This window comes from Hylobates moloch, unplaced genomic scaffold (assembly GCF_009828535.3).
Source record: "Hylobates moloch isolate HMO894 unplaced genomic scaffold, HMol_V3 SCAFFOLD_6, whole genome shotgun sequence".
Lineage (NCBI taxonomy): Eukaryota > Metazoa > Chordata > Mammalia > Primates > Hylobatidae > Hylobates > Hylobates moloch.
Window position 1 is genome coordinate 44,968,400 of NW_026652281.1, and position 72,089 is coordinate 45,040,488.

Genomic DNA, 72,089 nt, shown 5'->3' on the forward strand with positions numbered 1-72,089 from the left:
AATGCTCTGGAAGCTTTGAATGTTTTCTGAAATGTTAAGCATTTCATGGTCACAAAGACACACTTCTCTCAGTTATTTCTCATTCTAGGAATAGTTTGTTCATTTCTGCAATGCCTTTGCACCCTCTAATGGTCATTTTAGGATTTTCTTTATTGGGAGCAATTTATTCAAGGCTATTCAGAGGTTTCATCTTATAAATTTGAATTTTTATTAGAATAATGGCATTTACACACTTTATACCTTTAAATCTGTTATTTTGTAATCTCAAATATTAATTGAAGCTCACACCTCTTTATATTGTTTAAAAAAAACCAAAAGTACATAGAGTTGGAGTTACTAGGATAATAATTAGGAAACACTTCATGCTTTCCAAATATATCCTGACATATTAACAAGCTAGTAACAATTTAAGATTTTTGCCTCCTAGGCAAAAATCAATTCAATAGTAAGGCCATCACTTGGCATCAGAGTTATTTCCTAATACTGCCATGATGAAGTCAACATAAAATCTGTTTGGGCCTGTTTGTATATACAAGGCATAAAAATGAATTCTAACCCAGTACAATATCCTACAAAGAACCTCAGAAATGAGGTTCTCTTTTATTAAGAAGTAGCAATAACTAGATTAAACACACACACGTATACATATATAGAAACTATAGTCAACTGACTCATATATTGTCTCAGGAACATTGAACACCTTTAACCCAGAGATCTTTAAAAAAAAATCTAATGATCAATTGTTACCTTTCTATTATATTTGACATCCATAATAAAAATTGCTTATTCCTTTCTTGATGTCAAATCTCCTTCTTTCTATTATAGTTTCATGTTTAGAAAACATGTAGGAAAAATGTGAAAAGTTTTAATGGCAAGCTTGATGTCTGATTTCATGCTGTTGACAGTGATAAGGAAACCTGCTTTGTGGTGAAGAGAAACAACAGATCAAACCATACAGATGTGGGAGGAGCTAGTATCAGTGCTTATGAGGAGAATAGTTTCATTTCTATACAATTGTTTCCTTCCAGGGTGATGCTACACATTTTAAAATATTTTTATCTTAAAGAAAAGTATAACTTGAGCCCTCTAACAGTTTGAAGTTCCAATATATGTTATAACCATATTTTTATCAGAAAAGTATTTCAGAACTTATACATATATCCATAAAGCAACAACTTTTTTTTCAAAATAAAACTACTGATATTAAGGCCACAAAAAAGCATTAACCAACAGTGCAATAAATCCCATATAACTGGATAACATTATAGGAGATGTTATCCGTTGAGGAGATGGAAAATACAATATCTGCAAGCTGAAATAAGATAATATATAGTATGATACTCCAAGTATTTAAAGTTTCTATCAATTCCCAAATTACGAATGAAATTTAAAAATAAAATTTTGAGTGTCCACTTTAAAATGTAATTATCTCTAATAGAAGACAATATAGAACTTACCAACATCTCCAATCCCTGCAAGGTATCCATTTGTTGGGGTTGCTTATGTGTAATTCAATCAATGTGTCAGATGAAATGACAGCAAATATATACTTAAAAACATTAAGGTTATTAACAGCTCCAAAAATATTCTTCATCTACAATTATATTTTTAAAAAATCTAAACTCCTAAAATTCATCTCTCTTATAATGCAGCCATGTACACTGTCTAAAATCCCGTTTATATTTCATAAACCCTGGAAAATGTGATACAAAGTTGCCAAGTGAATACTACCAGTACTTCATCTCGTATGGATTATTTTACTATAATGATTATTGACAACTGAAATCTACTGTGTAAGTATGAGTATATTTAAAATATAAAACAATATGCTTTGTTAATGAGAATAGCAAATAACTCCTGTTAAAATATATCCTGAGCTACGAAAGTCTGGTGGAATAAAACTTAGAGAATTACTAATTTTCAATAATTTGGAGTTTCAAAGCATTCAAACGTATATTCAAACACATTAAATATTAAATCCACTAGCACTAACAACCATTTAGGAAACTAATCATGACGGTTGTTTGAAAGCCGAGTAACCCAGGAGTCCTAAGCTATTGAGCATAAATTTCCAGGCCCTTCAAAATCCGCCATGCAACACTACTTTTAACTTCTTCTGCACTATAACCTTCTCATATCTCAATGATTATGCATTTAGCTCCCATTATCAGGAATAATTCCCTCCTTACCATAGTACATCATTATGTATTGGGATTTATTACATGATAATGTAAACTGTTTGAATGGCTTTCTTTCCCAATAGACCACCCATATGAATTTCTTGAAGGCAGGAACTGAGTTTATTCATTTTTATATCTCTAGCATGTGACAACTAGTAGGTGGCAAAGCAACATGATGCTTTTGGAGCCAAAAGATCATGATGGAGATTCATGTTTTAATCCTAGATTCAATAGCTTGACTTTCTAGTTTCTCATATGTAGATGTGGAATAAAACAACCTGCAGGATTGTTGTGAAATTGGAAGATATTTATGAAGTGACTAACCCAATGTCTGCTACATATAAGGCACTATTACATGTGCTCAATAAATGTTGGTTGAATTGATTTTTTACAATAGCTCTTTCTATTTATATATTAGCTTAAAATCTTCTCAGAATTCTCAGAATTCAAATCACCATCTTGTTCTTGTTCACTCATTCTCATATACCATAATTTAAACATCACCATCACTGTAAGAATAAAGAATGTTACTGTGTATTCAGGCAATTTAGGCATTTGAGGGAAGTATGTTCAATGCTTCCCAGAATTAAAATAGTTTAAAATATCCTCAGAAAGGGGAACTAAAGTTCAGGGCATTCAGCTTTATTTTCTCTTCCATTTCTCACTAAAAGGGAAAAAAATGCTTCAATATTTATAAGACTAAGAATAATGGATGTGCATAATTTTGCCTTAACATACATTTCTGCCTTTTAAAACCAGTTTAAACTCAGTGAAAAGCCAAGAACATAGACTTAATTATGCAGAAAAAGGATGCTTTAACTGCAGTGCACATTCAATAGACAAAATCCAAAGAAAGCAGTCCTGCCTCAAACGTTTACAAATCAATTCATTATATTGATTTGGAATGAGTTGTGCTGTAATTTAAAACATAGATTACCACAGGCCAAACTAAAGTTCTCTTTCTAAGGCACTTTCACTTGGCTACACACATGACCTGAGAATTTTCAAGAAACAGTGATTTGCCTAACGTTATAAAAAGCTATTGTATGTAAATAATAGGTTTTAATGGTGTAATAATTAAAATGTAATCAAAGCTAAATTTCAATAGTATGCCAAAAATTGTGTGTTTGAGTTAACTAATAACTTCAATAAATCATTGATGTCTTATTGAGAACAAGCAATGTGCTTCTATTTCAAAATGATTTATTCCACATATAATGCATAGAATGTTTCTATTTCATTTCCTAATTCTAATGTAATCCTTGAAGAAAATTTTAAGATTTCATTCTGTCTTCGTTTTTCGTGGAAAAGGCTGCTCCTTGGGGAATTGGTAATTAATTATGCCTCAGAGTTCTATTGTCTTCCTCACATCTTTTGATGACTTGCTGTTTTATCTTAATATAACTTAAACATTTTATCATTTTTTTTCACTTGTCAGTCTTAAAAGGTAGGAATAATAATAGCCGCCACTACATAGGGTGGTTCTCAAAAGCACTGGAACTATAGTTCAGGAAGACTCATTGAATTTTAATTACACATCTAGCAAATGGGGGTATGAGGCCAACGAGTTAATTAGAGAAATGGCTAAAATGCATGCTTTTTGGGGAGGACAGAATTTTTATCAGTAATTTTCTTCATAGTAAAATACAGAACCTAGTGAATGCAGGAGTCCTGAGAGTATAAGTAAATAAAATAGTAATTTGCAACTGAGTTGTTTCTGAGACAGCCTGAGAATCAAGAGAGAATGTAACAAGATCCTTCTATACCATTAAGTCTCCTTCACTGAAATCTCTCCTGGGCCTCAGTTTCTCCATTGGAGCAATGATCTCATTAAACTACATGAGCTTTCAATTTTATGCTAATTTTAAGTGTTCTGAGTTCTTAATGTTAAATAATCATATTAGTAAAAGAAATCAACTACTCTGCTATTATCTGATATCTAGATGATATATGAACCTATAAATATACAAAGTTATTAAAACACGTACAGAAGAACTATTAAAATCCAAGAACATAAAACAGTTGTTGATATGACTTCCTAAAAAGTCTTTATTGTTTCTGGTAAAATGACACAAAAGTTGTGAAAAATCAAATACCTCAATGAAAACAAAAATTCCTTGCTTGTCCAGTTTCCGTTTCTATGAAATGAAAGAAGAGAATTGCAACAAATTATGGTCTTTGAAACAAATTATAACTAAAGAGGATTTTTAAAATTATTTCCATAAATGTCAAGAGCAATTTAAGCTTTCTAAAATTTGTTACCCTGGTGAATCAGAGTAGTTTTGCTTTATAAGAGCTTTCTTAAAGTTTGCCACAAAATTTCAAAATACATAACTACCTTTTCATCAATAGAAATAAATGTTGCTGTGACATTTTTCTAGCAAATTTTAACAGGATTCAAACTACCTAATCTTTCTAATTTTAAGTATTCACATTTTTTTTTCTGGTTATGGAATAAACCAGAAACAAGGATAAAACAAACCTGTTTTTCTCAGTTATTTGATCCCACAATGATAACAAAATTCAGTCTCTAAACTAGTACTTCTAAATACACATATCCATAATTTTCAACTGATTTCAAAAATAATTCTCAAAATAAATTGGAGATAAGCATAGGTATTTAAGGACTCCTTACTAATTGTATTGCTCCTGTGGTACTACTGAAAGACATCACTTTCTAAGCTGATTATGTACCAAAAGCACAACGTTTGCTAGCACTGCCACCTGCTGTTGACTCTAAATCATTTTCCAGCATGTATAAACAGAAATAAAAATAAATGGAATAGCTCTGGCAAAGTGGTCAAGAAAATAAGCATCAACACAAAATTTAAAGACATTCTGTGTGTAAACGAATGACAACAGGCAAAGTTATACCTGTGCTGTAATACCTCTCTTCCCATAAGAGAGGGGCTTAATAGGTGACTGAAAAGGCCCCTGAGCCATTTTAGTTATTCACATTAGATTGAGGTATATTTTTACAAGAGCATTTTCTATGTGACAAAAAAGCAGGAGATGCAGTACAAAAGAAAGTGAAGGCAATAAAGTTCTTCCAGAGGGAAGAACTGAACCATGTTCAGTGTACGTAGGGAGATAGAAGCATACATGTAGGAAGATACAAGTAAATGTGGCAAAAATTGCGGAATCCAGTTGAAGGATATATGGGAAATCACTGTTTTAGCCCTTCTACCTTTCTTAGGTTTACAAACTTTCTAAATAAAAAGATAGAGAAAAAAAGTATAATGTTCTGATATATTTAATCTGCTTTACCAGTGCAGCTAAACTTCATGGAATTTAAAAGAACATTGAAATTATATTAGACAAGCTTAATGCACAATTTAATGTTTGAGAAAAATTGAAATGCTTTTTTTAAAGAATTGTGAGGATTTCTTTCTTTTTCTCCCTTATTCTAGAGAAACAGTAGCCTTGGGTCTTATGGGAGATGGCTAGTTGTGTAGTTGGAGCATTGACCTAACACTGCCTCTGGGTTAAGGAAAGAACAAAGTATATAAAAGAACATGACTATATCCAATAGCTTTTTCTTTTACAGTTTAACAGCTTCAGAACTCCCTGTTCGTTAACTTTAAAGCTTTATCAGTGTGTTTATCAGATTTCCCTATCAGCAGTAAGAAAAAAACATAACTGAAAACTTCCTTAAAACATGTTCATGAAAATAATTATTCTTTAAAAAATTCTAAAGTTTCTTATTTTAATAAGAAATTTAACCTTAGAATAATAGACGGCTTTTGGATTGTCTGTCCAATCTTCTTTCTACGAATTTCTCCTCCTACCTCCCCTAATCCATAGAGATTAAAATTCTGTGATTTAAATTCATAGTGGGCCACTTACAGCCTACCAGCTGGTGCTTCTCTCTTTTGGGAAATCAGAATTGGGATTCAGAAAGGATGGTCAAGTCTTTGATGTTTTCTAAAGTTGAGACAGGTAAACTCAGGGGCTATGGTGCTGTCACTGAGTAACAAATGAATGAAAAAGCAGGGAAAAATGACCATTTGAAAAGAGAAAAGAAGGAAACACACATATAGAAATAAACAAAGAAGAAAATCCAGAAAGAGAGAGAGAGTAATAGTAATGCCTGACAACTTTCTAGTTCCACATGAACACTGCAGTACTTCTACCCATAGGTTCTGCAACATTCCCCTGTATCCATATAAATCCTTCTCCATTGTAATACACTAGATTGCTGTGGGATGTTATTTCTTGAAGTCAAAAATCTTGACTCCAATAATATGTTGACATTACAAAAATGCAAGGAAAATTTTGATACAAAAAAAATTAGAATCCCAGCCAACAATTAAAAAAAGCTGAAAAATGTAGCTATTACCCATGAGATACAATTTTAGATATAAGCGCCACATGCACGTGCACATGTGCACACACACACACGCACAAAACTGAAAAATTTCTCTTAAGCAGGGTCCATGCCTAGGAATTATAATGGTGTTTGTAGTAGATTGTGATATTAGTTCAAAATATTCACTGCTTCTCATGACTTGCTTTGGTCAGTCCAAAATAAGCCCAAGTGACTTGTGGCATTGCCAATCAGGAACCTTAATGCCACCTTGGCTTTACTTTCCCTTGACCACACAAGAAAGAACGTTAGGCTGTGTTACAATAATGTGAGACTGTGTTACATGTCAACCTGTAATAGACACGTAAAGTGAAATCAATCTATTTTGTTGTCACTGAAATTTAGAGGTCGATTGTCACTGCAGTATAACCTGGCAAAAACTGGTGCATGTCTAAAATATTCTCATTATTAAAATGCTAATGGGTAAGAAAGTAAATATTTCATTTTGAAGTCCATTTATTATTGCTAATAAGCTTATACTTTAAATAAGCTCTTTTAATTTTCAAGGTATCCTGCTGTTAATGATTTTAGGGGTCTTTACACAAATTACTTATCAAATGATATATTTATCACTTCCTCCATGTTTTTAACAATTACCAATACAGTTATCAAAAATACATATTTCTTCTTAAAATATATTTCAAAAACATTCTAATTTTAGTATATAGACTATATATACTAATTTTAGTATATAGACTATACTAAGTTCTAATTTTCTAATTTTAGTATATAGACTATACTAAAAACTGAACATTATGAAACTTATTAAAACATATCAATTGAGAAAAAGGTCTTGACAAATTTTATATGCTCCTTACTTATCATGAAAACAACCTGATGCCAAGGATTCTCAGTCCTTGTATAAACCAAGGCAATTGTTAATACTTATCCTACTTTCTTATTTTATAACACCAGTGACTTTTAGTTCTTATACAATCTAGATATTAACTCTACTTTTGTGTAAGTACCTTTTTCTTAAGACAATGTCATTTTTAATAGAGTTTTGGTAACCAGAAATAATAAATAAATATAAATTAGACATGAGGCCAATTCTATACATCCTGCCACTATGATTAACTGTGTGACCTCAGGTAAGGCATTTTACTTCTCTAAGCCAGTGAGCCTTCATCAGAAAAATGAAGATAATTAACTATACCTACTGCATAATGAAGAAACCAGATGACACAGTGTATGTTGTAATCTCTTAAATGTATTATAATTATTATTACTTACATCTGTATTAACCCTACAAGATACCTTGAGATGACCAGAGTTTATATATCAAAGGTCAAAATCCAATGCTATATAATGTATTGCTTAACTCCTTATCTAAAAGAAGGGCCACATGGTCACAACAGAGGCAGCAGTGATGGTTGCATACAATTTCTACAAACTTTAGTATGTAGTTTAAACTGTTGAAGTGCCAAGTCATTTTGGAGACTAGGAGACTATCTCTACTTCTTTACTAACCCCACCATTACAACCACAATAAACCATATTAATGAGAGAATTTATTCATGCAATTCACTTTTTAATTCTAGGTGCTCACTGAATAAACACTATCCCATTTCTTTTTTCTTCTTCTTTTTTTTTTTTTTTTTTTTTTTGAGATGGACTCTCACTCTGTCACCCAGGCTGGAGTGCAGTGGCGCGATCTCCGCTCACTTCAACCTCCGCCTCCCAGGTTCAAGTGATTCTGCTGCCTCAGCCTCCCGAGTAGCTGGGATTACAGGCGCATGCCACCACACCCAGCTAACTTTTTTTTGTAACACTCCCATTTCAACAACAAAAATACATTAATGTCCATAACAATAAAGAGATTAGTAAATAACTCTAGTGTTGTTTAAATTACATATGGTAATATTTTTCTAAGCTTTTTGCATGTGTTTAATTAATCTTCATAACAATTCTATGAGAAAGTTATTAATTATTCTATTATTCTGATTTTAGAAACAGAAACTGAGGTTCAGATTAAGTGCCCCTAAACAACAACTTATAAGTAGCAGGGCCAGGTTTTGAACCTAGGCAAGCAGTATTGAAACTCCACCTCAACCAAATATTATTACACCTATATGGTTGAAGCAAAAAAGAATTTAGGAGAGAAATAAAACACAGTTATGCCAGGAAAACAAAAGAAAAGAAAATATTATTTCATTAGTGCACATCAAGTATATCTTTTAAGTAATTCCATTCACTTGAATTATTCAACTTTCATATCAGTAAAAATCTTGTGAAGGCATCAACTAATACAAACATTGTTCATCTAAATCCATTACTTCCATTGCTACAATTTATTTCTTTCATTGTTACTTTAACTTTGGAGAGTTCATTTTTATTTTACTTATGGGGGTGAGAAATTTTATCTGTGAGCCAGATTCTCTCCTTGATAATGAAAATGCACAGTTGGAGAAGCTAAAATCAAGAACAAATAAATACAATAACTGTAACACTATAAATAACAGCTACAGCCTCAAAAGCAGATAAGGGATACAGCACAGTACTATACAAGCATGCACCTGGAATGTATACATAAAGCATGTTTCTATTGTATCTCTTTAAGAATGAATATTTTTAAATGACAATGTATAAAACGTCCCAGGGAATGACCTATATAAATATATAACAACTCTGTGCAAATATTTAATGAAAGAAATACATTTTAGATTCAGATGTGAATGCCATTGACAATCTCTTGCAAGCTATTACTTTTATAAATATGGCATTCCATTTAAATAGAGAAATTTCAATTCATGATTTCAGGAATCATTTACTAGCTGGCAAAAAAAAATTTCCCAAATTTGAATCATATTTGAAAATGTCAAGAAAGAATCACAAGATTCAGTTTCATTTAAATAAATTTGACATATTCAAAAACTTGAAGCTTTTAAATTAAAGAAATAAAAAACAAAGTATCCTAGCCCTAATATAAGATGAAGGTGACAAAAATCCATTATTTTCAAGAGAAAAGAGTCAACTATTTCTAAGGAAACTATTTGACTTCTTAGGAACACTAGTTTGTCTAAAATAAGCCTAGATTCTATGATTGGCCCATTATAAAAATATAGATCTCATATATTTAATTCTAATTTGTCAAATGAGAAAATTCAGATACTAAATATAAAAGAAGAGCCCTTACATCTTTATATCAAAATTTGCACAAAACACGTAATCAAAAGAATGGAAATTTGATTATATCAACACACCACAAAATAATTACCACAGTGAGTCAAATGGATAAATATTAGTTTCCATAAATCCTCAAAACAACTTTCATTGGTACTTTAAACTAAAAAACTAAAACAATGATTGGCAAATGTCTACATTTGAACTTTTAAAAAGGCTTGATGAGGACCATATTTTTTTTCCAGAATATATCTGTTGCTTTTCTAACAGTATCAATAAGCCCAAAGGGGCATCTATACACATTTCCAAGTTTCAATAATAGCCAAAGTATTAAATAACTAATCCAGTATAAAGCACTATTCCAAAGTAGAGTGTTTGGCCAATATACCTCTTCAGAGAGATACTGTAATTGCTTCACTCTACTTTCAATAAACGATCTATAATGAAAGTTGCTTTTTAGGCTTAACCTAGAGCTGTGTCCTGTGGGAAAAGATTGAGTCTTTGTAAAATGTGTTACAGTTTACTAATAAGAATGCAGAAGCAGCACAACTGATGAACCAGCAAATCTGCTCTGACTTATTTGGTCTTTGCTGAATAAATTTGAATATCATCAAAATACATTATCCTTATCCATAACCTGCTTCCTGTGATTCGCTCTATCCTATGCTCGTTTCAAAAGGAACTTTAAGCTCGTCAATATTTTAGGTATTTGTGCTAGTCCTATGGCATTACATAAAACAGAAGAAAATATTTTTTTAAAAAGATAAAAATAAAGCTTTTAATAGGATTAGGTTACCACATAAGTATTTAAAACCTAGAGAAAAACAGAAAACATTTACATAACAATATTTATGTTTGATACTGATATGTAATATACAGAATTTCTCACCAAAATAATGCAAAATTACCTTCCTTATATATTTACCATTGACCATCAGAGAACCATGGAGACATGGATTAAAAATCCTCCTTTTACCATGACTGGTTGTCTTATTTTGAACACATCCATTAACTCCTCCCTCTATCCCCTCCCTCCCTCCCTCCTTCCCTCTCTTTCTCCCTCCTTCCTTCCTTCCTCCCTTCCTTTCTTCGTTCCTGATTCACGCATGAATTCGTTTAAATTATGTTGAAGGTATAACACATGGTGGGCATTTTGTCTGCCTATAACGATGTAAAGATTAACAAGATAGTTGTTCCTCAAAGAAGCTCCTAATCTTTGGAGTATCAGAAAAAATAACTGTCTATACTCTAAAATATTATGAAAAAGGTTAATTTATAATGCTTTGGAAGCAGACAAGGGGATATAATTTGTTTCCCTGAGATGGTGGCACATGAACTTGGTCTGGAAAATTATGTAAAAATTACTCAACAAGAGGGTCTATGTGTGAGTGGGTGGAGTGAGGTAGGTATTTCTAACAGAAGAAATAGGAGGAGTGAACACGCCACAGCCTTGGTAATTATGTAGTTGTGGCTTTAGGGTAGGAAGCAAATAGGGGAGTGACGGAGCTCTCCAAAGTTGGGTGCACACACCAAAAGGTACACAAGGCAAATACATGAGAAGAAAATACTGCAGCTTATTTTTAAAATTATTCTTACCACATCCTTTTTAAAATTCTGCTCCTGTGCATAGTATATAATGTATCTAATATTTTATGTATATACATCTACAAGACTTTATACATATACATACACACATATGTCCTCAAAAAATTTTAATTTATAGTATTGCAATTAAAGAAAAAGAAAGGACCTCATATTCTATGTTCTCCTGAAGGTGATGCATAGTAATAAAGAATTTTTAAAAATGAAGAACAATTAGATTTTAAAAGATCCACTGGTTATATTCTGGGAGGTAAATTTAAAGATGAGATCCAAGACAAATAAAGCAGTTACGAAGCCACTTCAGTAATCCTGGTAAGAACTTAAATGATGCTGATGGCACAGTGGAAATACCAAGCAGGAGGCAGAAGCTGCCTACAAGGGAACAATATTTTAAACTATAAATCATGTTGACTTACATCATTCATTACATTCTGGGCCTACACAATTCCACAAAGATAATTTATATATCCTTCCAAAAGTAGGACTACAAATCAAGTTATAATATACCATTATCCTATTTGAGGTCATTAAAACTCAATGATTTAATTATATTCTGATTTCATGACTAAGACCAATTTTTTAAAAGAAATGTAATCACTATCCTGGCTACATCACTCTAGTTGTTCTCATGTAAGCAAAATTAAAATCTTGATCATAGAAAACAGGGTGGGAGACTGGGAGGGAGAGAGAGGGAAGGCAAAGGTGAGGGTGAAGGGTGCCAGCTAACACAATGCTACAGCCAGTATCCAATTGTCCCATGCCATCATATTGGTGATAGAACAAAGGTAGTATGTTTCTGCTTTCTATCTCTGTTTTACCAGATTCAATGGGCCAGGGCCTTTTAAATAAATCTGCATCCAAATATATCACAGATTTCCTTTGCTAAGAAAAAAAACAAAAACAAAAACAAAAAACAAGCCAAGCGAAAGAGAATAGTGAGATATAATATAGGTAAATTATGCTTTATCTACTGGATCTTAAACAGTTGGATTTAGTGCAATTAGATATATTTTGAGAAACTTTCTCCATTTTGTTTCAACTCTGCAAAAGAGAAATATTTAACAGTAGAATTTGACTAAGTTGTACCTTCGAGTACTATTTACCAACACTTTAAGAAGCCCTTATCCATGTTTGAAAGAATAAATGAATGAATGAATCACCGTTCAGATTTTATTCCAGACCAAAGGGCCTAGTCCTACACAAGAAGTACCACATTGATGGTCCTATTACCAGAAAAGCTGTGTGTGATTTAAATTGGAAATGTTTTCACCCATTGCGGATAACTTTTTAAGTAGAACAAAATGGAATATTTTATAAGATAACTGTAGTGACATTTTGTATCTGGTAATAGATCCTTATCCTGGCTTTCCAAGTATTTCACATGGCCTTCAGTGACGTAGCTACCCTCTTATATTACTCTGCCTTTCCCACAATTCTGTCAGTTAGATTTATGTTAGAATTTGCTAAACAGGATAGTGGCAATAAGTGGATTCTCAAAGATTTTTCAGAAGGACTTAAAATATATAAACCATTTTTAACATCAATGTTAAAAATCATCACATACTGTTTAAAATCAGTTTTTGTCTTAAAAATATACACATGCTTTTTGAAATGACTATGTTCCTCAAAAAATAGATGAATATTCTTATTTTTCAAAACTCTAGAAATTTACTGGATTGAGATTGACAGTTCTATTTAGAGAATAAAAACAAAATGCCATCCCACAAATTCCAAAAGTGTTTATTAATCATTCTAAATTTCATTCCTCCTTTTAATGTATTCTGAAAATATCATAGCAATCAGCATTATATTATTGTTGTAATGATAGCTTAGGAAGCAACAGAAGTCCTCTCTGGGATACTGAAATCAGACAAGTTGGGAATAGCTGAGAGAGCACTGTCAGGGCACTTTGTTTAGAAATAACAGGTAAGGTGTCCTTTAATCACAGTAAAGTCATCCTTGCTTTTTAGTCCAAATTTCCAGATTTACTTCTGAACTAATCCTGTATGGAGCTCAAAATCAGAATATATTCACCTCCAACAGTAAATTAACCACATAACATGTGGCTTTAAATATACTGCTAAATTACCTGTCCTCCATAGAGAAGGAAAACTCTGATTCACAGAGCAGGTAGCAAACCTAAGGCTCTCAATCCTGGCTGAAGGAATTTATGTGCACTGCAGACATTCACTCTCTGTAGAAGGTCATCACTTCACAGCCTGGGAAATAATCCCTGCCAGCCGACTTGCAAAGTGCCTGAGGCATCGCTCCTGAGAGGTGTAACTCCTCTTCTTTCAGGCTAGAGGTCAGAGTCATGATCACAGCTCAGTCAAATTTAAAGGAAAAAGTATCTGGGGTCAAAAACATCCTAAGGAAAAAATAGAAGACTAAAACTCAAAAAATATACTGCGTTTCTCTGGGCTTCGGCACAGTGATGGAAAAACCTGTTGCAGAATATTAAATTTAGGTGTTTTTTTCATCTGAAAGCTTCAAAATAACTAAACTAAAACTGAATACAAAATCTGAGGGATGTCATGCTGCAATCAGTTTTGAGGGCATTTTTAAATGCTACAAATTTAAATGCTCATCAACCTAGACATTCTAAAAAAGCAAAAAAAAAAAGTTTAAGTGACTTACACGTGAAATGTGAACAGAGGCTCAATGATTAAATTACTGCACCAATTAAGTTGAGTACACAGAAAGAATGCTGCTCTTTCAAGCAATGTTAATTCTGCCTCTGATCAGACAGACTCCTCCTCACATCACGGCTGCTGCTTCATAAAACACAAGTCATATAGCAAAGCGGGAGAAATGACTGTAAATAAGAATAAACCACTGTTTGGGAATTCTTTCTAAAATGCATAAACTAAATTGATGTTTGCATGGAAAATACAGTCATTTCTATATACTTCCAAGAGTAAAAATACTCTAAAAGTTGTTTTTGAAAATCATAAGACGGATGAAATTACCATTAAACTCAGCAAAAGTGGCTTGTTACCCACAAAAATCATAAATGAGTGCCTTTAAAGATTAAAGGCATTTCTGGATGTACACATTGCAAAGGGTAAAGTGTTTTATTCTGGTCACCTCTGCCAACTGCTATTACATGCTGTCATTTTCAGTAAGGGAAAATGTATTTGCAAAAACAGAGTGAGCACAATAGGCCTTAAATCAGACAAGCTGTGGATTGCTGACAGTGCCGTCAGCACTTGGCCTACCAGGGCCCTTGGATATCAGGATTTTATGGTGGGCTTCTCTGACGTATCTGACACTTAGTAGACTCTGCTACCTCTTTAGCATCTGGAATATTAACCTACTTTTATCTCTAAACTTGCCCCTACTCTTTTAAGGGACCAGGTTCTATCTTGGCAAGATGGAAAGGAGAGCCTCTAACTAATATAGATTTTGTACGGTCTTTGTTACTGGCCCTCCAAAACTCAGTTCAGAGGTCATCTCCTCACTGTATTCTATACTAGAAGAGACTATGCTATGGTGAGGTAGCAACCTAACCCTGAAATCTCAGTGGTTTATACCACAAAGGTTGATTTCTCACTCAAAGTCCATGGCAGATATGGCAGCTCTCTCCCAAGAGTAAATGCCAGTCCTGTCTCCTAGTGACTTTGTCTTTTATTTGTTTGTTTCTTTTGAGACAGAGTTTCGCTCTTGTTGCCCAGGCTGGAGTGCAATGAAGTGATCTCAGCTCACCACAACCTCCACCTCCTGGGTTCAAACAATTCTCCTGCCTCAGCCTCCCGAGTAGCTGGGATTACAGGCATGCACTACCACACCTGGCTAATTGTGTATTTTTGGTAGAGACGGGGTTTCTCCATGTTGGTCAGGCTGGTTGCAAACTCCCATCCTCAGTTGATCAGCCTGCCTTGGCCTCCCAAAGTGCCAGGATTACAGGAATGAGCCACTGCGCCCGGCCGACTTTGTCATTTTATCATGCACTTCCAACATTGCCAAAACAGGGTAATAAGAATCTGAAGGGCTATAAAATCCTGTCTCTTACTCCCTTACCCAAAAGACCACCACTTCTGCCCACAGTGCATTGGCTAGAACTAGTAACAAGGCCATGTCTAGCTGCAAGGAACCTAGGCCGTATCGTTTTCCCAGAAGATCCAGATGGAGAGAAGAAAAAAGACATGGGTACGTACTTCAAGTCTCCACTATACCCTTTCTGATCCTGCCCTGCAAGTCTACAGTGGGTGCCCTGAATGTGCTCCCCACTTTATCTTCACTCTATCATGGTGCATGTAATTGTTTACCATCTGCTTTACTTCATTAGACAAGAAACTCCTTGACAGAGGCAACCAGATATGCCTAAATTCCATAAACATACAAGTAAACACAACCACACAGAAAGTCAGATATGTTCTTGCTTAATGTTATTTGAAAAGTTCTAATTACCAAGGTATTATAGCAACATCAAAAATATATTTGACTGAATAAATAAGAAAACAAACACTTGTTTAACATCAACAAATATTCACTGAATATTTCTTACATGCTGAATCAAAATCCCAGATCCTGGGAAAACAGCCATGTGAGATAAATGAGGACTTTCTCACGTAGTGGTTTACATTCTAATAAGGAAACACAATAAATAAACATTAGAAACAAGAAATTTCAAAAATAAGAACGCCAGAAATAAGAAAGTATCAGTAGGAGAAACACTGTAAACTGAGTGATTTTAGAGGGAGCCCTCTAAAAATAGTGACGTTTGAGCTGACACATGGATGCAAGAAGGAGTCTGTAAGTAGCAAATCTAGGAAAAGGGTATTGCAAAAAAGAGGAAACAGCTAGCACGAAGGCACTAAGTCCAGAGCAAACTTGGTGTTTTTAAGAATGTACAATAGAGGCCAGGTTTGGTGGCTCATGCCTGTAATCCTGGCATTTTGGGATCCCAATGTTGGCGGATCACTTGAGGCCAGGAGTTCAACACCAGCCTGGTCAACATGGTGAAACCCTGTCTCTACTAAAAATATAAAAATTAGCTGGGCATGGTGCCGCACGCCTATAGTCCCAGCTACTCAGGAGGCTGAGACAAGAGAATCACTTGAACCTGGGAGGCGGAGGTTACAGTGAGCTGAGATAGTGCCACTGCACTCCAGCCTGGGAGACAGAGTGAGATTCTGCCTCAAAAAAAAAAAAAAAAAAAAAGAATGCAGAATATGTATATAATGTATATAAATTAGAAACTCTTCTATCTTTAGTCACATATGAAACTATCTAATATCAAGGCCCTTTTGTAGAGCTGAAGAGATCTTCACTTTTATTGAATTCACCTCTAAATATAAAGCACAGTTCTCGATATATCTCATCACTACCATCCACCAACCTTTATCAAGTGCCTTAGCTAATGAGACAAATGCAGCTATTACTCGAGAATATTTTTTTAAAAATCAGACTCTTTACGTTTAAAGAAAGTACAAGCTATTAGAGAAAAAGGCAAAAATACATGAAGTATTAATATAAAAAATAAAAAGCAATGTGTGGCAAGAATAAGACATATCTCCAGATAGCATAAGGTTAATTACTAAGTAAAATTACCTAAACTCATATTTATATGTTGCCCATAACATCAGGATTCTACTGGTTTGGAGAAAAATGACTGGATTTTACTAAATTTGAAGAATACATTTAACATACATCTGCCTTAATAGTCTATGTGTTCCTTCGCAGGGCACCCAAAAAAGAAACCAAGTAACTTTCCAAAGCAGCTAAAACTAAATAACAAGAGGTACATGTGGTCTTAGAGGGCTAGTAATAGTGAAGGACAAGCCATTTTGTAAAATGACACTATCGGCAAGAAAAAAAAAAAGTGGTTTAAAATGTGAACTCCAAATTATTCATCTAAAGGACAAACAAAATTTCATGCACTGATTTGTAACAACACTGTTCTGATAAAGACAAAAGGATGTGTGTTCTAGAATAACTGATAATAGGGATATATTTACTTAATCATTGGGTTAGTGATTCTCCCCAAGCTATGCAGGGGAGGCAAATCACCACAAAATTGAGAGTATGAATTGAAAGGAGGGAAAATATCCTTGTTTTAGTTTAGGTTTTCCAAGAAGCAGATCCTGGGAAAGGGAGTCACATGACATTGGTTATCTAGGAAGAAAAAAATTGTAGAGAAGTGAAGAAATGAGGAATGGCAGGGAAACAGGGAAGGAAAGGCAGCCAATAAAGGGAGTTGGTCCCTAATCAAGTGTTCACGCTAGATAAGGAGAACTTGATCCCCTTGGGGAAAACTGGCAGCTGGTGTAGAACATGTGCCTCTGAGTAAGAGGGTGAGAAAGGCTGAGGTATTTATATATCAATTCCTGTCATGCCCCAAGAGCTTTTAATTATTTGGCTTTGCTGATCTGCTGAGCTGGAGGGAAAAGTCCTTTTGTGAAAAGAAAAAAACCCTCAGGCAAAGAGATATAGATGCCGACATTTGGAAGAAGGGCCAGCGTACAATGAAGTGGTAAGAGCAAGGAGATACTAGTGGGAAACCTATAATTCTATGGACAGTAATGAAGATCCAATTAAGTGGTACTTGACCTGGGCTTTAAGAAGTGGGTAGGATTTGGAAAAAGGAAAGCATTTAAGGTAGGAAAAGTGGCATGAGCACAAGCGGTGAGGTAGGAAAGGGCAAGAGATATCCTAGGTCAGTACAGTGTATAGGCCAATTTGTCTGGATCAGAAAGGTTTTATATAGGACACTCTGGGAAAAAATATTGCTAAAAATATATGTTGGGTCCATATTAAGGAGAATATCCAAAGCTAGAGTTTTAACTTTTTCTTGTACACATTCAGGAGCCTTAAGTTTCTAAATGGAAATGTAATAAAATGAAAACATTATTTTATTTCATTAACATCTATGGATATTAGACCATATTGCCCTTCGAATGTGAAATCTTACTGGAAAAGATCTGTAACTGTTCCATTTCCCTGGGAGAAAGTTACATCCAGGGAGATACTCAGTAACTCACCAGCAATGAGCACCACAAATACAAAGACTGCCATATCTAAATACCATTTCTCACTAAAAGGAACCAAGGCTTTTTGGAGAAATGGCTGACTCCAGGTCTGGAGCAAAATATTTACAAGATTAGCCTAAAACATTTTGTCATACCAGAAAGGAAGTAAGCTATCAAACACTGCAGGGGTCTGGTCCAAAAAACTCAGAAGCCCACTTGAGGGGGTTCCCACTGGTCAAGTAAGAAACAATTTGAGGATCAAAGTAATATTATGAAAATATTTTAAAATAATGTCTTCAATAACCTTAAATACATTTAAAATGTTAGCATCCATGTGTTCATAAATAGAAGCATATCTCTTTTTTGTCCCTCCCGAGATGGAGTCTGGCTCTGTCGCCAGGCTAGAGTGTAGTGGTGTGATCTCGGCTCACTGCAACCTCCACCTCTTGGGTTCAAGCGATTCTCCTGCCCCAGCCTCCAGCTAATGTTGGTATTTTTAGTAGAGACAGGGTTTCACCATGTTGACCAGGATGGTCTCGATCTCTTGACCTTGTGATCCACCTGCCTCTGCCTCCCAAAGTGCTGGGTTTACAGGTGTAAGCCACCATGCCCAGCCTGGCATATCTTAGAGATAGTGCAGGTTTGGTTCCAGATCACCACGATAAAGCAAATATCACAGTCAAGTGATGCCCATAAGTTTTTTTGGTTTCCCAGTGCATATTAAAGTTATGTTGATACTATTCTGTAGTCTATTGTGTGGAATAGCATTATGTGTAAATAAAATGTACATAACAATTAAAAATACTTTATTGCTAAAAAGAATACGAATGATCATCAGAGCCTTCAGCAGGTCATGATCTTTTTGCTGATAGAGGGTCTGGCCTCAATGTTGGTGGCTGCTGACTGATCTGCTGAAGGCTGGGGTTGCTGTGGCAATTTCTTAAAATAAGACACAATAAAGTTTACCACATCATTGACTCTTCTTTTCACAAAAAATTTCTCTACAGTACGTGATACTGCTTGATAGTATTTTACCCATAGTAGAATGTCTTTCAAAATTGCAGTCCATTTTCTCAAACCTGCCACTACTTTATCAACTGAATTGATGTAATATTCCAAATCCTTTGTTATCACTTCCATAATGTTCACAGCATCTTCACCAGTAGATTCTATCTCAAGAAACCACTTTATTTGCTCATCCATAAGAAGCAACTCCTTATTCATTCAAATTTTACCATGAGAATGCAGCGATTCAGACACATCTTCAGGCTCCACTTCTAATCTGGATTACCTTGCTACTACCACCACATCTGCAGTTACTTCCTCCACTGCAGTCTTGAACCACTTAAAGTCATCCATTAGGGTTGGAATTAATGTCTTCCAAACTCCTGTTCATGTTGATAGCTTGATCTCCTCCACAAATCACAAATGTTATTTTTTTTGAGATGGAGTTTTGCTCTTGTTGCCCAGGCTGGAGTGCAATGGCGCACTCTCGGCTCACTGCAACCTCTGCCTCCTGGGTTCAAGCGATTCTCCTGCGTTCAAGCAATTCTCCTGCCTCAGCCACCCTAGCAACAGGGATTACAGGCGCCCGCCATCACGCCAGGCTAATTTTTGTAATTTTAGTAGAGGTAGGGTTTCACCATATTGGCCAGGCTGGTCTTGAACTCCTGACCTTAGGTGATCCACTCACCTTGGCCTCCCAAAGTGCTGGGATTACAGGTGTGAGCCACCATACATGGCCCGAATTACAAATGTTCTTAATAACCTCTGGAATGGTGAATCATTTCCACAAGCTTTTCAATTTGCTTTGCCCAGATCCACCAGAGGAATCCCTATATATGACAGCCATAGTCTTACAAAATGTATTTCTTTAATAATAAGACTTGAAAGTCAAAATTACTCCTTGATTTGTGGGCTGCAGAATGTTGTGACAGCAAGTATGAAAACAACATTAATTTCCCTGTAAGTGTTCCTCAGAGCCCTTCAATGACCAGGTACATTATCAATTAACAATAATATTTTGAAAGGAAACTTTTCTTTTTTTTTTTTTTTTTCTGAGACAGAGTCTCACTCTGTCACCCAAGCTGGAGTGCAGTGGTGTGATCTCTTGGCTCACTGCAACCTCCACCTCCTGGGTTTGTGCCATTCTCCTGCCTCAGCCTCCTGAGTAGCTGCAACTTCAGGTGCCCGCCACCATGCCCGGCTAATTTTTTTTTTTTTTTTTTTTTTTTTAGTAGAGATGGGGTTTCACTGCGTTAGCCAAGATGGTCTTCATCTCTCGACCTCATGATCCGCCCGCCTCGGCCTCCCAAAGTGCTGGGATTACAGGCGTGAGCCACTGCAGCTGGCCCTGAAAGGAACCTTTTCTCCTGAGCAGTAGGTGTCCACGGTAGGCTTATTAAGTAAACCACGCTGTAAACAGATGTGCTGTCATTCAGGCTTTGTTGTTCCATTTAGAGAGCACAGGCAGGGCAGACTTAGCATAATTCTTAAGGGCCCTAGGATTTTCAAAATTGTGAGTATTGGCTTCAACTTCAAGTCACCAGTTGCGTTAGTCCCTAATAAGTGAGTGTGCCTGTCTTTTGAAGTTTTGAAGCCAGGCATTGATTTATCACCTCTTGATATGAATGTCCTGGGCAGCATCTTCTTCCAATAGAAGACTGTTTTTTCTACATTCAAAATCTGCTGTTTAGTTTAGCTGCCTTCACCCATTCTCTTAGCTAGATCTTCTGGACAACTTGCTGCAGCATCTCCATCACCACTTGCTCCTTCAACTTGCACTTTTATGTTATAAAGGAGGCTTTTTTCCTTAAACCTCATGAACCAACCTCTGCTAGATGCCAACTTTTCTTCTGCAGCTTCCTCACCTCCCTCGGTCTTCATATAGTTGAAGAGAGTTAGGGCTTTGCTCTGTCTGAAGCTTTGGCTTAAGGAGATATTATGCCTGGTTTAATCTTCCACCCAGACCACTAAAACCTTCTCCGTATCAGCAATAAAGCTGTTTCAGTTTCTTACCATGCATGTGTTCACTGGAGTAGTACTTTTAATTTCCTTCAAGAACTTTGCCTTTGCCTTCACAACTTAGCTAACTCTGGTGCAAGGGGCTTTTCTTTTGGCCTGTCTTGTCTTTTGACATGCCTTTCTTACTAAGCTTAATAATTTCCAGCTTCTGATTTAAAATATGTGAGAGATGTGTGAGTCTTCCTTTCACTTGAACACTTAGGGGCCACTGTAGGGTTATTAATTGGCCTAATTTCAATATCGCTGTGTCTCAGGGAATAGGGAGGCCTGAGGAGAGAGAGAGACAAGAATAGCCAGTGGATGGAGCAGTGAGAACACACACAATGTGTATTGATTATGTTTGCCAACTTATATGGGTGCAGTTTGTGGCAATCCAAAACAATTACAATAGTAACATCAAAGATTACTGATCACAGGTCACCAAAACAGATATAAAAATGAAAAAGTGTGAAATATTGCAAGAATTACAAAATGTGATAGACAAAGTGAACACGTTGTTGGAAAAGTGGCACCTATAGACTTGCTTGCCACGAGGTTGTCATAAACCTTCAATTTGTAAAAAATGCACTATCTGTGAAGTACAATAAAACAAAGTGCAATATAACAAGGCATGTTTGTATACTTAAAAACCTGAAGGATATTAGGGAACTAGCTGATTATTCTGAAGATTAGGAAATAATGGTGAAAATCGCACATTTATCCTATCTTTCCATATAAACTGTATAGATATTTAATTAGATGAAGTTCTTTATTATAAAAGAATTTGTTAGTAAATGTAGAGTGAATATCAAATTAGAATATCACTATTTGCAACTCATAACAAAATGATGGATGTAGGCAATAATCATGAATGGCTGCTAAAACCATTAGCTGAAAAGTTGATGGAAAAATTTATATTTATAATAAATATATCATAAATTTAATATTTAAATAATATTATATTTATCATAATTATATATCAATGTCATATATTTATCATAAACATATTTGTCATATTTTTATATTTATAATATTATTTATCATACATGTTATCAGGTTGACAACATCTGAACCCAATGATCAAGTATAACATTAAAAAAAGAGAGACAACCAGAAATTGTAAGCCTCTTGAAGTAATTCAATACAAAGTAAACTATAACACCTATAAAGTCTTTTGTGAAAAAATATCAAACTTTAATCTGAGTAATTCTAAAAAGTTAACTACCAGTTTGCAAGAAATACAGGGGGAAAGGACACCACAGGGACAAAATCTGCAAAATTCAGAATGTGGAAAATTCTACAGAACAAATGATCATTACTCTTTAGCAAATAAACTGCCAGAAAAAAAGGGGAAGAGGAAGGAATCCACAGATTTTTAAAAATCAAATGTGATGTGGAGACTTTGTTGAGAGGAATCAACTGAAAACCATATAAAATTTCTGAGGCAAGTGAGTAAATTTGATATTGAATGTTTCTTTTATGTTATTACAGAATTATTGTTAAATTTGTAATACTAGGGATATTGAAGTTGTGTTGTTTTTCAAAGCCCTTATATTTTAGATATAATTCATATTTCCAAAAAGTTTATTCTTAAATATTTGTCACCAAAACAATATGGGGTCTGGAATTTACTTCAAAACAATCCTAAGAACTGGGAGAACTATATATTAATAATTGTTGACTCTGGATCATTAATACACGAGGGTTCACTATACTAATCTAATATATGTTTGAATGCAAAGATTGGGTACTCCAAGTGAAGTAACTAATCCTTTCTGACCACCTGTCTGGTCACTGAAATCATTAAAGGCTGAAGACAACTAGTCACATAAAGAAGCATAGGGCGGCCGGGTGCAGTGGCTCGCGCCTGTAATCCCAGCACTTTGGAAGGCCAAGGCGGATGGATCACTTGAGGTCAGGAGTTCCAAACCAGCCTGGCCAACATGGCAAAAACCCGTCTGTACTAAAAATACAAAATTTAGCTGGGCCTGGTGGCGCACGCCTGTAATCCCAGCTACTCGGGAGACTGAGGCAGGAGAATCACTTGAACCCCCGGGAGACAGAGGTTGCAGTGAGCCAAGCTCGCACTACTGTACTCCAGCCTGGGTGACAGAGTGAGACCTCATCTCAAAAAAAGAAAAAAAAAAAAAAAAGCAGCACAGGGCGTTAGAAGAAGCCGTCACGATCAATGTCAACTGGTGCATACAGCTTCACGGAGAGAAGGAGCTTCCAAGGGTAAAATCTGGGTGGGAAACAATGATCAATTGTAAGAGACCCCTGTAGCTGTTGCTGATTACCAAGGAGAGAGTTTAGTAAACGAAAAAGCCCCGGTCTGGAAGTTAGAAGACCGCCAACACCTAGTTTTGTAATCTCGGACTCATAACTTCTGTAGATTTTGGAGCATAAAAGCACAGGAACTGAAGTAAAAAATAACGACAATAATTTTGTTGTGGGTGCCCGCTCTGCACAGCTTTGGATACATTATCCTATTTACACCTCACAACCCAATGAGGTGTTGTGGGCGCTTGATACATACTTTTTAAAGGACTACTGAATAAGTTAGGCGTCAGTATATGATACCAGTTTTCCCATGGGGTGAATGATTAAGATGTTACAGAGGCCGAATATCTCGTTTAAGAGTGACTTGGTCTAGTCAATATTCCAGGATTATTTAACAGGAAAGAATGCTTTGAGCACTCAATTGCATTGGACTGTACTGGAGACAGGGCTGGGAGTTGGGTGCGAGACACTGGAAAATTTAAAATCGTTTCCTCAGGCCTACAGTTTTCCGATCGCCTGCAGCACCTTCTATCTATACATCACAGTCTCAGGAGGATTTTCAGCCCTTCATTCAGTGCCAATCCTTTAGACCGTGATCTCTCCCGCGCCGGCACCCAAACACCTCCACCCCCAATCTCCGCCCCTTCTCCCGTTGCGCACAACCTGTGGGCTTCAAACTACATCTCCCATAAAGCCGCGGGAAGGCCCCCCTGCCACCCCCAGATCTCCACCGGAAGTCGGGAAGGCTGCATCCGGCTCCAGGAAAAGCGAGTGGGATATCCCAACCTTTTGACTGCATCCTGGTTGCCTCTACTGTGGTCACCTTTGGGTTAGTAAAAGGAGTGGGGAGTCAGTCGTCTCATTGTCCCCTCTGGGGGCGGTGACCAGTTCCCTGGGCTCTTTGGTTCCCGCGCTGCCCTGCGTGGCCCTGCCAGGTTGTGTGGCGCAGCCTCGTAGTGGTTTGGTGGGCGCAGGCGCGGGAGCCAGGGACGCATTTGCAGGGGCTCCCGGGACAGGGCGGAGGCGCAGGCGGTCCTGAGGTTGGTAGAGTTTCCTGCCCAAGCTGAGATGGGGAAAAGAAAGCGCTACTTAGGGTGTGATTTCACCTCGAAAGAAGGAATCTCACAGTAGTGGCAAGAAAGTAAAATATCTCAAGGCATTTTACCATTTTCAGAGACCGTGCACGGGTGGCGCTTAACTGGTCTGGAGTGCCCAGGGAGTGGATGAAATTCATTAATTGATGGTCCGTTACTTCAGTGACAGAGCGATATTTGAGGTCTGTCCTGTCCCATTCGGTCTGTGTGAGCATGCGGAAGTCATGGGCCCCGGGTTACATGTCAGTAAAAGTGGATGTTGGTTTGTTAAAAATTTATGTCCCTTTAAATCTAATATTCTTTTAAATGATTTCTCGGAATAGTCCTTGAGCTTCTTGGAAAACAGGGGCAGCACTTTATTCTTCCTTCAAATCTTTACCTTCTATAACCTGTCAATGAGAATTGAAAAAGTAAATCAAACAGTAGAATCGGGTGTTAGACTTTATGTGCTTCTCTGGAATGAATAATGGTACTATCTCTAGATGGCTTTTCTGCTGGGAAAGCTAGAGGGAATAGTGTACACTTTCCACTTCCTGTCTCCACAGAATAGCATATGCATAAGCATTGCCCTGGAGGTAGTGAATGACGCTGTATTTTTGAAGGACAATTTTGCAGTCACCTGGCGTGGCCTGTGAGAATGTGAGGGAGTGGCGGTGACCCCAGAACATAGGACAGTGAAATATTATTCAAACTAAATCTAGCTGAAAATACTATAATATGGGTTTTTGGAAAATAAGAGAAAGACAATTTGGAAGGGAGATCAGTACAGGAGCTGTACAGCAGTGATTCAAAATAAAGTCCTGAAAAGTGATAGCTTTTGTTATGCATAGTATTTTTAACGTATTTAGAAATTTCAATATGAAAGGAATAGCGAAGTAAATTCTAGAATAAATCAAAAATTATTCTCTCATGTTGATATTACTTCTGGTAATTTAATTTCTAAACAAATTTCCACTGTTAGGTTTCATCCAAGTGTTTCCATGACTGTGAGCAGTTTTAACCTATTTATAAGCAGCAGAAAGACACAAATACGAAAGGTGAACAGCTCCAAAATGAGACAATTAATCTTTACTCCTTGTTTTCCCTAAATTTTGTTCATACTATTCCTGCCATGCAATTCAACAGCCAGATCGCCCTTTCAGAACCCAGGAGACGGCAGCTATCAAAAACTGTGGGCTATAACCTTTCTGTCTTTTTAGCTTAAAAATCTTATTGCTTAGAATGATAGAAATGTTGTTAGAATCCCAAATCTTAATAGCATTTCATAGAAAGAAGAATTATACCTTAAAAAAATACTTTGAGAAGTTCACAGACAGTTGAATCATGAACCATTTTTACCATTCTCCGCCGCCAAAAAAAAAAAAAAAGACAAAAAAAGCTCAGTTTGTGCTCTATCATCTGCAGTCCATGATTAGGCAATATTTAAGAGGTATGGGACAATTATTTCGGGTTTTTTTACCCCACTGAAACAAAAGGTGACAAAGCAGATAAAGTTAATGAGTTTTAAAAGCTGCTCTGATTCAAGGACAACAAAGTGACCAACAGAACTGTCCAATAGAACCAAAAATATATGGTCATCTGATTTGTGACAATATTTGTCTCAGTGTAGTAGGACAAAGATGGTAATTTCAAGAATAATGCGGAGTAATATGGATTATGCATTGGGTAAAAACGTATCTTGACCCCTACCTCATGCCGTGAACAAAAATAGATCCTAGATGGATTACAGAATTAATTGTGCAAGGTCAAACAATAAACTGTTTTCCTGTGAAACTTAGAAAGTCTCTGCCTTCCATCTGTTTTAATGCTCTCCCCCTCCTGTCCCCACCCCATCGTGAAGTCCCCTCTGGTCTACCCTAAATACCTCCTCCTTATATGTTACCTGGTTCCCCCTCCCAAGGATATAGCCCCCTCATCTGTACTGTCAGAGCTCTTTATTCATTATTTTCCCCTCGTCTGTACTGTCAGAGCTCTTTATTCATTATTTTGTGTAAGTCCCATGGGCATATAAATTGTGTTGTATTTTATAATTCTAAACTGATAACATTTTGAAATTGAAATGTATGCTGTTTAAGGATTGCCTTTTGAATAGTATACTGCCTTGGAAACCATTGCTATTATTCTAACAATATCATTCATTGATAAAAAAGCAGTTGCAAATAAGCTTTTTCCCCTTATTTTCCTTCTTTTAAGGAAGAAATGTCTTCTGTAAAAAGAAGTCCGAAGCAAGAAATAGTTACTCAGTTTCACTGTTCAGCTGCTGAAGGAGATATTGCCAAGTTAACAGGAATACTCAGTCATTCTCCATCTCTACTCAATGAAACTTCTGAAAATGGCTGGACTGCTTTAATGTATGCAGCAAGGAATGGGCACCCAGAGATTGTCCAATTTCTGCTTGAGAAAGGGTAAACATTTTAGGCTGTACCACCTGAAAGGGTTTGTGGTTTAATTTCTTTGTTACATATTTACTTTAAAATTTTGCTTGTTTCCATATTTATATTGTTGAACTATTAAATAATTCATTGGCTAATTTATGTAAAAATGTAGCACAATTTTTCTAACTTAAAACTTTGTAACCTTTTTCATTGAGAAATTATTTCTTTATAGCAAAGCAAATTTATGAGGAGTCTAATTATAAATTTTTCTCCCAAATAGAAAATGCAGATCTCACTATGACTACCAAGGACTTCTTGTTAGAATTTTGGTATCTCTTTATAGTGCATAAAGCTTAATACTGTTTTATTTTGTAATTATCCAGAAAGTGTAAGTATCCACTGTCTCTAACTTTTTGTCATTTATGATTGTTCTTTTAACCTTCCCAATAGTAAACTATGTAACAAAAGAAAAAAATCTATGTAATCATTAAAAAGAAGGACTTTAATGTGCATCTGGAAATATTTTATTGAAATAAATACAGGAGAAAGTGTTTACTTCCTATTTTACTTTTTCTCCCCAATTTTTTCTTCCATCTATAGGTGTGACAGATCAATTGTCAATAAATCAAGGCAGACTGCACTGGATATTGCTGTATTTTGGGGTTATAAGCATATAGCTAATTTACTAGCTACTGCTAAAGGTGGGAAGAAGCCTTGGTTCCTAACGAATGAAGTGGAAGAATGTGAAAATTATTTTAGCAAAACACTACTGGACCGGAAAAGTGAAAAGAGAAATAATTCTGACTGGCTACTAGCTAAAGAAAGCCATCCAGCCACAGTTTTTATTCTTTTCTCAGATTTAAATCCCTTGGTTACTCTAGGTGGCAATAAAGAAAGTTTCCAACAACCAGAAGTTAGGCTTTGTCAGCTGAACTACACAGATATAAAGGATTATTTGGCCCAGCCTGAGAAGATCACCTTGATTTTTCTTGGAGTAGAACTTGAAATAAAAGACAAGCTACTTAATTATGCTGGTGAAGTCCCAAGAGAGGAGGAAGATGGATTGGTTGCCTGGTTTGCTCTAGGTATAGATCCTATTGCTGCTGAAGAATTCAAGCAAAGACATGAAAATTGTTACTTTCTTCATCCTCCTATGCCAGCCCTTCTGCAATTGAAAGAAAAAGAAGCTGGTAAGAAATGAATGCTGCTTTTCATTGGTAAAATCTGGTTTTTAGAATGGAGTTGGAGTTGTATGTATTTGCACTTGCCAGGGGCACTCTTTTTCCAGTAAGCAGTGAAATTAGACTGTCTTCATCAGAAACCTCCTAAAGTTCTCACCCTAGGGGACTACTCTCCTGGGCAGTTAGTAGTTCTAATCAGCCCAGACTGATTTCCTGAGAATTAACCCTGGTGCATGGTGATCTCATTTGATTCTTCACTGAATAATTCTTGAGTTCCTGCTACACACAGAACATGATGGCAAAGATGTTGCCTGTTTTGATTTGTTTTGTATTCTGTTGATGGGGCTTTTTATGTCATGGTAAGAAATTGGGGTTTGATTCTAAAGCCATTTAAATGTAACCTAACCTGTGTTTAAAATATTTTTTTTAAAAAAACACTGCACACTGGCTGCATCATAGAGCATAAATTGTACACATGTAAGTAAGTAAGTGTGAAAGTTGGGAGTCTTGTTAAGAGGGAATTGAGTATTACAATTGCCGAAGTAAGAGATTGCAATGGCTTGAGTTAGAATGGAGGCAGTGGAGATGGAGACAAAGGGAGAATTTGAGATATTCTTGGGGTAGAATGGATAGGGCTTGATCTGTAGGTTGAGACCCTTATAAGTGAGAGATGGTGGTAATATGGCATGAATTAAGGTACTGATAGTAGAAATTGAGGAAAAGAGTGTATATGCAAGATAAATTTTGGAGAGAAAATCAGTGGTCTTTGCTATTGAATTGGATATGGGATATATAATAATGAAGGAAAAGATTAAGAATGACTGCTAGGCTAGAGACTTTAATAATTTGGTATATAGTGATACCATTTCTCAATAATATAGGATGATGGGTAGAGCAAGGAAAGCAGGACAGACTTGGATTAAAAAAACAAGAGTTTACTTTTGGGCATACTAAGTTTTAGAAATGGACGTTACAATCAGATGTCTGAACTGGAAATACCCATATGGCAGTCATCAACACGAAGATACTTAAATCCCAAAAATCTCCTGAGATTACTTGGAGAGTTGAGAGGAAGCAAGAAAAACTCAGAATAAGACCTGAATCCCCCTAAATTTAAAGGTAAGCTGCAAGCAGGAGAGCCATCAAAGGAGTTGGAAACAGTGTGGCCATGAGGTAGGAACAGACCAATAGGCCTCAGGGAAACCAAGACAGCAGAGTATTTCCAGGAGGGAGTGGTCAAATGTATTGAATGCTGTTATGAACTTGAGTAAGATGAAGGCAAAGTGTTTTTTTTGTTTCGTTTTGTTTTATTTTTTAAAGAATCTTTGTCTTTGGTAATATGAAGCTATTGATGAACTTGACAAGAGAAACGTCAGTGGAGTGAAAGGAACAGAAACCAGATTATGGTAGATTGATGAGTTACTGGGAAGTTAGGAATAGGTCACTTGTCAGTGACCACCTTCCTTTAAGGTGATAGAAGACCTTCCAGAGACTGCTTAAATATCTCCTCAAAGTCTGGTGTGGTATGTTTTATTCTCCACACCTGTGGATAAATCATCAAACTTTTTAAAGAAAATTTATTTTCTTTAGACATATATACATTATTTTAAGATCAAAAAGATCTGATAAATGAGCTAGTTGCTTGCTTTTTTCCTGTGTAGGAAAACTGAGGCTTTTTAACTCACTTGCTCTATAAGTTTACACAGTTACTTAACTTTTCTGTGACTCAGTTTACTCCTACAGAAAATGATAATAATAGTACCTATCTTCTTTAGGGTTGCTCTAAACATTAAATAATCTATATAAAATTCCTTGCATGATGCTTGGCACATTGTAAGTACTCAACAAATGTTAGCTTTTCTTATTGTGATGATTCTGAAATTATGTAAATACCCTAGTGTAAGTTACATACTATAAGGTTATGTAGCAGGCAAAAATGTAATGTTGTCTATTCATTGCAACTGTTTTATTTATTTTTCCCAGTTTAAATGATGTTAGAATTTTTATTATTATTTTGTTCATTTCAAGAATCTGTAGACCAAATAATGTATTTTAGGGAGGGTAACTTTGTCAAGCATTTAAAACACAGCATTTCTAGTCTTATTGCCTCAACTGTAATATTTCTGGCCAGGTCATATTAATTTTTTTTGAACTACCAAAGTAAAACCTATAGCTAAAGTGTATATATTTTAAGATTTATCCCATTAGGCATTTTTTGGTAAACAAAGTTAACCATGAATGTAGTAAATGCAGTGTGTTTTATACTGTGTACATGCAGTCTCCAGTTGAAAACAGGTTGTGTTCCGCATGGCATGGAGCATCAATGGCATAGTCACCAAGAGAGTGGTGATAGCCTCCTACAGTTTCCTAGTAATATTTCCTTTAGAGTACAAATCTCACTTAAGAACTGACGTTGTGGTATATTTTTATTAAAATCACTATTGTAGAATCACTGTTTGTAAACTTACTCTACACTAGAATCATGAATACCCCAAATTTTAAAATCACCTACAGTAAAAGCCTGATCTAATATAGGATGTAAGATAGATGTTAGTACGTCTATCTTATATGAAAGTTATATTTTATTCAAACTAAAAAATCTAATTTTTGTAATCCAGAAAATTAAATCTTTTACTTTAAAAGAAAAATACACATTATAAAAATAGAAATACTAAAACCCCTGATCACACAGCTATTCTTATTGTAGCTTGAGAACATTTTACTTATATATTGATTTTAATTTCTTACAGAATTAAAATTTTTGTGCTTTTCTTTTTTTTGAAGGGGTTGTAGCTCAAGCAAGATCTGTTCTTGCCTGGCACAGTCGATACAAGTTTTGCCCAACCTGTGGAAATGCAACTAAAATTGAAGAAGGTGGCTATAAGAGAGTCTGTTTAAAAGAAGACTGTCCTAGTCTCAATGGCGTTCATAATACCTCATACCCAAGAGTTGGTAAGCCCTTTATTTTATATCTCAGCCACGTGGATCTTGGGGAATAGGATATTCTGGAAAGAGAAAATTTGTGAGGAGCTAAAAGTTTTCCTTTTTATGGAAAACATGTCTAACCATTAAGAATGTAAGTGTTAAAGTGTTACATACTTTCATGATTTTTAAGTAAAAAGCATGGTACATCAATAGCCATTTCTTAACTTTGGGTTACTCACTATGAATTTGATATGTTATGATACATGATTTCAAAAGCCAACCAATTTGGCTCTACTTAGTGGAGGAAAAGCCCCAACAATTTATTGCCTGTTTGAGGCATTACCAAAGCAGTACAGTCTGGCACTAGCTTTTCATTATTGTTAATGTCTGCCTGTATTCTCTCTTCTAATTGCTGCCCTGAGTCTGCTGTAGGTTTGGAAATCTGATAACCCAGACCTTTAAAACTGTGTGAAAAAAGGATAGATAGGCTCAGCAACACCTGAGGAGGCCTCTCGGGAGAAAAATACACGGCTTAGTGACATCTGTTTTTGTTGCTCAAGAGCCTTTTACATTTAATTCCTAGTCCTTAGTCATGATATAGTGAGAAGAATTTGCTGAATTAGTAACTTCTAGAGAGATGAACTGTTACTTAAATTTTATTTAATGACTTAAATCTAATAATAGAACCACATTAGCTTTTAAAAACATTTTGTTAAGGGTTAGGATGGGAGAGGGAAATTAACTATTTACTGTGGTAAAATTTGAATTTTCCTTATTTCCATGTATTACCTACTCAAATTTTTTTCCCATTAAAAAGTAATAATACACCTAACATCCGTAAGTACAGAATAAATGTTGCTGTTAAGACTAGGGGAAGATGGACAAAAATGGTCTTCTTCTAGCTTACTGTCACTATTCTATACAATTTCCCTGAGATATTCTATTATCAGCTACATTAGGGCAGAAAGAAGCAATCTCTTACAACCAGACAAAAGTTCTATCGCTATAGGAGATATACCTTTATATTATCCTATCAGACAGTGTTTGTACAATGAATCTAAATTCGTTTTTCCTGCCATTCATGTATCTGATCTTTTTTTTCAACAGATCCAGTAGTAATCATGCAAGTTATTCATCCAGATGGGACCAAATGTCTTTTAGGCAGGCAGAAAAGATTTCCCCCAGGCATGTTTACTTGCCTTGCTGGATTTATTGAGCCTGGTAAGCCATTTCTTAATAATTTATATTTAACTTATAATTTCAAAATATGAAGTTTAGGTAACATTTGAGAAATAATCTCTGATAAATTATGTTATAAAACTGGGTTATTTTAAGGTATTTTAAACTTGATACAATTTTAATAATATAGTTTAAGCATGTAATTCTCATGTTTTATATGAGAATCATATAAATTACTTTTCCTGGTAATTTGGTCTGCTTTGTTAAAAATTCAGTATTTGCTCTTTGATATGTTGCTCTTGACCCAGGTATCTAGGTTCCACCTCATTTCCTTCTGTACTAGACGCAACTGTCACCTTTTCGAAGAGGCCTTACTTGATTGCCCCAGATACATTAGTTAGCCCCCATACCCTGCATTCACAATCCCTATCATCCTGCCTGATTTTTCCCTATGGCACTCATCATCACCTAATATAGTATGTATGTATGTATATATGTACTTACTAATTTATTATCTGCTGTTTCAAGAATATAAATTTCATAAGCACAGGGACTTTATTTTATCCACTGCTGTATCTGAAACCCTCATAGCACATGCCTATAGCACATGTAGTAGAAAGTCAGTTAATGTTTGTGGAGTGAATGCATGTATCTAATTAATAAATGTTTTATCTCAATTTCAATTTCCAATATTTGCATTGCTAGATAATAATAGTAAACATATAGTATCAGGCTGTGTTTTGGAGGAGGATCATATAATATATATAAAAGAGTATCAGGCTGTGTTTTGGAGGAGGATCATATAATATATATAAAAGAGTATCAGGCTGTGTTTTATATATATTTTTCATATGATCTTCATACAACCTTATAAAATACACTATTTCAGTGATTTTGCAGATAGGGGCATTAAGGCATAGGGACTAAACAATTTGCTCAAGATCAAACAGCTAATAAGTGATAAGGAAGGGATTTAAGTCTGGTCATGTTGGCTTCTGAGTTCTTGCTCCAAATCACTGTGCTGTCTTTAGCAGTTCTAGATCATTGTCTTAACTTCTGGGTAGTAATCCACTCATGAATATTCCACTATTTATCCATTCTGCTGATTGCACATTTAGTTTATTTTAAAGTTCTTATTACAAACAGCACTGCAATTAATATTTTTATACTTCTCGTGCACATTTGCAAGAGTTATCTAGGTTATATACATAGAGTAGCACCACCAGCTCATGTGATATGAGCATCTTAACCTTTTCTGTATATTGCCAAGTTGTCTCTGAAGTGTTTCTGCCAATTTACACTTCCTCCAGCAGAACATGAAATGCTCCATTATTCCACATCTTCACCAAGTTAGGATTTTCAGACTTTTTTGTCATTCTGAGGGGTGAATGAAATCGTGTCTCGTTTTCATTTTCATTTTCTTGCCGATGGGACATCTTTTTTCAAATGTGTATTAGGCATTCAGTTTTCTCTGAATTTTATATGTTTATCTTTTACCTAGTTTTGTTTTCATTGTTTATCCTTTTTTATTCATTTTAAGAATTCTTAAATATGTAGTATATGCTAATCTTTTGTTAGTTATGGTTTTGCAAATACCTTACGCTAGTCTATAATTACATTTTTACTATGTGTGTTCTTTTGATTATTATAAGTTGTTAATTTTCGTGTAGGAAATTTATCAATCTATTTGAAATAGAAAGCTATATTTAAAATATATTTTGCTAAATACAGCAATATTTAGCAAAATATTTCTAAACTTCCAGATTTTACTTGGAAATGATTTTACTTAGAAACAACTTCCCCTGTTCTAATTCTTAATTCCAACAAATTAGAAAAATAAAGTACATTTATAGGCATCACTTATCATAGCAGAGTCAGCAGTCATCTAGAGGAAAACAATTGCTTAGAAAAAGTATTAAGTTTCATCTTACGTAGTTTGTAATCTTTTAATGACCTGAAAAGAGTTACCTGCAATAATTGTTTGACAACATAATAAAAAAAAAGTTTCAGAATTTTAGTGTGAAAGAGCTATATGTAAAAATCATGTAATTTGTAACTATTTTGTGGACAATATATACATGAGATAAGATATAAAGTGTTTGCATAGTGTTTAACCAATATTAGGTATTGGATATTTTTAGATGGTATCATTATTTTTAAAATGTAACTGACAAATTTGTACCTTAAAAAAGTGAAAAGTTTATTGTTGGCATTTTGATATTCTATATGTGGTCATGTACTTTAAAAACATTATGTTTTCTTCAATTACAGTCTAGTTTTAGGCTTCTGCTTTCTGATTATTTGAATTGGGTTTCTGTCCAAAGTGATTTCCAGATGTTTGAACCATTCAGGACACAAAATGTCCAGGGCATGTTCATCAGCAACTTGTTCTTTTGCTCCATTTCATTAGGAGAGACAATAGAAGATGCTGTTAGAAGAGAAGTAGAAGAGGAAAGTGGAGTCAAAGTTGGCCATGTTCAGTATGTCGCTTGTCAACCATGGCCAATGCCTTCCTCCTTAATGATTGGTTGCTTAGCTCTGGCAGTGTCTACAGAAATTAAAGTTGACAAGAATGAAATAGAGGATGCCCGCTGGTTCACTAGAGAACAGGTAAAGTTCAATTTAATTTCCTTCTTCTATTAATTGTTCCCTGACTGTATTGGTTTGGTCACAGAGCAAGGATGCATATTTTCAGCAAGTTGAATGATGCCTTTGGCCCTCTCATTATACATGGATTACATGGTAATTAGTAATTCCATACAGGAGGAGTATGTTTCACTAATTGATCTATATTAACTTATTCTGTGAGATTTTTCTAGTAAAGATGATCCTGTACCATTTCAAATTTCAGATTCCATTCCTTCACATCAGTAATAATACCTATCAGTGGGTTTAGATAAACATTAATTCATAGATGAGAAACAGGAATATTCTTAGACATTTTATATTTTAGTTTATAACATTAAAACAAGTAGCTCTCAAAAAACATCAGTAAGTGCTTAAAATTTTCAGAAAGTTCTTACTCATTTTAAAATGTACTTAAGGACAAGAATGACATAACTGTATAATAAACATACACTTAAAATAACTTTTTAAAATGCCATTCCTAAATAATATATTAAAAGATAAATTACTCATCTGACCTGAAATTCTGATAAATTGCCTGCATAAAATTAATTTTATTCTATGCTTAATCCTAAAAGATGGAAATTAGATTATTGCTTATTAATTTTATAAAAAAGAATCTGTTTCAAAAGTTGGCTTTGCTTAGAAATTAAGTGTGGAGCGTACATTTTGCTTTTTCGTGATGTCATTTTCATAAGGGAATGTGTCTTTCTGGAACATTTTAAAAATTGAATCACTTACTGAAGCAATTGAAAATGCTGTCCTAAATTTTGCATGTTGAGGCTGGGTGTGGTGGCTTATACCTGTAATCCCAGAACTTTGGAAGGCCAAGGCAGGAAGCTTGATTAAGCCCAGGAGTTTGAGACTAGCCTGGGCAACACAGGGAGACCCTGTCTCTACAGATAATTTTAAAAAAGTTAGCCAGGTGCACCTATGGTACCAGCTACTTGGGAGGCTGAAGCAGGAGGATCGCCTGAGCCCAGGAAGTCAAAGCTGCAGTGAGCCATGATCGCACCACTGTAACTCCAGTCTGGGTGGCAGAGTGCAAGACCTTCTTTCCAAAAAAAAAAAACAACTTTGCGTGTAAATATGGATGTTGTCACTTTCTGCTGCTATTCACTGTAAAACTCATCACATTTTAATTGAATTATGTAAGCATGGGAATAGTATTTAAATATGACAGCTTTGAAATCCTAACGCATTCTATTATGGTGTGTTTTAGGTCCTGGATGTTCTGACCAAAGGGAAGCAGCAGGCATTCTTTGTGCCACCAAGCCGAGCTATTGCACATCAATTAATCAAACACTGGATTAGAATAAATCCCAATCTCTAAATCTAAGAACAAAGCTTTGAGTATTATTTAATAATTTCTAATAACACTCATTCTTCAAGTGATATTAGAGATTATTCAGTACTCTTGAGAGTGTCACAACACAAAATATCATGTTGGGTTTTCGAAATATTTTCAAAATGTTCTGTCTTAATCACAAATTCGTATTTTTACAAATTTTTTAAATATTGCCTCAGATTATGTTAAATCTGGGTCAGCCTTCTCTGAACTTTTTCTTTCTTGGTTTCTTTTCATCCTTCACAGTTTTATCTCACAAAACCATTTTTCTAATAAGAGACATCATGTTGGAAAGATGTTCTAGAAATGTGCATAAATTTCAGTGCCTCTTGTATGCATTAAACTGATGACAAAGAAAGTTCCTGATTTGAGAAATGAAACAAAGTAATTTTAATGAATTTTTAGCTTGTATTAGCTTGAGTTAGCTTGCATTGATTTTTCAGTCCTTTTGTTACCTTTAAGTTATCAATATCTGGTTTTTGTTCATCTCCCCATTGTAGTCCCACTTCCTCTTTCCTGGGGGTTCCATTGTTCTAGCAGTGGAGGTGTTACAGTGTTGCCACTCGTCTAATTTGACCAGTGTTAAGAATTTTCTAATTTAATAATTTAATAGTGATCTCAATACCACACCCTTATGGAAGGAGAAAAGCATAATATTATATCTGGGACCTCTCTTTTAGACCTAAAATTAATTAACACATCTACTTATATGTTACTTATACCTAAAGCTGTTATTAAGACAAATCAAGATTGTCTGCTTTTGCACTGAAATTAAACTTGAAAGGAATTCTCATCAAAGGTCAGATATTAAATAAGTCCCAGGCAGATTTACATATTTAATTTAAAACATTGGCTGTATTTCATTTTGTGATGAGTGATGTATCTGTTTTAGCAAAAAATTGTATAATCATTACCAATACTATTTATTATGCTCAAATATATCTTGGCTTTGACCTTATTTCAACACATTCTAAGAAGCCTTGACAAAATAAGTATATTTTAAGCTGAATCAGTAAGATTCTAGAGAAAGCAAAACATAGTAGTTCACAATTTTGCAACATAGAAAGTCACATTTTGAAAGGCTATTTTGAAATTGATTTAATAGCTATTATAGTTTATGAGTATCAAAATTTGTATAATTTGGATCTTTACTAATGTATGCTAGAGCTAGAAGAGACCTTAAGGATAATATATGAAATTAGCTTTCTTTATTTCATAGATAAGGAAAAAGAAATTGTGAAAGGTGAATTTACCTAATTAGTGAAAGTTACATAACTAATTAATTACAAGTCTGTACTATATAATGCAGAGGACAATTCTCCCTGTAAAAGGAACTAGAAGCTATTACTAAAAATATATATAGACAAAATTAAAAGAAGGAATGATAAGAATAAATTTAATTTACCAAATATTAAAATTTTAGATACTTAACATTTATTAAACTTAAAGATAACTGTCAGATAAAACTTTATTTTACTAATGAGCAGTGATTTTCTTAGGAATTGATGAAGGCTTATTGGTATCAAGAATTTAAACCAAATTAAAACTGATACAGGACATTTAGATACACAATAAAATTTGAGCTACATAAGTATATAGAAAATAATGTACCTTGATTATTATGAAATAGAGCGTCTTGAAATTGTTTTACTCCAAATGTACTTTTTAACACTTACAGATTCTAAGATTATATTGTAAAATTCCAGGTTTTCATAATGTTAAAATAGGAAAGTAGGATATAAAGTATCAACAAGTGTAGTTATACATTTTGTTTTGGATATTTAATCCTTACTTGGGGAAAAATCAGCATCTAAGTAAATTATTATTTTAATAACAACTCTTAAATTGCCAACCTCTGAGAGGTGAAAAGCTATGTAAATAGAAGGAATGGCCAATTCAAAAGAATAGTAGATGTGATAGTGCCATGAATGTATTCTACTGGAAATGAATGTAATAATACATTAAATTTTTAAAATCTATTTTGTTTATTGTGTGTGTGTTTAACATGTTTTGACAAGTGTCTTGAAAAATGAGAAAAGCTGGATTTCAGTCGTTAACCTGTTTCGAATTGATATGTACAAGAAATGCAAAAGCCTTTTTAAAAGTGTCTGTGTTTGGGAGACTTAAAACTTTGATTTGAAACTTAAAATATAGTTTGGGGTCAAATACAGACTTATATATATATACACATACATATATAAAGTCAATAATTTTTGCTCTTCAGGATTAAAGTGATATATCTAATTATTTTTATTACTTGTCTAATACTGCTAATTGTTGGATTTTGATATTTTCACATGTTGATGGAACATGAAGAGTTAGAAGCCACATATTTTATTTAGTTGGAAAAATGAGAAATTCTTTTAAAGACCCAGTTAAGGATTTGGCTGAAGACAGAAAATAATAGAATAACAAAGGGAGAGACCGAGATGGAAGGAGGAAGAATAAGTGTGTTAATAAGCCAAATAAATTAAATCCCACGTAACAACAATAGATAGTTGGTCCTGGAACTGTGTTGCTAATGTGGTTACAACAAAATATTAGGTGAAGATGTTCTATAAAACAAATCCATTAATTATTTAGAGTAAAATTTTCACAGTGCAAATTTTATTAGGGCTGAGACCCAGTTATTAGGTTCTCAGAGAGAGGGAGGGAGGGAGGGGGAGAGAGGTAGGGAGAGAGAGGGAGAGAGGGAGGGAGAGAGGGGGAGAGAGAGAGAGAGAGAGAGGTGGGTGGTGGGTATTGAGTGAACTTTGTGTATTTGTTGAGGTTAAAAGGGGCTATCTCTATTAGAAAAGAAAATATGTAGGACAAAATAAATCCAATGTGCAAAATTAGGAGTTTCTGTCTTCAAATATATAAGATCTAGGTCCTGAGGCAAAGCAAGAGTAGTTGCCAAGAGGTTGGAAAAGGCAGGGAAGTTTGATATTCTCTGCAGATCGGGGAGGGTGCTTGATAAAGTGGGGGCAGATGCTTGAGAGCTTTAAGCTCGCAGGAGTAGATGAGAGACAGGCTGTATTTTGGGGCAGGGGTAATAATGTTGCCAAGTACCTGCATCTTCAAAATGAGTCATTGATTAGAAGAATTACTTGTGAACATAAACTAAATACTAAAAAATATTTTTTTCCTACACTATACCCTACCATCCTTCCAGGACAATCAGGATAGAATTCAAAAGAATTTCTGAAAGAGGGAGTGAAGTTTATTATATATGATAGATTTTCAAATAATTCCATTTATTTGCCCAAAACTAGAAATGGTCAAAAGGAAGGTCATTTAAATAATAAGGATGGCATAGGGAAAACAGGTAATCAGCAGCCTGAATTCTTGTTTGAGAAAAAAATGAATTTTCAACTATAGGATGAATATTTGGGCATGTTAATTGGGCTAAGAGGCAAATTACTCATTCTATTTTTACTGAAGGATATCCATCTATATAGTCGTATTCATTGGTGGAAGTAACACTTTTAACTTTATTTCTTCAAGACTACTCGTTTTTTGTTTTTTTTTCTTGCTAAGCAGTCAAAGCCATAGCACCAGACAACAAATACTCCTCCTTTTTGCAACTCCTGGTGTAGTGATAACGCTCCAGAATAGTGGGTCAGATGAGAAATTTTAAACAGATTTTAAGTTGGGGCCGGGGGAAACTTTCTCCTAATGGAAACATTTTTCTTTCTAACCAGAAGTCTGACAAGAGAGACAAACTCAGCATAAAGAATGAAAAAATGCCCTGGCTTTCCATTCCTGGCTCATGGTAACTATACCAGACAAACTCTTTGCCTCACCTGTGGAGGATTAAGAACATTCTTCTAACCACTAAACTTGTGAGGAGGTTTTATTTTTAGTAATGTGGAAGTTCCACCCAGCAGTAGAAATTGAAAGTGGTACTCTTGTTTATTTTAGAACAGAGTTAAGTGGACAAGTGATCTAGTCTGAAGTTTATTTTTGTTTAGTTTTTATCCTGCCCATTTCACTCTAGCCTGAAATCATCTATTGGGGCAGTGTGATGTTCCGAACATCTCAGTAGAGTACTTTATAAATATTTACTACTACTCTCAGGTAGCAGTGAGCTGAAGTCATCTCCATCAGTGGGGGTAAAAATTATTTAAAATGCCATTTATCCAACAGCTTTACTGCTAAGAGTTATTTTGCTTTTTCATTAGGTTTACTTGTGTTTATGGAACAAATTTGAATAGTACCAAGCAGTTTGGAGAATTTGGAACTCGAACTCCAAAGAAAAGATGCTCAAGGATGTGTGCAAATTCAAACCTAAGGTGCTTTGTTGGTCCCAACCATCATCCCTGCTCTATATCATACTGAGGGCTTCCATGGGAGTGTATCCACAGGTGGGAAGCCACTTGGAACCCTGTGTGTTCTGGGGTAACAGGAGAAAATATGCATGTATCTGTGTGGACCTCAAAGTTTTCATGGCTGTATAAATGTCTAATAATTATTATTTCCAAAAATACCATATTTTTCTACAAATTACTAGGCTTGCCATACCAATCTTTTTTTTTTAGTTCCCAGCCACTTCCTACATCCTCATGAAAAATAAACACATTTTTCATTCTATTAATAATGGTAAATTTATCATATAAATAGTTTTGTTTTATACAGTGAAAATAGTATATACATTCTCCTTGTTCAGTATATCTAACATCAGTACTAATGTAATTTTTGCAAATTTAGACTTCTGGACATTATAAAAGTTATTTTTTACCTGTTGTTTACAATATATTTCTAAGAATTACAGATCTCTATTTACAACAAGCTTTTAAGGAAGCATAACTGTTTAGCTTATTCTCATAATACTAGTAATTTTTACATATGACTTTATATATAGAAGGTTGACAGTTATTTTATCCTTAACCATAAAATGAATATTAGTATTATTATCCCCATTTTACAGTTGGCTAAGATGGGGTAACTTCTCAAAGTCATGGTGTTAATAGGAGAGCCAAAGCTTAAGCCCAAATTCTTTACCCCAGATCCTTTCCTTTCTTACCAGAGCTATCTTAAAGACGTTTCCTAATAACTCTGCATTAACAAAAGCACTTCCAGCCTCAGTTTCCTTCTTTAGTTTCCTAAATTTTGCTTATTTTTCAGGTTGAATCTTCTCTTGTTACTCTACACATTTCTGCAGGACATTCTTTGGATCCCACATTTCTGTCTCCAACTGTCCAACACACCTGCTTGGATGTCCCAGAGCCTCCCAAATACTGCATGTCTAAAATTAAATTATCTTTCCCCAAGCATCTTCCTGATCTATATTCCTGTATTATTAGAATATTGCCTAACATGGAAGTTGGGGCACTGTTTTAATTTGTCTGCTTTATCCCTTAACCCACTCTACTCCTCAGCCAAACAATCTCTTAAATCCTGTCTTTTTAATTTCTTAATACTTCTTGAATCTTGATATCTCCCTCTCTTTCCCTCTCCGTCTTCTCTTTCTCCCTCTGCCACCATCCTACTTAAGATCATTCATCTGGTTTCTGCATCAGCCTCCTACACTGGTCTCCCTACTTTCCAGTTTCACTCCCAATCAATTCTTCACACTGCAGCCAAGGAGATCTTGCTAAGGAACAATCTCATCTAGTCTTTGCCTTACTTAAAACCCTTCAAAATAATGCCCTTCACTGTCCTTGGACAAAGGAGAAGTCTAATTTCCTTAGCATGGCAATTTACCTCTTCCGTTTCAACTTTCATCATATTCCTTTCCTTCAACCTCTTATTATACCATGACTTATGTTCTTGGAGAGCCATAGACAAGCCTTCTAAATTTTTGTTATGCGTTAACATTCATTAAGGACCACCTGAGTAATTACGGCTAATTCCATATGTTACTAGTATAAATAGAAATAATTTTTCATTTATTTAACCTTCTAAACTGTACTTCTAAACTATATTTTCATTTACATATCTCATGGGATTAAAAAACTTCTATATCAGGAACTGTAACACTTATCCCAGTTTTACAAATGAGCGCACTGAATCTAAGAGAAGTCAAGTCAGTTTCCCAAGGTGAACATGGGATATGGAAACAGACTGAAATTTAAGTCTTCTGAATCAAACTCTATTACCTCTACCATACTATATGCCATACTGCTTCTGCCCCAGTCTACTACACAAAGGTAAATGAATTACCTAATATTTAGCCCAACCCATGTGAAAAGCTGAACTAGATCATCTAAGTTTTTTGTTTCTGTTTGGCTTGCCTCTATTTCATCTGCACCATGTGAACGTCATAGATGTGTTTAATAAATACCACTATCAAAATTCTGAAGCCACAAAAAGCACACAATGCATCATTGTTTACTAAAAGTATATTTGAATATAAACAGACTGTTAGGAATGGTTAGGACAGATAATAGACTCGTTAAAGGATGCGTGATCATGCCTCATGCTGCATAAGATTAAATATGCTAATCAGATTTTGGATTTAGAGAACCCAGATAAATCTAAAGTAGAGCAAGAAAAGGTACTCAAATCTTCAGCTTCTTGCTTTTTCGAAAATACATACTGCATTTTATCCGTGTCTCCTTCAGAACTGAGCAGTTTATGAAGGCTTTACCCAGGTGAGCTGATTATACATGCTTTTTTCTTCCTTTTTGAATGCCATATTCTCTGTTTTAATCCTTGCCATTCTAAATTAGTTCCTTGGCAAAGGATAATAGCAAAGGGAATATTATTTGAATGTTATATATGAAGACAATTTAATAATATTTCTTTCCAGTCACAAAATATCCAACAGCTGTTTGTAACTTACTTTGTTACCAAATTGACAGAATGGATACAGCCAAAGAAAATTCTAAATAATCAATGTGTTTAGGCCTCTTTTATTTATGCTAAGAAAGACATCATGTGCACATTTGAATAAGCACCATCCATATCCTAATTTGGTTATTTCAAGTAAATTGTGCATTTGGAAAGCAAGGAAAATGCAACTGACAAGCTAGGCTTCTAAACATAATTGAAATTCATTCTGAATGCAGGAAGGGTCAGTTTCATTTCAAAGCAGTAGACCTTGTTTTGAATTCCTATATTCTGCTTTGTATCCGTTGCAGCATTAGATTTGCTAATCACCAAAATGATTTTTTCATCTGTTTTAAGTTAGTAGAATTTTTTATTCATTAATTTTATACTTAATTTTACTTAAATAAATGTTTATATTTGTTTTTATATTAATTACTTACAACATTTTGATCTGATTTCGTGAAAGAAGACATTTAGGACATTGAAATTTCTTCTGTTACAATTGCAATTACTCTGTGATTTAGAACAATTTCATAGGCAAAATATTCTGGCCAGTATCTTTTTGTAAATAATACCAAATCAAACTGCAAAATAACCTATTTGCAACCTTGCTGTTACTTAATCTTTACATCTGGTTATTTTAAACAAATTGTGCATTTGGAAAGCAAGATTTTTTTAGTGACAACTTCCTATGATTTTTATGGAAATTTATACTTGCAATGAAAGACTCCTTTCACCATTAAGAATTCAGCCAGCTCTTTTTACCTTCCCCATGCTCACTCAGAATTTAAATATTAGATATTTTTTAATCTCCTTTTCCTCTCAGATAATTTAATTTTAGCTCGTTTATCTAATGTCAGATTAAAATTATGTTAAATAAGTATTCCTAAATTATATGTTTGGAAAATAAATTGAAAAATAAACCTTTATTATCTATATTTAAGATGTAATTCCCTTAGTTGCTAGCAATTGACCTTTTAATTATATGTAAAATCATCTAACTTCTTAAAGAAATCTGTACTAATCATGTGATGAAATTACAATTAGGATGCTTATAAGATAGTCTTGGTATCTTCTCTCTAGGGGAAAAAAAGCATCCACTGACCAAGTTTTCAAAAAGATCTTTAAAATGACACCAAGAATTTCACTGTATTGTTTCAGATCTTCAACTCTTACTAGATGTGATGACCCTTTCGTGGTCCCGGACTATTTTTACAAAAAGTAGAATAAAAATTCTGAATGTTGTCTGATTTGTGAAGATGTACACACACTACCCAAAATCCACTGATAACTTATTCTGATCCCATGAGACTGTAGAGACCTCAGTGAATTTGAAATGGAATCAGATGTTAGCACTGATTATCCGCCCAATTTAAAACCCTTCATAAAGTGATTAAATTAACCTGACAGGTTAATTCTAAGCATAATTTCCCATTCCCTCATCATTGGCCAGACTGCAATTTACATACTGTTTTATGACAGTGGGCAAAAATACAGCACAGTCAGTGGCTTAAGCTACATAAAAAGAAGGTCAGCAGGAAATAGCATAGAACATTTTAAAATAAATGCCTTTTTATTGCTTTCAAAAACATGCATTTGTTTGGATTAAGCTACAGAAATGTATTTACTTAAGTGAATAAGTAAGCATAGAAAATGTTTTAACATGGTGATTCTAAGATTGGAGATTTCTCCTCTAAATCTTTTGATTAAAGCCTCTTCAAAGCCCTTGTATCTTGTTTGCATTAATATTCTTATCAAATTATTTTTCTGAGGTAACACAATAATTTCAGAGTAATTCAAGTTACCTTGATTTATGAACAAATAATGAGATTTAGCACTGTCCAAAGTGCCCTAAATGTTGCTAACAATAATTGGCTCTTAATAATAGATAACATTGCCACTAAAATATTTTAAAGGTCATATTTACTATTTTCTTCTGAATGACTTGAAGTAGAATTAACATACAGCCATGTCTTAGGCTACCATGAGCAAAGCACAATTTTGCTTAGGGATAAGATATATTTTGAGTGTTTATTTTAAATATTTACTTGAGATTTTTCTTAATCTTTAGAATTTAGAAGGGTGGTTATACATCAGTTTTCCTTGATTCTAGACTGGAAAGGAATGAAGATATCACAGGGGTTCTGCTTTAAGGAATCGGAAACTCTCTGGTGTCAGCAGAATTGATGAGCTCTGCCCCTGGGAAACACCAACACAACTTCACTGAAAGAGTTACAGGGATTTCATGTTTTGGAGGAATTATACATAGAGGTTTCTGTTTGAAGGTATATTCAAATACTACTTCAAACTGAGCTTTAAGGTTGAATATTTCAAAATTAGGAGGGTGTCATTTAAACCCAGCAAGAGTTGACGATTCAGCAATTATTAAGTCTTTAGAGAAGCAGCTCTTCTGTAACATGGTTATTGAAGTAGTGTGGCTCCACTTCAATAAGCAAAAAAAGAGACAGCATTCCTCTTAAGAAAACTCAAAGGCATTACTCATTTAATTAATAGGTAAGGAAAGTCTTGAGCAGAAAAAAAGTAGTCCCTGAGATGTATTCAATTAGCCTTTTGTGCCTATTGCTAACTTTTACAAGGCATCTATTCATATATTTAAGTACATGTGTGTGCTTTATTTTTTCTTTCTTCATCTTAATGGAACTACACCTTCTTAGTAAACTTTTTATTATTTGAAATACATGTGTTAAAATGAACTTATCACTTCTTATTGTGGACTATAATTAGTCAAAGAGGAGTAATGTAAAATGTCACATAGGACTGAGTCAATTTTGAAAATGGGCTTTTCAAGATAGATTCTGAAACTCCCTGTGCTGGTCAAGGTCAGCGTAGGGGAAAACCATAATTACAGATTTCTCAGACCTAGCAATTCAAAAAATATATAGAGTAGCTAAGGTTCTAATTGTAATTGGATAGGGTGATTTCTCTTCATACAGTGATACTTAATTCATACATCATTCTGCATGTGGGATTAGCTAAACTTCCAGTCTAATAGTCATTCTGAAGCCAGAGAGGAAATGAAGCAAAGCAAAATACAGTTCTTCAGGGATTTCTAGTCTAATAATGTCATTATGATAGTACACAGAGTATGACTGCATCTTTAAAATCTTCTAAAGCAAGGGATGCACACCACTGCTGGAATGCACAATGGTTTGGAGTGGTGCAAGATGAGATATTTCCTTTTTATTATTTGTTTTTAATATGTGTTAGATATAACCCAGGATTTCACCTATATTATTGCCTAACATGAAGCTAAAGTAAAAGAAGAAAAAAAAAGAATAAAAAAACTATAATCAAATAACAGCACAGCTATTTTATGAATGTTGTAGAACTTGTGAAGGCAGTATGCAAATGACTGAAATTGGGAAACAATAAAGTTGTGTTCATTCATCCAACAAATATTTATTGAATACTGTGTTGCCTCCACACATATGGAATAGGAACATATCAAAATATAAGATAGACAAGGTCTTAGCCCTTGTGGATCCCACATTTTGGGTCATACCGCTAGTGGTTCCACAGAAGACTGGAATAACCTAAGGCTGTATTCACTGAGGTGTTTTATGTATGTTTGCTGAACCCAGTAATAAAGTTCCTCTGAAGCTCAGGGGGCTCAAGTCAACTGTGGAGCGGCCAGGGGTCTGGTTCAATTCCAGAATAAAGAATATGCCTTACAGATGCTGCAGCACTAAGGAAATGAGCTGATGGATCCTCCATCATAAATAAGACAAAACTAAATACCTCATTCATCCTGCCAAGTGCCCTCCTTCCAAACACTTCCACTACGCTGTTATTCTCCATGTACTTACCAATTGTTTCAGCTCTTACAGTTATACCCAAACTATAGGAACCCTTTGCTTCTGAGAAGCTGAATGTGAACACAGGAGAGCAAGCAATCAAAAAGACAACATGATTTGTCTTCTTACTCCAACAGCCCTGGCCTGCTAATCTGACTTGCTAGCTTTTTATCACAAGTTCCAGTTAGTACAAGATGAAAAAAGGATGTTGGTGAGCTAACACATAAGATTGATTTAGAACACAATTTGGGTAGAGCCTCTTCACACTGGGCTGAGAAAAAAATAAAAAGCAATCTATCACTGAATTTTCTTCCTAGAAGCTTGTTGATATAGAAAGAGAGAATCTTAAGCCAAAACAATAAAACAAAAAATCCAAGCCTTAGTGTGTGCAGTTGAGAGAGATGAGAAATGAGATAGAATAAAGTGAAACAATTCATAGTATAAGTTTCCTAAGGGCAGCCCTAGCCTAAAATCTTAAGGCTTTCAAAGATTTTTTGAATGAAGTTCCATTCTACCTATCCAATGGGATCTGCTTCAGCGGGATTTCTAATCAAAATCACTTGGTGTGTGTATAAGGGGGTGGGAGAGTGGGCACTCATTAAAACTGCATACACCTGGATCACCAATCAGACTCCAAATCTCTAAAGTGAGGGTCAAAATCTACATTTTTAGCAAGTTGCTCAGTGATTCTCAACCACATTCAAATTTGAGAATTCGTATGCTAAACGGTAAACTCCTTGAAATTTACATTATATTTACATTTTTACATCAAGTTCAGCTCGGAACTTTAAGCCCATAATGCAAAGTGCCAAATTCAAAGGCTATCTCTGTTGTAAGTACACTGGATTTTCCCAATTTTATCATTCCATAATAAAGTGAAAGAGGAAAGGGGCTGTCAGGAAGAGCCTCTACGTTTAACAGAGTAAAGCAATGAAAATCTTTCAAAAATCTTAAGAAAATTATTCACTTTCAGAACCTTACCATGGAGGAGAGAGAAAGTGAAGCAGCATCTCAGGACATGATTCTTGGGCAATTTGCTACATCTCCTCCCACTTTTCTCCAATAAGAAATCGGGGATTTGGATAGATGATCTCACACATATCGACAGTCAAACAACAGACATTTTGGAACTGTGAAGAGATTTTCTGGTATTACTGAATGTATCACACATTATTAGATACTACGCTAATTTGTCTTTTCATTTACTAATATCAATTTTTTCTTTCCCAATTCTTTAAACTTTAGAAATAGTAAATTCTACACTACACGATCCTCTTTTCTATCTGCATTTCATTTCCTCAGAGACTCTGACTTAATGTTTGTAGGGTGGGGCCAGGTACATTGGCTCATGCCTGTAAGTAATCCCAGCACTTTGGGAGGCCGTGGAGGACGGATCGCTTGAGGTCAGGAGACTGAGACCAGTCTGGCCAACATGGTGAAACCCCGTCTCTATTAAAAATACAAAAATTAGCAGGGCATGGTGGCGAGCATCTGTAATACCAGCCACTCTGGAGGCTGAGGCGGGAGGATCGCTTGAACCCAGGAGAAGGAGGTTGCAGTGAGCCAAGATTAGGCCACTGCACTCCAGCCTGGGAGACAAAGCGAGACTCCATCTCAAAAAAAAAAAAAAAAAAAAAAAAAAATTTATAGGGTGGGCTTCTTGTCTCTCCAAGGATTATCTTTATCCCTTAAGTTACATTTGATCAATTGTGAGTCAAATAAAGTGATGGCATTCCAACAAAGCTTACGGTTAAAGTTATTTTAGTATTGAAGTTTTTTATACCTATTCTTCTAAACTCAAGACCTTAAGCAATTTATGCTCCAGTGATCACCAAGGGCCTCTTCTGTATATGGACTTAAATACTCCCTGTATGCCTCAACAACCTGTGCATCGTATGCTTGGGGAAAGTAAAAATGGGTTTCATCACTTATGAGATTTGAATATTTCCATTAAAAATTTAAACTAATGGATTCAAACATGTATCCACACAAATGCATATAAATACAGATATAAATACATTTACTCATCAATGTTTTTCAACAGAGAGAAGGAGGTAAAAGTATAAAGAACAATTTGCAATAGGCACTGAAACAGCCTTCAATGGTCTAAACTAAGGCTTCTTACTTTCAAGACACTGGCAAACTATTCACTAAGAATTACTGATCAGGTCCCAGGTTTGTAAACAAGAAGCTGAGAGCAAGTCTGAAGTGATATATGGGCATTATTGAAACACCTGTTTTCCTGTATAACTCTTCTTATGCTCATACATATTTTTTTTTAATTTAAGGACAAATATAGTTTAAATCTCATGCCATTTAAAATCAGAATTGACAGTAATGGTTAAGTTTATACACTTTAAACATACTTTTAAAAGTAAATGGAAATTTTAAATTTTCTCCAAATATTTTTACACTTGAACTTTTCAGAACCTGTTTTACATATATGAATTTCCTTAAAAATATAGTACAGACAACATAGGTCAGGCACAGTGGCTCATGCCTGTAATCCCAGCACTTTGGGAGGCCAAGGCGGGCGGATCACGAGGCCAGGAGATCGAGACCATCCTGGCTAACACGGAGAAACCCCATCTCTACTAAAAATACAAAAAATTAGCTGGGTGTGGTAGTGGGCGCCTGTAGTCCCAACTACTCGGGAGGCTGAGGCAGGAGAATGGCAAGAACCTGAGAGGCAGAGCTTGCAGTGAGCGGAGATCTCGCCATTGCACTCCAGCCTGGGCAACAGAGCGAGACTCCGTCTCAAAAAATGAATAAATAGATAAATACATATATATATATATAGAGAGAGAGAGAGAGAGAGTACAGAGAGCATAGATGTAATGTTAAAATTGGGGAAATGAAGTCATAATAAGAATTCTTTCAGATTCTATAGAAAACTGAAGCCAATGGGAATTACAAAGAGTACTAGATGCTGTGCTACCCTGGAAGTTAAGCATTTAACCTTCTGAATTTATTTCATATTTAGTCTCTTTCTAGAATTTTAATAGCAATCATTATATCATTTTCTACTCTTTCGTGAGTCTTTCTCTTTTTATTGGTAATAGCACATTTCCTTTGACTGTTTCAAGGAAAATGTTTCAACTTAGCAATTGAAATTTTAGGTAATTTTTAGGTAATTTGTCAGAAAAATGACACCAGTAAAATTTTATAACAATATCTTTCCCCCCAAAAAAACTTTATCATCCAGATAAAGTAATACTGTGTATAACAGTATTACTGTGTAATTCTGCAGTAGAAAGATATTGTTAGTATTTCCAGTTTACATTTTTCCTCTTTCTTCTTGTAAATTATAGTAATGAGTTAAAGCCCAGTTGGAAAAAAAAGACCTGTAAAATCTGATATAAAGACATCAGATGTGATAGGATTCAGCTGATAATATAATAGCAATCATAGTAACTTTCCTGAGCTTTATTGCCAATTTTGTACAGAAAAAATAAACATTAAAAATATAAACCCAAGAAATTTGTAGTGAAATGGATTCCTTAATGTATATCCAAAGGTCAGTAGTGATATATTTTACTTGTGAATAAAATATTTTATGTATATGTATAAAAATGTGAGGTGCTTAGAATTTTTCAAAGTGAAATGAGAGGCCATTAGAGAGTTTTAAACAGGGAGTGGGATAACATGATTTAATTTATGCTTTTAAAAAATCAATCTGGCTGCTATATAATCAAAGGATATGAATATAGAAGTAAGAGAAACAGCTAGGAAGTTATTGTACTAGTCCAGATTTTAAAAAATGTATCTGGTGGCTTGGATTGAGGTGGTAATAATGGAGTAGAAAACAAATGGACATATTTGGGATAAGATGTTTAGAAACAGAGTAGGGCAAACTTGCTGATGGATTGGATGAGGAAGGCTAAAGAGAAGGGTCAAGGACAACATCTAGGTATTTGACTTAAGCTAGATTTCACATAGGTTCTTTTCTATATTCCCTAAGTGTCAGCTGGTCTGAGAAATAAAGGGACAGAGTACAAAAGAGAGAAATTTTAAAGCTGATTGTCCGGGGGAGACATCACATGTTGGCAGGTTCCGTGATGCCCCCTGAGCCATAAAACCAGCAGTTTTTATTAGTGATTTTCAAAAGGGAAGGGAGTGTATGAATAGGGTGTGGGTCACAGAGATCACATGCTTCACAAGGTAATAAGATATCACCAGGCAAATGGAGGCAGGGCGAGATCACAGGACCACAAGACAGGGGCGAAATTAAAATTGCTAATGAAGTTTCAGGCACGCATTGTCATTGATAACATCTTATCAGGAGACAGGGTTTGAGAGCAGACAACCGGTCTGATCAAAATTTATTAGGCGGGAATTTCCTCCTCCTAATAAGCCTGGGAGCGATATGGGAGACTGGGGCTTATTTCATCCCTACAGTTTCGACCACAGAAGACGGCCGCACCCAAGGGGGCCATTTTAGAGGCCTACCCTCAGTGATGCATTCTGTTTCTCAGGGATGTCCTTGCTGAGAAAAAGAATTCAGCGATATTTCTCCCATTTGCTTTTGAAAGAAGAGAAATATGGCTCTGTTCTGCCCGGCTCACCGGCGGTCAGAGTTTAAGGTTATCTCTCTTGTTCCCTGAACATTGCTGTTATCCTGTTCTTTTTTCAAGGTGCCCAGATTTCATATTGTTCAAACACACATGCTTTACAAACAATTTGTGCAGTTAATGCAATCATCGCAGGGTCCTGAGGCAACATACATCCTCCTCAGCTTACGAAAATGATGGGATTAAGAGATTAAAGACAGGCATAGGAAATCACAAGGGTATTGATTGGGGAAGTGATAAGTGTCCATGAAATCTTCACAATTTATGTTCAGAGATTGCAGAAAAGACAGGCGTAAGAAATTATAAAAGTATTAATTTTGGGGAACTAATAAATGTCCATGAAATGTTCACAATTTATGTTCTTCTGCCATGGCTTCAGCCGGTCCCTCCATTTGGGGTTCCTGACTTCCCACAACAGCCCCCAGCCCCCACTGCCATAATCCAATCACGTACCACCAGGTCTCTCCTTCAACACCTGGGGATTACAATTCAAAATGAGATTTGGGTGGGGATACAAAGCCTAACCATACCGCCAAGGCATCTATACCACGTGTGTCTGCTCAAAGAAAGAGCTTACCTAATTATTGGTTTGCCACCATTAGTGAGATTGAGGAAGCACGGATGGCCTGGGTCCCAGTTTTTCACATACAGAATTGAGAGCTTTGGATGAGATAATCTTGAAAACTTCTAGACATTCTAGCACAAAAAGAATGTATGGTTTGGTCAGCTTTATTGAAGCCCTCACCTGCAGCTCTGATATGATGGCAAGTCTCCCAAAGCCAGCCACTGCTCAGCTCTAATTAAGGGTATATTTTAATTATTATGTATATATACTGTAATGGAGGTTAATAGCAAGTACCATTTCACTGGAACCATTAATAATGTTTTCAGTTGTGTTTATGCAAGACAACTTTGTAAGTTAAATTTTGTTAGCATTTCTATCTTAGAGGTAAAGGAAATTCAGCCTCACAGATATGACACAATCTGCTGAGTGAGCAGAGAGCCACGGTACAGACCCAGATATTCTGAGTCAAAGTCCAGTGCTCTCAACTAAATGCAGTGCAGCAGGCTACATTTTTCTGTTTAAACTATGTGAAACCATTGAGAAATAATCACTAACCTAGTCATGTGCTTTTAAAAAAAGTATTTATTTATTTGGCACTGTAATTGTACAAATTTATAAGGTACAATTTAATGTTTCAGTACATAGCTATGTTGTGTAATGATCCAATCAAGGTAGTTAGTGTGTCCATTACATCATGCATTTATCATTTCTTTGTGGTGAGAACATTCAGAAAGCCTCTCTTCTAGCTGTTTTGCAATATGCAATGTTTTACTGTTAACCACAGTCACCCTAGTGTGCAACAGAACACCAGAATTCACTGGTCCAATCTAATTGAGACTTTGACCCTGTTGACCAACTGCTCACCACCTTCCTAACCCCTTCTTCTCCCCAATCTCTGATAACCACTGTTCTACTCTCTGCTTCTATTATATCAACTTTCTTTTTAAAGATTCCACATATGAATGAGATCACATGGTATTTGTCCTTCTGTGTCTGGCTTATTTCATTTAACATGATGTCCTCCAGGTTCATCCATGTAGTCACAAATAGCAGGATTCCATTTGTTATGGCTGAATAATATTCCATTCTGTATATATACCACACTTTCTTTCTCCATTTGTTGTTAGACACTTAGGTTGATTCCATATCTTGACTTGTGATAGCTATACAATAAAACATGGGAGTGCAGATATCTCTTTGAAATACTGATTTCATTTCCTTTGGATATATACTCAGTAATGGAATTACTGGATCCCATGGTAGTGTTTTTTTTTAATTTTTTGAGTAACCTCCATACATTTTTCTATAGTATCTATACCTAGTCAAATGCTTTTGAAGCATTTTTTAATTAGAAAATCCAATATGTGTAAGACAGGGATAAAAAAATGAAAGATATTAAATTGTGCATTTGTAATCCTCTACCCAACCCAATCCCCACATTGGCCTTCTAAGAAGAGTGGATTACTGCTCACCTCATCAGCCACAGGAACGTAGTTTTGCTTATTGCAGGAGAATGTAGACAGGTTAATTGAAAGATGCCAAAAGAGTATCAATTGCTCTATATAAGAAAGGCAGCCTAGGGAAGCAGAATTTTCAGAAAATTAAGAGATTTGGAGAGGCTATGGAATAAAAAGAATTTTAAATCAACAGATATTATGATTTGGAGGACAGAGATGAGTTATGAAGAATTTTAATAAATTTTTGCCAAAACTGGCCACAAAGCAGCCTCATTTTACATAAAACAAATAAGAGTCAAGCTTTTCGACTGAGGTGTCCAAAGACACAGCCTGGCCAAATATACCTAAAGCAAACTGCTTCCATGAGAAACTATTTCGTTTTCATCCTTACAGACAGATTAATTCTTTTAAAGTAAAGCAATTAGAATCAGGCTTAGCTCTGAGCACAGGCAGGTGCCTGCTCAAGGTGATAATTGGGAAATTAGGAGATGGCCTTCCCGCAGATGCCTTCTCCAACATCTTCTATTAGTTAAGACATAATCAACAGAGAAGATAACCCTTTCTTTCACAGTTAAGGTAAAGAATTTGGTCTTCTACAATGAATTACCAACTCTACCAATATGTTTGCTCAGTTATAATATTTAAATATGGTTATATATAATGACAGTGTAATGAAGGCAAACCATCTCCCTACCCCACTTAATTTTTAGCAGGGCTACAAATTTCATAATACTGGATTTAGGCTAACTTTACAAAAAATTGGGTGTTTCTATTAATATAGGAAACAATGAAACATAAAAATAATTAAACAATATGCATCAACTTGCATCCTAAATGTCTACAAATACGAATATATGTGTATATGTTTTACATATCTATATGTTTGAACATTCATTTATATACACATGTACATATATATCTAACAATGCACTAAATAGTTGAGATGGAACTAAACAAAAAAGGTAAATGTAATTACAACAATAAAATATATTTAAAGGAAAAGCATATGGGGATACCACAGAAAGATGCCCATGCTATCAAGTTGGCAAGTGAGTTGAGTTACTCAGTAATTTGATTAAACCGAAATTCTGATGGGAAAAAATTTCAAATTTATTTGGTGTTTTCAAAAGGCAGTGAAAAGTGAAGACCCACAACTCCCCAAAATGATGAGGAAAAGAAGGAAAGCCTGTAAAAAATGGGAAATCTTGAATACCACAGTATGTAAGTCCAATTCAATGATTTTCTAAGTACGTATAAAATGAACTGCTTATTTTATGTACTTTCTTCTTTATCACAGGACTGTCTATAAAACTAGGAAGATAAAAACATATAAAATGATTTTGAAGCTTGGTCTATAGTTATTATTTATATACTTCTGCATTATTAATGATATGTATTATAACTAATAAAAATCTAAATAAAAATATTTATTCAGATATGGACTATTAGGACCCATTATTCTTAGAATCTGTTATCAATGCATTATTATGTAACTTTCTCTGCTCTATATCCCTTTTTGCAGAAATTAAAATGTAGTCAATTCAAAGGGGCTATAAAATATAAAATTATAAAATTGAAAGGGGGCATAAACAGAATGGCTCTTGGCATGAAGATGTTATTTTAAGAATAAATAAAGAATAAAGTCCAGTTCTGGAAGGCAGTCCATCAGTTTATAAACTGTTATTGTGTCCATGGTCTATTGTAAATGGCCTTTAGAGAGATAGGTCTCCATGTCTTTTCTCTTATGACTTCCACATTACAGAGCTCAGATTGTGACCAGGCCCACTGGAAACTGTTTCAGTACCTGACAAGAGAAAAGACCTTCCTTCAGGCTAGAAGAGAGGCAAATGGGAATGGTTAGACTCCTCAAGTGATCTCAGTATGCTCAATGCTGTTCTTTTTCCTGAAGAGAATTTATTCTCTATATAAGTATTTATATAATTATAAGCATTTTATGTAAAATTTTATAAGCATAAATAAAAATCATTTTAAGTTAAAAACATTTAAAATAAATGCATAAATAATCCATTCCAATTTTTGTCCTTTTGACACCTGGTTCATCAATTTTTATGATATAAGTATTCACTTTTTGCCTATTCTTCTTTATTAACAAATAATGTCAGATGTAGTTTAAAATAGAATTTGAGATATTTTTGTCCACTGTTTTTTTACACAAGCTCTGGTGACTCATGCTCAGGTTCACAAGCTTCTCATAGGAATATATTTTAATGTTATAAAACAGAGGAGTGCAGGTTGCAAGCTGGTAGTTCTTGGGCAAAAGCTGGTCCCTAAGTATATTGGCCTCCACCTATAGAGGGTCATTTTTTTAAAATTTTGAACTAATCCTTAGAAATTAAGAGATTTTACAGTATAGGAAAAAATCCAGACTCTAGTTCTCTTCTGGAAAAATAAGAGGATCCAGTAACACTAGGACACCTTTTCACGTGGCTGGAGCTGACTAGCAGAGAATATGTGTACCCAGCCTGCTTCACTTGTTTATGTTATCTGTTTAAATGTCACAGACTTTGAGTTTGTGAACCTATTCTATAAAAAGCCCAGGGCAAAGGATACTACTGGACATGTTTGAAAGTCTGTCTAAAAGCATGCTTATGTTTCTTCCATTCTTTTTACCCACATCTTCATTTGTAGTACCATCTCAAATTATATTGAGCTTGACTTAGCCTGTAATATAATGCCATATTCAAATACCTGATCACAGCAAGCTGTTCTTTATCAAGAGTTGCACTTAAAATTTAGTTGCATATGTTTCTTGTGAAATTTTCATTTCACCCACTTTTGGAAGTTGCTGTTTCAGAGTAAAGCTTAATTAAATTCTTACTTCGTAAAACTACCAGTGATATTTCTACACTCTAAGAGAATTGGTTGATTTAAAGTGATATATTTATTATAAATGAACTTTTGTGAAAAACATTTTGACATACTATAAACGAATGAAAACCGATACCCAAAATACTTATAAAGGATTTGCATTGCATTTTATTCTAGAAATTGGAACATCTGTTCTCTAAATGGACACGTAAACCTTTTTAATTTTTATTTTTTTGCTTCCTCTTTAGGTGTATCTCAGCCTGCTGGCTGAGCATGCCAAGAAAATATAAAAGCTCTGGAAAAGGAAGTCAAAGGAGACACCTTGGAGCCTGTGTTTTATCAGACTGGGGCATTAGGGAAATCTAAGGAAAATGGAGATGAGGGTACGTCTGCTTCTGTGAATGAAAAGCAGAATTCTTTTTTTCTCCCTAAAGATAAGAAACAGCATCCATCCGACAGCAAAATATGTAGGAAGAAGGGAAATAATGATCCTCCTTTGGCTGTCTCTCATCAACTGGAGAAGGTCTTACCTATGATCATATTTAATGACTATGGAGAATCATTATCAGAAAACATTACATTACAGAATCTCCCAGGCACAGTAGAAGCCTTTAAGCCAGCAAAAGGCAAATTTACTACAGAAGTGAAACGTGGGGCTTTCAATGTGCAAATAGAAATCAAGAAAAACTTTTTCTGTAAACCAGGAATACAGTTCCCAACAAAAAAAGAGACATCCAAAATGTTGCCAGCGTTGCTCTATCAGACCCATTCAGAGATGCTACCCTTCTAGGAGCTGCTTTCCTAAACGTAGGAATATATTGGTGGAAGAACTAAAACCTGAGCTGCTGTCTAAACGTGAAGGAGAAATCGCCAGAACCTACAGCCCCTTGCTGAAAGTAACCATTGAAAGAAAAGAAATTAAAGTCAACCACATGAGTAAGACACAGAATATATTAATAAATATAACTCATCCTAAAAGAAAGGAAAGAAGTAACTAAATACAGAAACATTTCCTCAAATCACACCACTAAAAAACCTTTCAGGTCTCCATCACAGTCTGGTATTAGGCACCCTGAAATGTGGCAGCTTGAAAACAAGCATCAGAGTTGAGATTGTTTGTGTATCTCTTCTCCTGGCGTGTGTGCTGTCCAGAAGGAGAAGAATTTTGATACAGTGGTGATTTCTCTAACCTCAACTCTGGAGAGAAAGAAAAATAAGCCTGACACACTGTCTACAGTCTTAGACAATTGTGAGGTAGAATCTGCTGTCTCTCAGCAGAAGGTCTTTAAAATTAGTCAGAACACCCCCAGAAAGAAACATTTCTCTGAGTCTAAGACTCTTCTCAAAAAAATTCTTCCTACTTCACATAATACCCAAAAGACCACAAGTTTAAGTAATGCAGATTTAAGTAAAATGCCTTTTGAGGATTCTAAGGATGTGGAAAAAGAGAGAAAAATCAACTTTGATATCCCAGGAAATATCACATCAGACTCACACATACAGCAAAGCACAGAAGGAATAAATTATTTGCCAAGTACCATTACTGACATCTTTCCAGTTCAAGATGGCAAAGACTTCACCTTTAGTTCTTCATCTTCTGTGAATATGTAGCTCATAGAAGCAAAGGCAGCCAACATCTACTGCAAAGGAAGCAAGACTCCACCAGCAGAATGCTGTGAGAACTCAAATTCTGTATCTTTCCCTTCCAGTCAAACTTCTCTGCAGTCTTGCACCTCGTTCGGCCCACCTCACTGGGCCACCAGACATTTGGAACATAAGGAAAACCGTGAGAGTACATTTTCTTTTAATCATTGTGCTGAGTGTGTGATAGATTATGAGAAGGAGCAGATTAATGTGACTGACAGAGACTTTAACAAAGCCATTTTACGTAGTGACTCTCATGCAAAAGCACAGCTACTACTGGAAAGGAAGATTATACCATGTCTTAATCTCAGGCCTGCTTCTGGCAGCAGCCTAGCAGCTAAGAGCCCGCTCAAGGGTATTAGCCACAGCAGTGTGGAATGGAACCAGAGTCGCAAGTCATCCAGAGATAGCAGCCCAGAGCAAAACAAAAGCGCTAGTTATGACCTTCATAGCTGATGAGTTAGAGCAAAAATTAATTACTCAAGATGATAAACTACAGTTTTTTCTAATTGTCCCATGGGAATGAAAAACCCTAAAGAGTCACCCAGCTCTCTGGAAAATGTTGAAAAAGACAAATGCTAGATAATACCAGTGGTGAATAATGCATACCACAGAGATTTTGAAGACCTGTCAAATGAGAATCATGACAAAGTCTGTTTTCAAATGCATTTTTCAGCAAACACTGCTGAGTCCAGCTGTGCAGTGTGTGCTTCAGATAATCTGTTTCTTATTGAAAAAACACTGACCAATGATGTGGACCTACATGGTAACCAAGATAAGGAAAACCTTGGACTAACTAGTTTTAAACAGGAGCCAGCACAGTGCCAAAGGATTGCATCAACAGGGCCAAATACTGAAGAAGATGAGAACAAAAATGACTCAAAGGAAAATTACTGTTACCAAATACACATGTTGATGCCACCTCAGAAGCAAGCTTTGAAAGGTATGGTGGGCTATACAGAATCATTAACTTTCATTATTTTTACATATTTTAGCTTTGGAAAGTTTTAAGATGAGGGCTTTTTTTAAATTGCTTGGGATGTTTTCTTTATTGCTAAAGATATATTATATATTTTAGAGTTAGATGAACACAGGCAAGCATATATCAGTCTGTTTCTTTACATTATCACCCACTCCACCCATAAATAGTGCATCTCCAAGCCTGCAGTTTAATGTAAAAAAAATCAATTTCTCTTCAAAAGGTTGATGTATTGCCAAATCAATTTTGTAGGAAATGTTAGTCTTTGCCACTCTTAAATAATCCACCATTTCTTTCCTTCTTGCAAGCTAAGCATGTTCAGAAGAATAGGAAGAATATGAAGAATATGTTTGTAATAAAATATATTTTTAAATCTTGCTGTGGTGTTACAGAGGCATTGTATGTATGTCTTGGGAGGCCATGTGGAATAGTAATTACAACAAAGGACAAAAAACAGAAACAACCTTGCCTAATCCTCACTGAGCCACCATGGGGCCTCTGACCTCCAGCAGACCTTTGACCTCCCTTGTGCATTACTTGGACCAAATTGTTGATAGAACCCAGAAGCTCTCCAGACCTCAAGTAGGGCCAAGATGGAAGTTCTTTCCTAAGTACATAATTCTGCCTGTCTGCTTTCAATCTCAAATCAGCACTATATCATTTTTGTCACTTCACAGAAGGCCCTTGTTTTTTTAAATGAGTCCAAATTATTTTATATTTAATGTTAGCATTATTCCATATTGTAAATTAAAATACATTTTGAATGAGTAAAAACTGTCTTCTAAACTGCTGGTAATAATCCTAATAGCCTCAGAAATTATATCTGGAATGATGAAACTTAATGGAGAAGGTATATTTTCTTTGTAGTTCTGTCTCTAGATTTTTGAATGAAATTAGTAAAATTTAGAAGTAGAAATAAAATACAAAAAGCATAATCAATTACATAACTGTTAGAATAAAATGTGAAATTTGCTTTGTAGAGAGTAAATGCCCTAAAACAGTATGAAAACTCTACGGTCATCTGCTTGATATGAACACCCTAAAGCAAGGACCATCAGTCATGGGGACTGCTTCCTGGTGCCAATATCCATCCAGAAATCAGGATCAATGACATTAATCCCAACACTGGCTTCAGTCTATAGTTATTTGGAACTGCAAGGGAACCTGCAGTAACAACAATTGTGCCTCCCAAAGGAAACACATGCTCACCTGGATGAATATATCTCCCAAGTTGACTCTCCTTCCTCCAGAGGCATGTTCCTCCCTGTCTTGCCTCTCCCAGTGGGAAACATTTCTTAAGAAAATCAATAATTAAATCAGAATCCTCTCAAAGCTGATATTACACATCAGATTTTGAAACTGTCCCATTTGGAAAACAATTCCAGCTACTGGTTCCCTGTGTTACTGATTCATCAAAATGCTGTTCCTACAACTCTCTCCCTGTATCTTTTTCCTTGATCACTCTTCCAGCCATATGGACTTACTTCCTAGAACCTTCCAACCCAGATCCACATCAGGCCCTTTGCATGGACTGTTCCCACTACTTGGACCAGTCTTCCCCTATATGTCTACATGGTTCATTCTCATCTCCTTTAGATTTTTGCTCACACAGCATGTTCTCAGGAAGGTCTTCTCAGACCACTTCATTTAAAATTGCAATCTGAACCATCTTCATTACAGCCCAGGCAAGTGCTATCCTTTTTCCATTTATACATAGCACTTTTTGCCTTCTAATCTGCTATATATTTTACTGGTTTATTTTGATTTTGTTCTGTCTTCTTTCACTAGAATATAAGTTCCAGGAGGGCATGGATTTTTCCTGTTTTGATCATTGCTATATTTATAAAATTAGATAGTACCTGTACTGTAGTATAGCTGCTCAAATATTTATTGAATGAAAAATAAATGCAGGGAAGTCACATCAGGTTACTTTGAATAGTTTACATACCAAAACAAACAATAACAACAACAACAACAAAAACAACAACAAAATAGTTCAGCAGTTATAATATTTATACAAAAAAATTTGAATCTATAAATGTTTGCATAGATTTAACTCTCCTAGAACTATGAGTATCTTTATACTTTATTCAACATTATTGTCTTTATACTACTGATATCTCAGGCTAGAACTGGGTAATTTTTTCAGGAAGTATATTGCTTTGAGAAACTGGGACACTTTTGGACTGCTTTACCAGAAAATTATAAAATTGATATAGGCACAAACTTATGCTTACATTTTGAAAAGCAATCCTCTAACCCCTTAACATCTATGCATGTGCCTCAGAGTCAGAGTCCCTGACATGAGTGTTCACTGTAATATTTGTGTAGTTCCTTCCACCACCTGTGTGCGTTTAGGAATCAACTAGATTAGAAGTCACAATGTGAACTGTCTACAGGGGCCAGGCAGGCGATGTAAATGAGTAAAGCAGGCTGTATGTGAGCAAGTCTGGAGTGTTGGTGAACTAGTGAGTGTGTCCTAAGGGAAGGAAAATGCAGGTCCAGTACAGACAGGCCTTCTGACTTTTCCAAAGAGCAGGAGACCTGGATTCTTTAATGTATGAGTCTGCAGATCATGAGATTTGGGAGACACAGTACAAAGTAAACAGTCTGTGACCTCTGAACTAGATAAATAAGAGAAGGTATGGGGGGTGTGGCAGGAAGTAACAGCCATCATGTTATAAAGGAAAGATACCAGTCAAACCTTTAATAACTAAACACTGAGTTCTTCCTCTGCCAGGTAAGGGCTATACATTGTTGGGTAAAAAAGTAGTTGCTCAAGGCTTCATTTATTCAGCTGTTAATGGTGTGAATATATCTTTAAGAGCTCTGCCAAAGAACCAGAAATTCTATATCATAAAAAAATGTATCAAGGAAACCAAAAGTAGGCTAGCCTGAGAAAATTACAATGAGAAGGATTAGATGATATTTTTACATGGCGTAGAAATAGCCATAAACAGCCCTTTGTATGTATTATAACACAAAACTTACATACAACGTGTAAAATGTTTTATTTCTCCTAAAATAGGAGTGATTCTAAGAGTTCACATCAAGGCACAAAGTTATAGAGGACTGCAAATCTGAGAAAGTTTGTGGTCCCAGGCTCTGCACCAAGCACTGGGAATAAAAAGATGAATAAAAAATTATTTCATTTCTTGTAGCAGAATACAACTGTTGGGATAGTTTCCAGCAAACTGACTTCTGGTGAAATTAGGAGCTTTCAACACCCGTGCCCACTTCAACATTTCTCAGCACACGCACATTCCAAGATCCTGGTTTCAGCGGCAACGCTCTGCTTTTCTCCAGCAGGGCTCCTCCCAGATATGCTTCTTTTCTGTGGTCTTCCCATTCACTTCCCAGGCCCTGCTCTGGCTTTCAAGGTGGTAGCTTTCCACTTTCACACTCATGTTTGGTATCTCAGACCATTTGTGCTGTTATAGCAACATACCAGAGACTGGGTAATTTATAAAGAACATAGATTTGTTTTTTACAGTTCTGGAGGCTGAGAAGTCTAAGGTCAAGGTGCCGGTATTAAGTGTCTGGTGAGGTATTAAGTGTCTTGCTGCTACCAAGATGGCTCCCTGTTGCTGCGTCCTCACATGGCATACATAGAAGGGCAAAAAGGCCTAATCTAGCCCTTTTAAAGAGTACTAAGCCAATTCATGAGAGCAGAACCCTGAAGACTTAATTATCTCTAAAGGCCCCACCTTTTAATAATATCACATTGGATCTTAGGTTCCAACATATGAATTTTGGGGGACATATACATTCAAACCATAGCAGTTGGTAAAACATTTGTGCTTTTTAGTGGATTAATATATTGTTGCTACAAAGTGATAGTGTGCATTTTAACAGAGTCCCCCAAGAGATTTGAATGTCTTCACTTCAGTACAAACAAATTGCCTGACTCCTTGAAAGACTTGATAAATATCTACTGGGTATTCATGGAATAAGGGGGAGGCTCACACGTGAAGGAAGATTACTGAGACATAGATCCAATGCATCACATAAAAACTTTCTATCATATTGTAGTATACAAGGATTAGACTGACTCAATAGAGAATAAATTTGAGTCTCAGAAGTGTTCAAGCTTATACTGAATGATTACTTGGTAGAAATTTTGTAGAAATGTTTTGAGCATAGACAGGTTGGTTGGAACAAATCACCTTCTATATTCTTTGCAAACCTAAGAGTCCACAAATGCCAAGCAGGACAGTGGAAGTGATACTTTGTACTTGGTGGGCATTTCAATGGTTTTCAGATCACATTTTAAAACACACTATAGAACATATACTTTCCCCTAATTTGAAAAGATCAAAAGTATATGAAAATATCCTGGAGGAAAAGTCTTCCCACCATATCCCAGGGCCATATTATCACACATAGTTTCCTAGGTCCATAAGGTTTCTTTTACACTCCACACTTTCAAAAAAGAATTGCTGTTACATGTAAAGTATTTGATATCAGAAAATTATCTTCCTCGTGAATGCCTTCATAGTTAACCTACACTCTCAATCTCAAAAAAATAGCGGAACTAGAACAAGCATTGGAGAAATGGCCGGAGATCAGTTCTATATTATTTTTAAAAGTTCCATCACTCTGTAACATTCTAGTGAGCAAAAGTCATCTTGCTCATTGTGGCCGCTCCAATAACCAACACAATAGAAATTAGTATGTAGAAAGTGAACACTGAATATTATAGAATGAATGTTGTTTTCCTGTCACCCTCATAAGAGGTAGGAGTCCACTGCAAAGTAATGGAAAATGAATTAGGTAACGTAATGATTCTTCTTTCTCCTCACTTGTTTAACCTCAACAAGTGAATTCTATTTTATTTTATTTTTTTTAGAAACAGGGTCTCACTCTGTTGCACAGGCTGGAGTACACTGGTGTGATCATAGCTCACTGCAGCTTCAAACTCCTGGGCTCAAGCGATTCTCCCACCTCAGCCTCTCAAGTAGCTCAGACAACACGTGCATGCCACCACATCCAGCTAATTTTAAAATTTAGAGATGGGTGTCTTGCTATGTTGCCCAGGCTGTTCTCAAACCTCTGGCTTCAAGCAATCCTCCCTCCTCAGCCTCCCAAAGTGCTGGGATTACAGGTGTGAGCCACCTCGCCAGGCCTCTGACAAGTGAATTTTAAGTTGTTACATAAATGGATCATTAATAATTATATATATATATATAAAGATGCTTATTTCTTCATAGATATATCCCATTTGTTATTTAAATAGTTCTGAAAATAAATTTTGATATTGATAAATTAGATTTTAATTTGCAAAGATCCACTTAGAAGTACTCATTTGCTGCTGGGAATAGAATAAAAGTAAAGGTCAAGAGTTGGCCTCTTTTAAAATTTATATTGCCTGCCTTTCATACAGTGTCAAAAGGTAACATCAAATAAAATCTTAATTCTAACCCATTAAATTACTTTCTAGGTATTATATGTTCTTTTTTGTTGTTGTTGTTGTTGTTTTTACTTTTTTCAGTTACTTTTTTTTTTTTGAGACGGAGTCTCGCTCTGTCGCCCAGGCTGGAGTGCAGTGGCGCAACCTCGGCTCACTGCAAGCTCCGCCTCCCGGGTTCACGCCATTCTCCTGCCTCAGCCTCTCCTAGTAGCTGGGACTACAGGCGCCCGCCAGCACGCCCGGCTAATTTTTTTGTATTTTTTAGTAGAGACGGGGTTTCACCGTGGTCTCGATCTCCTGACCTCGTGATCCGCCCGCCTCGGCCTCCCAAAGTGCTGGGATTACAAGCGTGAGCCACCGCGCCGGGCCTTCAGTTACTTTTTTAAAAGTAGTTTGGGGTTTCTTCCTCCTAATACACAGTTTCATGATGTCATGGTTTGTGATGACAGAAAGCAGCAGTTTGGAACTATATAAAGTATTTCAAGCTGTTATTGATTCAAATATAAAATTAACAAAGCCTTCATGCATTCTGGCATTTTTTTACTTTTCTTCATTTTTAGCCAGCATATGCAGCAGAAGTATTACGAAATTTGTATACTCCTGATTAATAAAAGTCAAACCATAAGTACTTGAGTTTAATAGGAAACTCAATATCATAGATTATAATTACACATGCTATTCAGGTAATAACATTTTATTTCTTTACTGAAAGTTTAGGGGACATACTTAACAATTTACTTGCATTTCTCCACAGTAACTAATACAGTATCAAGCATACTGCTAATACCCTAGGAATACCTGTTGAATTGAATCCACTGAGGCAATGCTTAGTGATCACCCTCCCCACCTTTTTCTCCACATAAGTATATATTTTTTAAAGATACATGGCTCTTTTTGTTAAGTAATACAGTTTGAAAGTAAACCATAAAAATGTTGAATGAAATTATCTAGTCCTAGTCTACTATAATTATATGTTTCAATGATTAGACTATATGATATTTCTATCTTGATTTATCTATCTTGAAAATGTTGTCTCACTTTCATATTTAATGTGGTTTAATCTAGATTGGTATTTAGAAATAAATAGTCTCTGAAAGTTATCCCAGGAATTGGTTCCAAGAGGTAGAAGAGCTAGTGATGGTTCCCAGGAAGAAGCAATTGACCAGTGGGCCAGAAGGAGGCAGCAATACAAAGAAGGCAAAAGACCCAGTTCAGCAGCAGGGAGCTTATTTGCCAGCAATATCACAGAAGAATCCAGTGAGTAGACAGCCAGCTTCTTTTCCAAAACCATAGCAAATGCGACGACTTACTGAAATGTAACCAATCTCCCATCCCTTTATCTCCAGAACATAAACTCTTACTTGAACATGGCAATATAGTGATTATAAGCTTTTATATAAAACATATTTTTGGAATCATCAACTATTATCCACTAAGGAATTTCAACTTGGTAAATTACTTTCTTGAAAACACACAACTGCCGGCTAAGGGCTGCTTTTCTCTTGATACTAAAAAAACTAGCGAGAGGGTCCTTTATTGAATTAAATTTGTATCCTATTTCTAGAAATTTGAGCTGGTTTACAAAAATATGTATCATATAAAAGAATAAGATAAAGGTGTTTAATTATAAGCAACATTTTTTCTTCTAATTTTAAAATTTCTGAAATGAGGGAGTGTTTAAATGAATGTGTTCTTGATAATGTTTCTCTTTCTATTGAGAGTCTAAATCTCAGTCCCACAGTCAGTGGCAACTGAGAGTGAAAGATAGCTTGCCAATTGGAAATCCAACTGAAGGGAAAATATGGGTTAAAGAAACAGAAGGGAGATTTGTACACTTAGCACATACTACCACTAATCTGGCTCTAAGATTCTAACAGCTGAAGTTGTTAAAAGATACTTATCCAACGAATAGACATTTGCTATTTGCATATTATTTACCAAAATAATCCAGTTGTTCAGGAAAACACAGATACTGAAACGAGAAAATTTCATTAAAGAGAGAAAAGCAAAGGATAGTATCATGATGCTGAGAAAAATATCTTTATGAAAAGACAACAGTGATTGTCCTAGGTTGTGCCAATGACACAAGTACAATTCATGAAGGCAGTGGTATAATTTATTCAGAGCGAGTTAGAAAGTTGGCACAGGTTAGGGATTGAATGTAGCTGTAAATGTGTGGACAAAGATTATAAGTAATTTAAATAATTAAACACCGTACTATATTATCACCACCACAGCCTTCTTATATTCATATGAACAGTGAAGAATCCAATTTAAATGCTCTATTTTGTCCTGATAATTTTTATTCTTGTTCCTCAATCAATGTCTTAATTTTCCAGTGGCTTCTATTTGGCAGCAAGGACTGAAGATCTGGAATCCTATATTTTTATTTTAACATATACTATCTTATAGAGTTGTTTTATTATCCCTTTGCTGTTCATATGTCCTTGAAATACCTCCCTGGAGAATACACTTCTTACATTAGACTTCCAATGAAATAATCCAATTGCTAAACATTTGTTCTAATGTTCATTTTCTTCCACTTCTATTACCCCTTCCCCTTATCAACTGCTGCATTTATATATTCTAGATTTAGTGTATATTTTTAACAATTACTTTAATAATATTTAATATATTTCAATAAGTTTTCATCACCTTTGCTTTTTTACCAATTATTTCTAACAGGACTTATTTTATTTTCGTTTTTAACTATAGTAATCTAATATTTTTTTCAGAGATTCCGTGGGAGGTAAACTGAATTCTTGTATATCTGAAAATGGATTCATTTCTCTCTTAATACTGAATGATAGTTTGGTACAGAGTTTTAGGTTCAAATTACCGAAGAAACTGATTCATTGGCTTCCTGTAACCAGTGGTGTTGATCAGAAGTCTGAATCTGATCTGATTCTTTTGTCATTAATCCAATATTGTCTCTGGTATTGTTCAGGGTTTTCTCCATATCCTTGGTTTTCTAAAATTTTCTTCTACTGGACTCTCAGTGTTTATATTTTGAATATTTTTTCCTGTTTGGCTTTTTAAGGTTATTCCTTTCTTCAACTCTCATAAATTGTTAGGTTTTTTTTTCAACTATGAATTTCCTTTCTTATTTGCCTTCTGCTGGCATGTTTTTCAGATAGACATTGAAACTTTTGGATCTATCCCCCATATGCCTTAACTTTCCTTTTTTTGCATCTCTTCATCTCTTTGTGCTATATTCTGAGAAAACTTAGCGCCATCTTCCAGCTCAGCAATTCAGCAATTCATTCCTCATCTAAATCCTTTTTGCTCTTCAGCTTGTTGTTTTTTAACTTTTTTATTTCAACAACTCTATTTTTAATTTCAACAATCTCTAAGTGGCTCTTTTTTATCAAACTGTCCTTATTTTTTGTACTTCTGAGAACATTAAGCGTATTATATAAAGTTTTAGTCAAATTGCTCTATCAACTGTTTCCTCAAATATGCATTTCACATTTGCTGAGTTTGTTGTCCTTCTTTCACAGTGTTGGCTTTTCCCAAATACTCCGTGATTTTCACCTGGGTGCTCATTCTTTGGTTCCTTCTCTATCCACTTGATTGCTGTCTCCAATTGAGCAACTCACATGGGCAGGCAGCAAAGCATCCACAATGGTTTTTGCTATATTCAACGGTGTGATTAAGAATCCTTCAGGCTGGAACAACTGAGTTCTGCCACAGGATAGTCCATATCCCATCTGGGTGCCTTTGGACATCAATCTCTGACTTTTTCACGCACACATTTGTTCTGGGCTAGAGGCAGGTACAATCATTATTGCTACTTGATCTATGGTGGAGCTCAAAGTGGACGATGTGTGGGCATCAAACTACCTTGCTGTTTCTGGCATAATACCCTAATTGATTACCCTCTTGTCTGCACCTGAGACTTCTCTGGCCCCTGGCTTCTCACTCTTTGGGCATGGAGCATTCTTGATGCTCCCACTATTCTGCATCAAAACATGCTCACATATATATTTTTTGCTGTGATTTCACTCCATGGTCTACAGGTTGATTCCAGATTTCAGGTATTTCCCAGTTTTCTGACATAATGAGAATTACCTTCTTGTTTTCAAATACATACCTGTGGATGTTAAAACACATACCACACCACATGCAGACCCAACCTCTATATCTTTCCTCATAGTTCTCTGGACTTTGAAGTGCCTCTTTTTTATTATGCATAAAAATTTAGCTGCAACTCCTGTCTCAAAATATGTGTAATTGAACTTGTCACAGTATACGTAAAATGAGAGACATTGCAGGAATAGGTCATAGGGAATATGTGTTTTCCAGCATTTTTATGAAAATGGGAGACTGGTTCATGCTTACTCCACTATCTTGAAACCATCTCTGAGAATAGCTTCCATTTGTCCCTCTAGATTCTTCTTCCACCCTTCTCCACCTTTCTCTTTGCCCCAAGAGTCTCATTTATTTGGACTACATCAAGGGGTTAATTTACCTTCTGACATCCTGTTGGAGTTGACCAGTGGGGAGGATCAGGAGGCTCCTGGAAGGAGTGAGTAGAGTAAGGCCCTGTTATTATTGCCCTTGGTCTCTTACTATGGTGTGCCAAGGTCTGTCTGTGTCCCTAAAGCCACACTCCCATAAAGTGGCCCTCTCCATACTGCCTTCTATGGCTGTGTGTTCTAGTAAATGGTACCTGCTCCATCCTGTTATCCTTTTAGTGTTGGATGGACTAGTCTTTATCCCACTCTACCACATCTGATTTCATTAAATCCTGTCAACACTTTGTAAATAGTGATTTCTACTGCATTCTCCTCAAACTACTCATTTGAGGGTGTCATATTTTTCATGTCACAGCTCTATGATAAACCAGTGCTCTGTTCTCATATTACAGCAATGATGTTGTTGAATTCCAGGTCATCAAATATCACCAATATAGCCCATTGATAAGACACAACTATTTATTGCTTACAGAGATAAGAGACAGAGGCAATTTACCCTCAATAGAGCTTTGATATTATCTCAGAGGGGGAAAGGCAAAGTTGGACTTTATTAAGAATTAGAAATTTGGTTTAATGCAGATCTTTCAATGTGAGAGCTTGTTTAGAATTGGATAAAGATTATGATTTAATAGTTTAGGACTAATGGAAATGGCAAGGTAAGGATTTTGAGGCTTTCAAAGAGTCTAAGAGAATAATATGTTGGTGCTTCCTATTGAGGAATTGATGTTTTGGGGTGAAGTACTGAATAATAAAGTATTTACCTCGTCAAGGGTATCCATGAAGAATAAGACTGTGCTAACAGCTGCGGAATGATGTCATGTTAATTTTGATGAAAAAATAATGCTGGCAGGTGGTTTTAGTCTTCAGTGTCCAAGCTACAAAAGGGTATAGAGGTATTTTTTTTCCGTGTACTATAATTTTCCCTAGTCTGGAGGTGAATAAATACCTGAAGTTTCACTTAGATGGATTCCTCAAACTGTATTTCCTGGACAGCAATATACTTGAACTGACGTTTATGTTTTACTTGACCTTCTGTTTCACAGACTTGCAGTCTTTGAAAAGTTTATTTTCATGTAAGAATACAACTCTTATGCATATAAATTCAGTATCAGTTGTCTATGATTGGCTCTTTGCTTCCAGGTCCACCGAAGAATATACTCATACAAAAGCAATAGTGAGAAATACAGAATTTACTGAAGACATCATAGGAGACACAGAGGGAGTCTCTATATTACACACCTCACAGCAAACAACTTGAAATCCCCTTCAGATATTGCTTTGCTTCAAAGGCCCCTGCACTGCCTTATAGCCAGTTAAAAAGGCCCTGTTATAGCACTGCTTCCCTCATATAATACTGATAGTCATTGGTTTTTATTTTATTTTTTGGGAGTTTTTCCTTGATCCTTAAAATTCCTCTGTATTATAAGCAGAGAAATTCACTACAGTTTATACCCCTAAACCTCTGCAACCAAAATGATCAAAGTGTTCAGCAATTAACCCCAACACTACAGTAATTACCATCTACCCATCTTAAGAACTAAGGATAAGGAAACTGAGGGATGAACAATTTTGTTATAAGAAAAACAAAATGTTATATGTAATCATAAAAACTTATTACACATAGTAATAGCTTCCATATTGCCTAGAAAAATTTATGATTGATCTAAACTGCTCTAAAGTAATAAATTAGATTGGATGGAAACTTAGTTTAGTTTGATTAACTGTGGACTATCTTCATGTGTCATAGAGAATGGAATCTGCTTCTCTAGTTTTGATTTCCTTCTAGTATGGAAGGACCAGTTTCTTCGAGTTCGCTGTATCCTTCAGCTACCTGGACACTTTCAGTTTAAGTCTGCTGTTTTATGGCCATATTCTTTATTACTGGTGCTCTTAGACATTCATGTCTGCTCTGCATATCTTGAGCAAAAGAAACAACCACAGGTGTGCTGGAGGCAGCTCCAGTGGCCCATAGAGGCCAACTATGCACAGTTTTCTAACCCTGCAATTCAGCAACAGCAGGTTAATAGCTGACAGTGGCAATGGTGGGAGTGTTTATACAATGGAAACTGGCAAACACTGCAAATCAGGGAATTTTTTCCTTTTAGAAAGTCACTTAAATAATTTACTAGTACCCCAGTTGAAATAACACAGGAATCAGCTGTATAACTTATGCAGATTCTAATTTCATGCCAAAATAACACAATCATTTTAATTCAAATAATGATTGTGTTTTATTTTGGGTCAATTCTGTTTTGAATGAAAACTTATACATAATAACAATTTGTTTCACCTTAGGCAAAAGAGAATTGAAATGTCTACCATTTCTATTTTTCAGTTTATCCAAGCTACAACACACTGAAGGCATGTTGTATTTCTTCAAAAACTTTTCAGTAGAGACTGCAATTCACTAAGAGCTGCTGGGGCTAGCATTGTTTAATGTGTGGTTTAAATTTTATCTCATTTACAGAGTCAGGATATGCTACTAGCCCATGACTTAAAACCTGACAGCTTTATCGAGCATCATTACAGCTGGTGTTTTTCACTCTGTTAATCTCACTCATCTCTGACTTCCTACATAATAACTGGAAAAGACATTAGGAATGACATATTTATGTGTGTGGACACAGTTGATCAATCCATCTAGGCTGTGGGGAATGCTGACTAAGGCACACCAGGTAAATAACTTGAAAGCTGTAAACTGAAGTCAGAAAGGCCTGCAAAATGGAGCTCTGATTTTTATAATCTCAAATGGTTCCTGTATCACAAACAGATGTGGAAAGAATTTGGGTCTAATCATGCAAGGATATTTGATAGCAATTTCCTTATTTCATTCAGCTATTTAAATTATCATGAAAATGTATTTTCCAAATATTGCTTTGCATGGAAATAGGAAGAATGAAGAGAGAGAGAGAGAGAGAGAGAGAGAGAGAAACAGAGAAGGACAATAAAAAAGGCAAAATAATTCTGGCTTCTAATTATCAGGCACTATTCTAAGTGCTTTCAATGTATTGGCTTATTAATGCTCCCAACAACACTAAGAGATAAATACTATATCTTTATCCTCATTTTACTAAATGAGGAATCTGAGTCATTGAGAGGATAAATGACTTGTCCAAGGTCACTCAGCTGTGGTTAATGGTGGATCTGAGTTTCAAACCCATACAGCCTAAACAGAGTCTATGCACCTAAACCCAGAACACACTGCCTCCAGTTGGACCTTTAAATCTAGCCCTGGTCTCTCTTTGGGAAAGTCCAATCAGGGTTTCACTTCATTATATACCACTTTTTCATTATCCTCAAATAATACAATGGAATGAAAGAGGTATGAGAATGTCT

General features: G+C 35.4%; 1 protein-coding gene across 4 annotated transcripts; it reads left to right on the forward strand.

The window, feature by feature from the left end:
* Positions 1-24,269: 24,269 nt before the first annotated feature.
* On the forward strand, positions 24,270-38,231 carry NUDT12 (nudix hydrolase 12). Of its 4 annotated transcripts, XM_032156703.1 has the most exons (8): positions 24,270-24,354; positions 24,700-24,801; positions 26,813-27,024; positions 27,595-28,184; positions 30,960-31,127; positions 32,208-32,321; positions 34,690-34,889; positions 36,127-38,231. In XM_032156703.1, the coding sequence occupies exons 2-8, from the start codon at positions 24,766-24,768 to the stop codon at positions 36,235-36,237; spliced, it is 1,431 nt and encodes a 476-aa protein (XP_032012594.1). In that variant the 5' UTR covers positions 24,270-24,354; positions 24,700-24,765; the 3' UTR covers positions 36,238-38,231. The 4 variants fall into 4 exon arrangements, with proteins under 4 accessions (XP_032012594.1, XP_032012595.1, XP_032012597.1 ...); XM_032156704.2 differs by lacking the exon at positions 24,700-24,801; XM_032156706.1 differs by lacking the exon at positions 24,700-24,801 and having other exon boundaries at positions 26,817-27,024.
* The last annotated feature ends 33,858 nt before the right edge of the window (positions 38,232-72,089 follow it).

Bases quoted from the DNA above. Each gene is read 5' to 3' on its own strand.
- NUDT12 (XM_032156703.1), top strand. From the start codon at position 24,766: ATGGTCCGTTACTTCAGTGACAGAGCGATATTTGAG. The intron at 31,128-32,207 runs GTAAGCCCTTTA...TTTTTTCAACAG, and splicing joins TACCTCATACCCAAGAGTTG to ATCCAGTAGTAATCATGCAA. The intron at 32,322-34,689 runs GTAAGCCATTTC...CCATTTCATTAG, and splicing joins TGCTGGATTTATTGAGCCTG to GAGAGACAATAGAAGATGCT.